The following is a 69649-nucleotide window of genomic DNA, read 5'->3' as shown; positions in this document are numbered from 1 at the left end:
GCCCCCGTCTGTGTGGTAACTACTGAGTGTTTTCAAAAAGACATCGCTACAGTACACAATGCCTGCAGGACAAGCGACTTCTTCCAGGAGAATGACATCACCTCTTTTGGAGCATCCTGTGTGTTCCCCTGATCTAAATCCAGTTGAGAACGTTTGGGGATGGATGGCAAGGAAAGTTTACAAGAATAGAAAACAGTTCCAGACAGTAGATGCCCTTCGTGTGGCCGTCTTCACCTCTTGGATAAATGTTCCCACTCACCTCATGGAAACGCTTGCATCAAGCATGCCCCAATAAATTTTTGAAGTGATCAACAATAACGGTGGAACTACTCATTACTGAGTTCATGTTTGGAACTTTGATTTCTTTTTTTTCTTTTTTTTTTTTTTGTGGAGGTGTGGTCGTAAACTTTTGATTACCTCTAAAACAGCCTGTTTCATTTTAAGCAGTGTTTTCAATAAATTGCAGGCCCAAAACAATGTTTTAGTTTTTAGTGCTCTTGAGCAGTAGTTCCCCAGGCTTTCTAGAGGTCTTACTTTGGACATTTGGATGTTTTTTCACTCATCTATAGTCATAACAGATGAATTAGCACAGAACCACTTTTTAATTGTAATTTGAAATGCTTTGTTACAAACAGCCTGTTGCAGTTTGATGGGCAACAAGGCATTTCCCAAAAAGCAATTAGCTGAAAACTTGGTGAATAGTAGCATGCTGTGTTGGAAACTTAAGTAAACTGCAGGAGCAGAGGATGCTAAAAAAGTGGTTCGCCTAAAAAAAAGTATTTACACACCAAATATTGGCTTTGAAAGTCATTAGAATTGTATAAGATTTTTTTGTCTTATGTACTCTGTTTTCCTCTATTTGTGCAACTTTCAGTAAATCACTTTCCTATTTCCTATTTTGGTACTAAAGGTGGTGGTTAAACATTTTGCACAGTACCTTATTTTATTGCCATGTGTAGCTCAGTGTTATACTCTCGTAAAGTATGGGATTTAGAATGAAACAGTGCAAATAATGGCATCTAAATACAATGATCAGTAAGACAGTTAATTTTGGACACTGTACACAGAGTCTTTATTAACACTGTATTTTGAGCCACTGTAGATAGATAGATAGATAGATAGATAGATAGATAGATAGATAGATAGATAGATAGATAGATAGATAGATAGATAGATAGATAGATAGATAGATAGATAGATAGATAGATAGATAGATAGATGGATGGATGTTTCTACTTCCCCCTCCCCTTCAGGAAGGAGTCAAACAGTCTGATAGTGTGTGGGACAAAGGAGTTTTTAAGTCTGTTGGTTCTAGAGGTAGGGAGAAGCAACCTGTCGCTGAGCAGACTCCGCTGGTTATTTATGAACATATGCAGAGGATGCCCAACATTGTCCATATTGTCTATCAGTTTTTTTATTGTCCTCTTCTCTGCCAGAGTGTCCAGCTTCAAGCCGATCACAGAGCCAGTCTTCCAGATTGGTTTTGTATTGACTTTGTTGATATACATTTCTGATACTTAATAATTCTTCGATAGGGAAAAGCTGTTTCTAAAGTGGTAAACTACGGTGAAACTGTTGGTTGTTTCAAAGCTACATTAAAACATTATGATCTTCCCTAATTTGCAAAAGGGAAAGCAACCCCCCCCCCCCCCCCCAAAAAAAAAAAAAAAAAGAAAAAAAGATGTATTTGTTGTCTGGGATGGGGTGGGGCTTTACATTATAACTCTTCTATCTGAAGTTGCTGGAAGTGTGTTTGGCTCACTAAATAGCTGTGCAGCAAACACAAAAATGGTCCACACACCACAAATGGACCCCATAGGTCCATTGTGCAAGCTGCAATTATGACTATTTAAGTTTTAGACTTAAGCAACCTCTATTGGACATACAGATAAATGCATGTAAAATGTGTGCTGGGGTCTTCACTCTTAGATATGACAGAGCACTGTAAATCAGATAACACTCGAGATCTAACCTAGATGTATTGCCTAAACCTAACCAGGCAGGATGTGAAAATGATAATAATCAATGACTGAAAGGAAAGTTTAAACATGGTCCCAGACAGGACTTAAACCCCTAACACACCTATATCATTACATTAACATTTTATTTTATTTTTTTACATTTTAAAGATGAACATTTTAAACTGGTAAGGATCCATCATGTCTATTGAGAAACACTGAACACTTAAAAGGGTTGTTTGAAATGATATGAACAACTGACCAATACAATCACTTCGTAGAAGAACCTGCTGAGACACAATGAGGACAGAGAGTAAATATTGGAAAGCAAAGACGAAACAACTACAAGATGAACCCCTAACATTAATTAGAAAAGGAATTTACCTTATAATTAAAATGGCTAAATATATAAGGAAGAGATGACCTGCCCTGGACAACAGAAATGTGTGACAGGAAGTGCACTTGAACCTTTATTCTGTGGTAACCAATCAGATTCATTTGACAGTGTGACATGCTGTAATACCTCCTACAGTCAATGAAATATCTTCAAGCTCAAGGAAAGAGACACTGTCAAGATGATTGTGTTATTGGTTACACTGCTTTATCTCCATCAAGGATGTAAGTTTTTTCTTTATTTTATTTCGTATTCCGTGTATTCTGTATTCATGTTCATATTCATATTGTTTTCATGGTTTTCAATAATCATTGTGACTTAATATTGTAGATTCTGTATGTTTTCTTTCAATTTAGATACACTTATCCCGATAACTTCAGTTCAGCTTGGTGAAACTGTAACCTTCACATGTGATCTGCGTAAGAATTCACAGTTCAGCCGTAGAGAAATCGACTGGTACAAGCAGAGTACCGGGGACTCTCTAAAATTAATATGGACACTGAAGGAATCTGCACAACCTGAGTTTTCTGCTGAGTTTACTCAATCAAGATGGAAGGTTAATTACAATGAAAATTCCACCAACCTCACCATTTTGAGGGCAAACCAAGAGGACGAGGGAATCTACCACTGTGGAATCACCGAGTGGTTCAAGAATACTGAATGGAGCGGCTCATATTTGTTAGTCAAAGGTAATAACGTGATCTAATTACAAGTTTTCCCTAACTTTAACCAGTAAAGCAGCAGTGTTAAGAAAAAATATCATCATTAATAAACATGCTTTGAAAACTGACATAATAATTTACATTTCATAAAATCTAAGATACATTTTATCTAATTTTTTTAAACTAATTTTAGTGATTTCATAATATATTCCAAGTGAAATATTTCAATGCAAGGCACACAACTGTGTAACACCTAAAGTCACATTTGCTAACACTGTTTTATTTAATCCAGGACGCACTCAAAGGACATCAGACTATACTGTTGTTCAGTCACCGCTGACAACAGTCCAGGAACCAGGAAACTCAGTGACTTTTCAGTGCTCAGTCTTCTCTGACTCTGACAAAAAGACATGTCCCGGAGATCTCACCGTGCTCTGGTTCAGAGCTGGATCACATAAAAGTTATCCAAAATTAATCTACACTGACAGAAACAAAAGTAAAGAATGTGATAAGAGATCTGACCCCCAGAAGAGCTGCAATTATACTTTTTCTAAAATTGTCAGCTCGTCTGATGAAGGGACTTACTACTGTGCTGTGGCCACGTGTTGGGAATTATTCTTTGGAAATGGAACTAAACTTCAAATAGGTAGGACTTTGAATAATATGACAGCTAGTTTTCTCTGTCTTTCAGAATCATTAATCATTTCTTTCCTTTTTTTCTAGAGCAAAAGGCAGGTTCTGAATTTACTGTGCTGGTTATAGCAGTAATCTGCTTGTTTATTTCTGTGATTCTCACTATTGTTTGCATCTGTTGCCGAACTCCAAGAGTAGCATGTAAACAATTTAAAGGTAAGTGTTATTCACTGACTCTTAAAAAATCATACTAAATCATTTTCAATAAATTGTATTTGGTACATATGTTATATACACTTTTACACTTGATATTAGCTGCTGAGTGCACACCCTATTACATTTGAACACATCAAGTTCAAGAACATAATTTTAATTTTTAAAAAAGTAAAATTGTCAAGTCCACAATTGAAAGCATGAGGTAATGTGGATTTTTATTTTTTTAAATCAACATTATGCCCAGAAAACAGCTCTTCACAAGCAAGACAAGATGCCTTGAGCCAAACAATGAATGAACATGTAAGTAATAAGACTAAGTCATAATTGTTATTTCAGGGAAACGATTTACTGTAGCTTTATATAACAATATGAATTTTATTTTGCATAGACTGAAAGTGGACATGATCTAAATTATGCTGCACTGCATTTCTCTGGAAATAAAAGTGCAAGAGGAAGGAAGAAGAAGAATGAACGGGAAACCGAGGAAACGGTGTATTCTCATATCAAAAGCAGAGTGTGAAAGTGTGTCTATACAAAACTTGTCTTTTAACACTGATTTGTTTAATTGGAAATAGAAAATACAAAGAACTTATTCCTGATTTTGCTGAAAACATGATGTTTTGCATATACTGTTATTTACATATTATTGTGTTTGCCTGTTCTTGTTTTCCTGTTTCTGTGTGATGTTACAAATGATTAAATTAACATGACTCACGATATCAATATTGGCTCACAGTGTTAATCGTGACTAGCTTAAGTCAGTTCAGTCTGTCTGCATCCACTTTCAAATTGATTGAGATTAGAAATTTTTTTCACTATAAATTTAATTATTCTGACTTTAGTCTTGCACCAACATGATTTGTCATTGAATTTGCGACATAAAATAGATGTTATTCCTGGCTTTGGAAAGGGCTAAAGAATCAAACAAGGTTGCAAGGGGCACTTGTCCAAATTGCTCTTTGACTTTTTTGGGGGGAAAAATATCACGCATTCCTACATAGGAGACACTATGGTGGGGATTCTACAATTGGATGAGAGATGACCTGACCTGCACTTCCCAAAAGGTTGATTCTGTTTATCTGGACGTAGCGTTTTCAGTGGGAGAAACATTTCGTCACTCATCCATCATTAGCTTATAGACAAACACCTAACACTAACTGTCAAGCACAGTGGTGAAAATATAATGGTTTGGGTTTGTCCAACAGCTTGAGCTTGGCCAAAACATGGGAGTTGGCAACAACGATCACGACTCAAACAAATCTACAGTATAACAGCTGGATTTACCTGCTGCAAATAAATTTACCTGCAAAATACCTACCTGGCCTCTCTCTCATCAATTATGTTGTAACTAGGAATCCAGCCTGCCTGCTAACAGCCACTCCAAAGCTCTGGTTCAAGGACACAACAAGTGCGATTTCACACTGCCATCATAAATCTAGTAAATATTTAGCAGCCCTTCCTTGCCCATTGCTGACATCCCTTCTGTGCTTTAACATAAACTCTAGTCACAGTCCAGTAGAGATAATGCTCATGTACCAGTTGTCCACTGAAAGACTTTGCCAAAATATAACCAGATTCTTTAAAGAATATTTTGACGTATTCTTAAGATTGTCCAATAAAATGTAACCAAATACATGTTTTAACACACCAGAATTAAATCTCCTTCCACTTGGCTATTAGTGCTATTTGACTGAAGTATCTGATTTGAATTACTCTAAAATTTCAACAGCACAAAATGCTGTGAATTTCAAAGAATAATAAATAAATATTTCACCACAGTAAATTCTTACATATCAGACTTAGAAAACAGCAAGCTTTTAATGACTGACTTAATCTGAAGGGCATAAACTTCAGAAAAGGAAAAGGAAGAAACTTTTAAAATTACTGCGATTAGCAGCAGGGTATCGACAATGAGAGTTAATAAATACGTGAAAAATGACTGAGCTTTGTGCAGATTGTGAACTGTAAATAAAAATAGCATACAATGATTTGCAAATCTCAGAAACGCACATTGTGCGGAAAATGAATAGAGTAGGACACTATCATAGGGATTAGTCAACATCTGTAGTGATGCAGACACTGTCCTTGTCTGTTGTGTTGAGTTGATGGGACAGCTGGGATTCACTTGTCTTGTGCCTTTACTATAATGACCATGAGGTGTAAGTAACGACTAAAAGAAAAAGACTTAGATTAAAGGTGGAAGAAATGTGTTTCCACTCAAGACTGTTAGTAACTAGGTTAAGAGCACAGTCATTCAGTAGGGGATCAGAGTAGAGCTACTACTTCTGCTTTTGCAACATCAAAAGGTGGTGTGAGTATCTTAGTTGGATGACTGTTTGTTTCTAACATGTCCTACCCCAGTGCAGACTCCAGCCTGTGCAACACAGACAAAGGGTAAAAAAATGGATGAAAGTTTGGATAGAAGAATAGGTAGCAGCTCACAGGTTAGGAATAAGCAATGTGCACTGAGCATGCATTAAGTAAATTACACACCCACACACACACATATGGGACTTAATGCATTAATTGTGATTAATTAATTTGAAAAAATGATGCGTTAAAAAAAATTTACGCATTCAATTGCACTTTGCATTCCATTCAAAAGACTACCCAATTAAAAAAATTGTGGTTTTGTGCAAACTGTGGAAAAAAGGAGTTTGCATACCACTGAAGCACGTCAACCTTACGGTACCATCTAAATGCAAAACATGTTGCAGCGAGCAAAGAAACTGTGGGAGCTGTTAGCGCTAGCAGTTTGAGTACCAACAAAAGATGTTGGCTGCCCAAACTTGATAAAATGACTGGCTTCAGGACCAAAATTATTAGGTCAACATCGGACAAACTTACAAATTCTCCCGCAAATCGATTGCTCTGGACTGTAGACCACTATCAGTGGTAGAAAATGTGCTACAGATTCAGATAGAGCAACCTAATGTAAATCAAAGCTTAAATCATATAGTCAAAATCTGGCATTATTGTAGCTTTTCCTATAGTTTCACCAAGGGGTTAATATGTGTGTGTGCCTTTTTTTTCTTTCAAAGTGTTTAAACAACTACTGGCTTGTTTCTGGTGTAATTTGCTCAAAGAAACTGCTCATAAGCCTTGTTTTTTGCAGAGGCTGTGGACATTTTCATCTAATAAAGCCTGCAGACAACGATGAGCAGTAGCTAACATCTTTTAACAAAACCCAAGCTTAAGTGAGAGAGAGCAGCCATCGCGGGGCACTGACTAGGGCCGTGTCCACACTAATACGTTTTTGTATGAAAACGCATCTTTTTCTCTCCATTTTGGCCTTCTGTCCACACTGAGACGGTGTTTTCAGTCAAGGAAAACGCAGCGTTTTGAAAACGCTCTCCAAAGCTGATACATTTGAAAACGTATGTGATGCAGTCATGTGACCACTTAAACTAAGATAGCGGAAGGCATTATACAGTAGTTGTTTTGTTTGCTCTTAATTTTGGCAGACAGAAATGACACAGGTCGAATCATCTTGCATTTCACATATGCGCAGTACTGGAAGTGTTTTCGGCCGTTTCTGTTAGGATGTCTGGGTTGTTGACCCAGGGTTTTGAGTTTATTGTATTATTTATCATTTCTATTCTTTGGTTTCTTCGTTAGACTTATGTCTTATGGTTTATGTCTCTGTGTAATCCTTAGTTGCTATATCCCCGTGTCCAGTCAGTGTCTGTCTGCCCTGGTCCCATGTCTCTGTTCCCTCTGTTGCAGTGCCTGCATGTGAGTCTGTATCTTTAGTTCAGTCTGTGTTATGTTTTCTGTTTTATTTTTTATTTTATTTTGATGTTAATGTATCTGGTTTTGCTTCCCCTTGTCTCGTTAGGCCTGATTTGCCCCAGCTGTGTTTCCCTCCTGTTACCCATTCCCTGATTGCTCCCTCTGTGTATTTAAGCCCTGTGTTTCTCTGTGTCTGTGTCGTGATCTACGCTCATCTTGCTGTGTGGTCTGTCTGTTTGCCGTTTCAGGTTATTTGTTGTCTTCAGTTTATTATTTGTTGTCTTCAGTTTATTATTTGTTGTCTTCAGTTTATTATTTGTTGTCTTCAGTTTATTATTTGTATTCCCAGTGTTGCTAGTTCTGTTTGCCATCTAGCAATAAGTCTGAGTTTAAGTTCACCTTTTGTCTAAGGCTGTGTCCCAATTCAGGGTCTGCACGCTTGAAGTACGCGTACTACGTACGGTGCGTACTATAAGTACGAGAAGTGCGGAAGTGAGAGGCTTGTGAAATGGGACGGTATACGCTTCGTCGCGCTGTTCAGGTTGCCTAGCAACCATAATACTAACCGCGAGACACGTTACATACAGCTTTGTTTGACAGAAATGAAGGAGAAAAATGTTTTGTTAGTCATACATTTTTGTCATGACATCACTTTGATTAGTTGAGTATCTGAGGCTGAGACCACGGGACTGTAAAACATGATTGTTGGGCTTCATTTCTGTGCTGAACAGTCTTTTAAGATTAGTTAGTAAATAACAATTAGTTAATGTTGTTCATGAGACTAAAATCATCTCACTGTGGTAATGTAAATATAATATGGCCAATATTATGGTATTGTCAGATTATTATGATATAGATAGATATAGAGATATATATCAATCACTGACTTTCAGCTTGTTGTGTTTGTGGATATATGACTGACTTTAATAATTAAACATTCGCACATAAATAAGTGACGTCATATTCAGTACTTTTGACAGTTCACTCTTCGGCCGCTCCATCCTATTAGGGAAATTCCATATACATACATGTCAATTTCAAGACTTAACCCCATCATTTAATTTGTTTTTGATTGAAATTGAATATTACTTAAACTCTCTTAAATTAACTTCCAATAAAAAAGGTTTATCATTGATTGAAATTCATTCAGAAATTTTAAGGAATGAGCTGTCACAACTTTCAAGTACAAAGTTGTTTTGAAGTCTGTCACATTCCCCCCCCCCCCCCTTTTTTTTTTCTTTTTTTTATCCTTTATTTATTTATCCTTATTTCATTGTACTGTATATTGTTACTCTTATTTGCCTTGTATGCCTACTGTGCAAACTGAACTAGAATGACTGACTGTTCGCTTTATAATTTCAATAAAGTTTGGAAAAAAAAAAACTCTTCGGCCGCTCCCTTCTGCCGTATTTTGCGGCAAAATTATCCACACCCACCGCCGCGCTATGAATTGTGGGATATATGGGACCACGAAGCGTGCACCGGACCACGCTTGATATTTGGGGAAATCGACGGTGCATTTGGAGTATGCATTTGAAGTACACTTCGAATTGGGACAGCCGTCGTCGCGTGGCGGTGACGTAACCGCACTTAAAATGCGTACTTCAAGCGTGCAGACCCTGAATTGGGACACAACCTATGACTGTCTGCACTTTGGGTCCTATTCCTGCCTGCACACAGCAACACCTGACAGTTTCAGTGTGGATGCAAAACTCTGTGAAAGTGATTGTGTATACACAAATGCCGTTTTCAGATTTATCCGGGCTCACCTCTTACAGTGGTTGATCCCCTTGTCTCTTTCCCCACATCCTAAAAGAGAAACAAAAGTCAAAAAGTTCATTTTAAACTAAAGAAAGTAAAATTGTCAGGCAAAGAATTGTCAATGAACATGTAAGTGATAAGGCTAAATCATATTTGTTAATTCAGGGAAAAGATTTCCAGTAGCTTTATATAACAGTATGATTTTTACTATTTTGCATAGACTGAAGGTGGAAGGTGGACATTAGCTGAACTATGCTGCACTGCATTTGTCAGGAAGTAAAACTACAGGAGGAAGGAAGAAATTAGAACGCACTGGAAACTAAAAGTGTGTCTTTTAACACTTATTTCTTTCATTGAAAATGGAAAAATATAAAGATCGTATTCCTAATTTTACTGAAAACTGTCAACTTAACTCAAAAGTTCTTAAAAGACACAGAATTAGCTTACCAAAATGTACATTTTTTCTGGCTCATGAAGGGGCTAATGTAGCTCACTTTGTGAAGGGCAGTCATTCAGACTGCTCTTTGACACCTTTGAAGGACAAAATATCACACACCCAGACAAATAACAGGTTCAACCTGTAAGTTTACTCTGTAATGTGAATGTTAATTATTTCTTGCAGTACATAACAACTAGTAGTTACTAGACTAGTAACTAGCCGCTTAGACATATGAAATAACTGTACTTTTGCACTATTTGATGTTCCAATCATAAGTGTCTTTCACAGATTTCAAATAACCACATCAATCAATAAGCAGCTAAGGATTACATTGCCTTGTCTTCTCCTAGGATATAAATGGTCTTTAGTGTAGTGTCTAAAAATGTTCTCGACAGGAAATGTACTTAGGATATAATTTCAAATAGATGTGAAATAATAGCTAATAATTTTGCAGGAAACTGTTTAAAACAGTTACAATTACAAATTACAATATAACACATGTCGATATTTGCATAAAAGGCTCAGTGTCATGGAGGGTAACCTGGACAGTTGTGTCGTGTTGAAGAGACAGCTGAGAATTACCTTTCTAAATTTGTTCCTTTATTTATGACCATGACATCCTAGTAGTAAATAAAAAAAACATCTCAAGACTTTTAAACTAAGTTTTAGTGACTGTGTGAAGTGAATTATTCGATAGGGGATCAGAGTAGAGGTACAATTTCTGCTTTTGCGACATTAGAAGGAGTCAACAAGGTTGTGTGTGGGTATCTGACGTGGACGCCTGTTTGACACCTTCTATTTGGGGTGTTTCACACATGTTTTACCCCGGGGTGGACTCCAGTCAAGGCAACACAGTCCCAGAAAAAGGCTAATAAAATATAATTAAGTACATTTATTTATTTATTTATTTATATATATATATATATATATATATATATATATATTAGGGGTGCAACGATATTCGTATCGATATTGAACCGTTCGATACAGTGCTTTCGGTTCGGTATGCATATGTATCGGACAATACAACATTTGAAAGTTATTTTATCAACTTTCCTTCTGACGATGCTGTCTGTGTTGAGCGCTCAGTGAATCTGCGTTCGACTACTCCGCCTAGGCTGCACTGTCCAGCGCAGATCCAGTGAGCGCTCAACACAGACAGCATCGTCAGAAGGAAGAGCGCAGGGCAAGCTATCGAGACAGAAGTTAAGCTCTCCTTGCAACATGGCAAATTGAACCTCCCCCACCCTCATTCAGATCTGGCGTTTGGAACTATTTTGGTTTTCATGTGACGTCCTGGGGCTAGCGATTTTTCCAGTCGGGCTACCAAAATCTATCTCTGCCCTGCCCGTCGGCCTATCGTAGGAAGGAAAAATATATGTCAATGCTTTTGCATTCTTTCGGAAATGTAGCTGGGTAATTATGTCATTGGCATCGGTGAGCCACTGTCAATATGTGACATATTGAAATCGCGTTTGAATTTGTGCTTGTTTTTTGCTTTCACTTTGCAATCACGCAAACTGTGTATAGAGAGCGACAGTACTGATTGGTGAGTGACGATAATTTGTGCACCAATTGCTCTGACATCGTCTTATCAATCGTTAGCTTACTATGCAAACATGACAAGTGAAATCTCCCGCAGCAAGCTTAAACATGTGAGAGGTTGATCGCGCAGAGAATCGCTGAGCGTTATGTGAGTGCGTGTGTAAAAGCAGCAGGATATATATTTCAGTTCTGCTGAGCCAAATAAGACAGGTCGGGGTGAAGAAGTGACAGCCAAAGAAAAGCTTACCACAAAACGGAAAAGTTATGACAAATCAGACTATAAGGCAAAAAGAAAGTGCAGCTTTATGGTTTCATGGACAAAAGAATTTCTGTGGATGCAATATGACGAGCTAAATAACCAGGGCTGCACATAAGTGGTCCGCAGGTGTGCATTCGCTGTCAAAATAACAAACACGCACAAGAGTTAGGGTTAAATTTAAAAACTGTACTTTTGAGTTAAAACATATATTTATAATTTTAATAAATGACAAATTAAAAAGGCATGAACATTTTTTTGTATCGAAAAAATATCGAACCGTGACACCAAAGTATCGAACCGAACTGTGGATTTTGTGTATCGTTGCACCCCTAATATATATATATATATATATATATATATATATCCTAGAAGAAGACGGCCGTAGTGATCGATGTAGCGGTTCCGAATGACAGCAATATCAGGAAGAAGGAACACGAGAAGCTGGAGAAATACCAAGGGCTCAGAGAAGAGCTCGAGAGGATGTGGAGGGTGAAGGTAACAGTGGTCTCCGTGGTAATCGGAGCACTAGGTGCGGTGACTCCCAAGCTAGGCGAGTGGCTCCAGCAGATCCCGGGAATAACATCGGAGAGCTCTGTCCAGAAGAGCGCAGTCCTGGGAACAGCTAAGATACTGCGCAGGACCCTCAAGCTCCCAGGCCTCTGGTAGAGGACCCGAGCTTGAAGGATAAACCGCCCGCAGGGGCGTGCTGGGTGTTCATATATACAGGGAGTGCAGAATTATTAGGCAAATGAGTATTTTGTCCACATCATCCTCTTCATGCATGTTGTCTTACTCCAAGCTGTATAGGCTCGAAAGCCTACTACCAATTAAGCATATTAGGTGATGTGCATCTCTGTAATGAGAAGGGGTGTGGTCTAATGACATCAACACCCTATATCAGGTGTGCATAATTATTAGGCAACGTCCTTTCCTTTGGCAAAACGGGTCAAAAGAAGGACTTGACAGGCTCAGAAAAGTCAAAAATAGTGAGATATCTTGCAGAGGGATGCAGCAGTCTCAAAATTGCAAAGCTTCTGAAGCGTGATCATCGAACAATCAAGCGTTTCATTCAAAATAGTCAACAGGGTCGCAAGACGCGTGTGGAAAAACCAAGGCACAAAATAACTGCCCATGAACTGAGAAAAGTCAAGCGTGCAGCTGCCAAGATGCCACTTGCCACCAGTTTGGCCATATTTCAGAGCTGCAACATCACTGGAGTGCCCAAAAGCACAAGGTGTGCAATACTCAGAGACATGGCCAAGGTAAGAAAGGCTGAAAGACGACCACCACTGAACAAGACACACAAGCTGAAACGTCAAGACTGGGCCAAGAAATATCTCAAGACTGGTTTTTCTAAGGTTTTATGGACTGATGAAATGAGAGTGAGTCTTGATGGGCCAGATGGATGGGCCCGTGGCTGGATTGGTAAAGGGCAGAGAGCTCCAGTCCCACTCAGACGCCAGCAAGGTGGAGGTGGAGTACTGGTTTGGGCTGGTATCATCAAAGATGAGCTTGTGGGGCCTTTTCGGGTTGAGGATGGAGTCAAGCTCAACTCCCAGTCCTACTGCCAGTTTCTGGAAGACACCACCTTCAAGCAGTGGTACAGGAAGAAGTCTGCATCCTTCAAGAAAAACATGATTTTCATGCAGGACAATGCTCCATCACACGCGTCCAAGTACTCCACAGCATGGCTGGCAAGAAAGGGAATAAAAGAAGAAAAACTAATGACATGGCCTCCTTGTTCACCTGATCTGAACCCCATTGAGAACCTGTGGTCCATCATCAAATGTGAGATTTACAAGGAGGGAAAACAGTACACCTCTCTGAACAGTGTCTGGGAGGCTGTGGTTGCTGCTGCACGCAATGTTGATGGTGAACAGATCAAAACACTGACAGAATCCATGGATGGCAGGCTTTTGAGTGTCCTTGCAAAGAAAGGTGGCTATATTGGTCGCTGATTTGTTTTTGTTTTGTTTTTGAATGTCAGAAATGTATATTTGTGAATGTGGAGATGTTATATTGGTTTCACTGGTAAAAATAAATGATTGAAATGGGTATATATTTGTTTTTTGTTAAGTTGCCTAATAATTATGCACAGTAATAGTCACCTGCACACACAGATATCCCCCTAAAATAGCTAAAACTAAAAACAAACTAAAAACTACTTCCAAAAACATTCAGCTTTGATATTAATGAGTTTTTTGGGTTCATTGAGAACATGGTTGTTGTTCAATAATAACATTATTCCTCAAAAATACAACTTGCCTAATAATTCTGCACTCCCTGTATATATATATATATATATATGTGTGTGTGTGTGTATGTATCTGTGTGTGTATATATATTTATATATGTGTGTGTGTGTGTGTGTGTGTGTGTGTGTGTGTGTGTGTGTGTGTGCGAAATCTTCATGAATGACACATTGTACAATTTTAACTTTTTTTTTTCATTTCTTACTTCAAATGGGGGCATGGATAAAGCATGTATCATGCAGAACAAAATTCATTTGATGCTCAAACACCCACTTGATGAGAGTTTATACAGAGGGAAAATTTTCTTGCCATACATGTATAGATGTGATATCATAACTATTGACATGATACCTGTTGTGAAACTGCAGAAATCATGAAATCATTGTAAGTTTTCAAGCCTCTAACTTCACCATGGGGTTCGTGTGTGTGTGTGTGTTTGTGTGTTTTAAGTATTTAAATAACTACTAAGCTGTTTGCTATGTAATTTGCTCCCAAAAATGCCCATGAGCTTTGGTTTTTGAAAAGGCTAAATCATTTGCTTCAGTGAAGCAACATGAGTTCAGGCCTTCTCGTCAGCTCTTTAAAGGTACAAAATGCAATGATAAGTCAAAATGAACATTAAACTTACCAACTTTCCTTTGAAATGAAAAAAGTGATGTTTTTCTGAGGTATTTCTTGCAGTAAATACTACAAACAGCAGTTAGAACTGTGCTGATTACACTTTTAGGGCTTAAGTTTTATCAAGAATAGTTTTTAACAAGAATAACTATAACATGTAGGGAACAGTGTTCGAGTTAACAAAATGAGCAGTTACAATACAAGATGAAAGAAAATGAGAGCTTTTGCAAAGCCCAGGAGGAGGCAAATGTGACAGGAAGTCTACATTTGAATCTATTCTGTACTGACCAATCAGAAGCATCTTACTGTCTTACCGAATACAGTGATTTCACCTCCTTCATTCTGTGAAATACCAGCAAAGTCCTCAACAAGGAGCAGTGTCACGATGGTCATGTTATGGATTGTATTGCTTTTTCTTCATCAAGGATGTAAGTGAGCATTTAACTTTACTAAAAATGTTCTAAATTGAGAATTTATTGTCAAATAGATGTGTAGAGAAAACTATAACTTTTCTATATTCTAATTCAGATACTCTAGTTCCAGTGAAAACGGTTCAGCTTGGTGAACCAGCGAACATAACATGTGCTTTGCCCGATGGGGTCAGCAGTAAAGGAGTCCACTGGTACAAGCAGAGTGTCGGAGATACTCTCAAATTAATAGTGTCACTGTTAAAAACTGCAACACCCGAGTATGGTCAAGAAACATTTAAATCAAGATTTCAAGCACATTTTGATAAGAAATTTAGCAACCTGACCATTTTGAAAGCAGTCCAAGACGATGAGGGAATCTATCACTGTGGAATGATAGAGTGGATTAATCTTGAATGGACTGGAACATATTTGTTAGTAAAAGGTAAGTTAGTCATACACTGTCCTACTTTTATAAACTTTAAAGTGTTTCAGGTCATGTTATAAAGAAAGTATTTGTGTTTTGTATTCTGCAGGAAATAATGAGACAGCATCAGATTATACTGTTGTTCAATGGCCAACAGTGTTAAATCCACTGCGCTCAGGAAATTCAATGACTCTCCAGTGTTCAGTCTATTCTGACTCTGACCAGATGTGTCCCAGAGATTATAATGTGTTCTGGTTCAGAGCTGGATCAGATCCATTACACCCAAGCATCATCTACACTGATGGAAACAGACACAGTGAAAGTGAGAGAATATCAGACTCAGAGGAGAGGTGTCTTTATCGCTTCTCTAAGAACGTCAGCTCCTCTGATGCTGGGACTTACTACTGTGCTGTGGCCACATGTGGGGAGATATTATTTGGAAATGGAACTAAACTGGACATCGAAGGTATTTGGTCTTAAGTACTTTAATCTATACTGTATATAATATATATTCCAAGCTGATAACAGTTTTTGAGAATTGATTCTTGGTTTGTTTTCTGTAGTGCAGCCAACACAATCAGGATTCATTTTAACGGCAATATTAATAGTTTGCTTGGCCATTTCTCTCTTTGGAAATGTTGTCCTGATCTTCAACCGAAGAGTATGTAAACCATTTCAAGGTAAGTGTTATAAAAAGCTGAAATTATTTAAAAGGCTAAAATTATTTCAGTCATATTTTTAAGACCCAAAATCTATGGATTATACAAACATAACAGACGTTATACTGTAAAACTATAAAGAGTCAATTACTGTACATGTTTTCAATGACGATTGAGGTGTAGCATTGTGATTTGTGTTCCTGTGTGTACTTCATTTATACAAACAAATTTATGTAAATAAATAATTGTTGTCAGTGATCATTGACAATAATTTGTGAGTTAAATGCCACATTAGGCTCTCTTCACTACTCTATTTTGTTGTTGTTTATGTAATACATGTAATTTGCTTTGCTATATCAGATACTGCAAAAAAGACCTCAAACCGAGCAGTACATCATCGTGTAAGTAATTTAAATTATTATTATTCAGTTAATATTTGTCAAAAACACCTTGATATCACTATATACATAACTGTTTTACTTTTTAAAATAATACACAGAGTGAAGCTGATGAAGAACTAAACTATGCTGCACTGCATTTCTCTGAAAGAAAAACAAGGGGAAAGAGGAAGACTGAGTTTGCTGAGGATAGTGTTTACTCTCAAGTTAAACGCTGATGCCAATGACAGTGTTTAGGATTTCCCGAAATTTAAATTGAACCTGACATCAAACCCAATATTTGTGATTCTTTTGTGTTGTTATTTTTTTTGTTACGAAATATTCCTTGTGAACAGTTAAATTGTTTCATCAGTGACAGTATATGGCCTCTAAAGACCAGAAATTTAGATTTTTTTTTTTCATTTCTGCTTTGCATATGGGATTTTTGACTGTAATAGCTAGTCATGTCTAGTCATGCTTTCTGTGATTAAAATAATAATATGTTGATTTATGCAGGTGTTTTGTGTGTGTGTGTGTGTGTGTGTGTGTGTGTGTGTGTGTGTGTGTGTGTGTGTGTGTGTGTGTGTGTGTTGGGCCACTACGGCGTGACTTTCCGGACTGATATATTGTAGGAAATTACTTACAGTGCGGAGAGGTAACTGCAAGTATGCTTACACACATAGATTATGATTAGAATAAGAGTCTGGGTCAGAGAGTCCCGAACATGATATTCTAAACCAACTTTGAATCGCTAGAAGAACAATGGATATTAACATTAGATTAACAAGGCTAGGCAGAGAGGTGTTTTGCTTTTCTGTCTCTTACAGACGAGGGAGCAGATACCAGATGAGGTCACGGAAATACGAGGATGATTTGGAGCAGACACCAAGACTGCCATCTCCGTGCGGAAAGAAGATAGCTGCTATAATCTGTTTTTGTCTCACTATACAATGTTGTACAGCTCACTTGAGGGTCATCCTTTTTGTAAAACATGCTGCTGGTTCACATAGAGGTCCACAGTGCCGTGTAAACTTGTAATTTCAACTGCCAAAAGCAAGTAAATTCTTTTTTTAAAAGACAAACCTTTCTCCTGAGATTCCTTCCAAAAATTCTGAACACAACAATTTGGTTACCCCTGACATGATTTTTGTTTCATTCCTATGAAATAGGAGGAGGAGGCCCAGGGTACAGCTTTCACTATCTTATAATGCTGTGACTGTAGCCATTCCCCAACACTCTGTGAATGGTACTCACGACAGCTGATCTTAAAACTGATCTCATAGCTCATTGTCAATCAGTTAATCAATGGTGCTAGTTTCGGTCAGTATGCCAACATACTGTTTATAAGGTTGGGGAATCCTGCAGGCCAGTCAACAAAAGGAGAGGGAGAGAAAAATAGAGGAGAAGGAGAGGGATAGAGAAAGGGAGAGAGAGAAGAAACACTAAGAATCTGCTTTATAGTGCGTGTCTGTGAGTATCTGTTTGTACATCTGTCCATGTGAAAACACTCTCCAAACCATCGTGTCTTTTAGACCCCACTCCTACAAAACTGCTCAAAGAAGTCCTGCCATTAATTAATGCTTCAATCTTAAATATGATCAATCTATCTCTAATAATCAGCTATGTACCACAGGCCTTCAAGCTGGCTGTAGTTAAACCTTTACTCAAAAAGCATCTCTAGACCCCGCAGTCTTAGCTAATTAAAGGCCAATCTCCAACCTTCCTTTCATATCAAACATCCTTGAAAGAGTAGTTGTCAAACAGCTAACAGATCATCTGCAGAGGTTTATTTGAAGAGTTTCAGTCAGGTTTCAGAGCTCATCACAGCACAGAAACAGCTTTAGTGAAGGTTACAAATGATCTTCTTATGGCCTCTGACAGTGGACTCATCTCTGTGCTTGTCCTGCTAGACCTCAGTGCAGCGTTCGATACTGTCGACCATAATATCCTATTAGAGCGATTAGAACATGCTGTAGGTATTACAGGTACTGCACTGCAGTGGTTTGTATCATATCTATCTAATATACTAAACCTAATGCCTAAAACCTAATACACTAAGCCAAGGCACAATGTACGTTTCAATTCCTTTAATTTTAAATATGTTTATATTGTCCATCCTGTAAAATAGTCAGATGTCTATTCATATTAATGTACAGAATTCACCTGCTTGCTGCTACTACTGCACATTCACCCAATGTATATACTATATATATATATATATAATGTTCTTCCTCTACACCCCCCCCCCCCCCCCCCCCCACACACACACACACACACACAATTTTTTTGCACATGTCGAGGAGCGTGTCAGGCTGTGTGTTATACTTGTATAACTATGCATGTGACAAATAAAGAACCTTGAACCTTGAACCTTGAATATACTCCAATTTGTACATGTAAATGGAGAGTCCTCTTCACACACTGAGGTTAATTATGGAGTTCCACAGGGTTCAGTGCTAGGACCAATTCTGTTTACACTATACATGCTTCCCCTAGGCAGCATCATTAGAAAACATATACAATTTCACTGATAGTATAAGTATAATTTCACTGCTATGCAGATGACACCCAGCTCTATCTGTCCATGAAGCCAGATAACACACACCAATGAGTTAAACTGCAGGAATGTCTTAAAGACATGAAGACCTGGATGGCCGCTAACTTTCTGCTTCTTAATTCAGATAAAACTGAGGTTATTGTACTCGGCCCTGAAAATCTTAGAAATGTGGTTTCTAACCAGATTCTTACTCTGGATGGCATTACCTTGGCCTCCAGTAACGCTGTGAGGAACCTTGGAGTCATTTTTGACCAAGACATGCCCCTCAATGGACATATTAAACAAATATGTAAGACTGCGTTCTTCCATTTGCACAACATCTATAAAATTAGAAATATCCTGTCTCAGAGTGACGCTGAAAAACTAGTTCATGCATTTATTACCTCCAGGCTGGACGACTGTAATTCATTATTATTAGGATGTCCTGAAAACTCCCTGAAAAGCCTTCAGCTAATCCAAAATGCTGCAGCAAGAGTCCTGACAGGGACTAGCAAGAGAGAGCAGATTTCTCCTGTTTTGGCTTCCCTTCATTGGCTTCCTGTTAAATCCAGAATTGAATTCAAAATCCTGCTCCTCACAAGCAAGGTCTTAAATAAACATCTTATCTTAATGACCTTGTAGTACCATATCATATGGTCAGAGGACCCGGTGGCGCCAGTGTTCGGCAGCCTCGCCTCTGTCAGTGCGCCCCAGGGTGGCTGTGGCCACAATGTAGCTGCCATCACCAGTGTGTGAATGTGTGTGTGAATGGGTGGATGACTGGATATGTAAAGCGCTTTGGGGTCCTTAGGGACTAGTAAAGCGCTATATAAATACAGGCCATTTACCATATCACCCTATTAGAGCACTTCGCTCTCGCTCTGCAGGCCTACTTGTTGTTCCTAGAGTATTTAAAAGTAGAATGGGAGGCAGAGCCTTCAGTTTTCAGGCTCCTCTTCTGTGGAACCAGCTTCCAGTTTGTCAAACGGAGGGCGCCCTTACTCCCAGCATGGGCGATAGAAAACCGATCGGTGCCTATGCCATTCCCAAAATGCACTGGCTGATGTCGGGGCAGCGTGAGTACGAGCAAAATGTTTTTTTTTCTGCCGGTGCCAGTGATGCCGCCCCGAACCACGATGCCACTCCGGGAAACCGCCCGTGTCACCCGTATCAAAAGCCGCTACTGGCCATGATGCATTGAGTTTTTCCTTTCCAGTCACCTTTCTCACTCACTATGTGTTAATAGACCTCTCTGCATTGAATCACACCTGTTATAATTCTCCGTCTCTCTTCCACAGCATGTCTTATCCTGTTTTCCTTTTGTCACCCCAACCGGTCGCAGCAGATGGCCACCCCCCGATCAGAAAAAACATGATTTCAGAATCATAGAAATCTACTCAACACTTTAATGCGCCAATGGAATTTATTTAGTTTGATATTTTTACACAATTATTTGGGTATACCAAATTTGAATTATACAACATGTTTTGTTGGGCCCAAAAGTACTACCATAGCTTATGTTGCAGTCAATAAAAGTAACCAGAGGTTGTGTTTCCATAGAATCAGCTGAACAACATGTTTGTTTGTTTTTTAGAAAAAAAAAAACGCTTTTATTGGAACTGTTTATTAACACATATTAGAAAGGCCACAGCGTCTATTAACTCATTCACTGCCAGGGTTTTTGAGCATTTTTACTCATTTTTGAAGAGCCACAGAAAACTGTGTGTTATGATCATATAAACGCTGAACCTACCAAAATGAAGAACAGACTCTCTTCTGTCATCCAAAAAAAAAGCTTGTTTCTACCATTTTCCATTCTTTAGTAATCAGCTGTAGAAGAGAGGTGGGTTCCACCAAAAATGCCTGTTTTGACCACAAAAAGGGAGAAAACGAGCTTTTTGTGAAAAATACATTTCAAGCAGTCTGATGTTCACTGACAAGCTGCCCGAGGTTGTATTCTAGCCCCTCCCATTGAAAAACGTAATTGACGTCTATAGACGTCAATGGCAGTGAATGAGTTAAAGGACTACAACTCCTGCCCTTCTTGGCTTATGCTGATGTTTGCTGCTGAGAGTGGGAATCTTGTCTAACAGCAGCATACACACAGTCTTGTGTTGACTCTCTCCTCTTCCTGTTCCCTCTGTTTACTCTCACTGAGGAGTAATGGACTGTAGCATCAGTCATCATCTGAAATTACAGGTATTTTAGAATTTATGTCATCAACTTCAACTCAAGTAAGATTATTGGAATAGTCAGAAATTACATATGTGCAATATATCTACTATTATTTAAAAAAAACGTGTAAGATTATTCTAATATTTTGCAATATATCTTCGAATTTTTAATCAGCATTTATATTTGGTTGGGTCAATAAGTTTTTGGGCAATGAAATTTTTCAGTAATTTTACTTCCATCAAAGTGGATTTTAAATCAAGTAAGTGCATATTTTCAGCTTTAATTAAAGTCTCTCAGAAGTAAAGATGGGCAGTTTCACCAATCTGCAAAAGAAATAGGTCTACAAATTGTGGAATAACTTCCAAATAATGTTTCTCAATGTAAAGGGACAAGTCAGAAAATCAATATTGGAGGCTGGTGATTTTCAGGTCTTCAGGTGACACTAGATTAAAAATACAGTCAACACAGTTAAGATGTTCAGTTCTAAAGCCTCCATCTCTAATGGTACGGGTTTGGTTTGTTCTATTAATCCCGTAAATAATTCTACAATTTCATTTGTAAAACTAACTGTATGTGCACCAATTAACTTTATTCCAGCACTTTGTATTGTAATAAATTTAACAAGACATTGTGATATCTTTATTATATGTTGTGGAATTGCTAATCTCTTTTCCAAAACCATGCTGCAGAATATATAGTAAAAGCATATTTACCAAATCATTTGATTGGCCCACATTTGACACGTCACATCCAGCATGATTGGTCCCACGTATTTCCCCTAAAGCAATACGATTTGGGGATATGATTGGAATAATAGTGTGGTAACATTAAAACAGAAGTTTTAAGCAGTGGATCTTTAGTATTTATTTTTGCAATACAATGTTGTGATATGACAACTTTTGCTTTTCAAACACACATCTACTTCTACAAAATGAAACATAGGAAAACACAAAGGGAAGAAGATGACTACAAGTGTTCCACTGAGTGTTTACTCACACAAGAATTGTGTAACAAGGTTATATAAATGCAGTGATTTATTTTTTATTGTAATCCTGTGTTCTTGTTGTCTTCCTGGTATGATAAAGTGAAGCAAATATTTGGATCTTAAACATAATTTTAGTTTAAAAATATATCTTTACACACACACACACACGCACACACACGCAGTTATGATAAACCCACCTTTGCAATGCTGACAAACATTTATCCCTCTGGGGTACAAAAGAAGAAGCACAATCACAGAAATGCAACAACCTAGCAGAACTCCAAGAATAAGGACAACAGGGCCTAATCCTGGTCCTACATTAGTTAAAAGAGAGAGAAAGAGACTGTTTAATTTAATATGTGATCATCGAATTTATCAGTTGTTGCAGAAATGTTCTTATAATGATCAATATTCTATTTTTGTAGAGGTAGAGACAGCTTATGATGAGTATTTGTATTCATAGCACAGTATTTGTGCTGCTGTTAATGCTTGCGGAAGTTTGGAACATCTATTGAGTCTGCAAAGCATTGGTGACTTTTATGCACTATGCACTATGCTTCTCAACACTCAACAACCCCACACTGTAACTTTATGTGGTTTGCCACTTTGAGGCTTTGTTACTTCCACTGCAATAAAAACATTTATACTGGAGCATGTAGGAGGAAAGAAATTTCACAAACTGTTGTCACTGTGGCATCCTATTACAGTACCATGCTTGAATTCAACAAGTTTGTAAGAACAATTGGTGTTTCACAAATGTTTATGAAGGCAGACTGCATGGAGTGTGCTTTGTTTTTGTGTTTTATGTACCTGTGGCAATTAAAGTGAAATGATAACTATTAAGATTAAACCATTAATCTTAGATAACTCAAAGATTAGAGGTCTGGAAGGCTAGATGAAACGAGCAGTGGTGCATTACATTTGTCTGTACTATGTAACTTGAATAAAGTGTGATATTTAGAGACTATCCCAAGCATTGTGCTGCATGGAATTAATAACATTGCATTACAGTACTTAGTACAAAAAACATCAGACTATCTCTAGTAAGTGTTTTATACTTTAATGCGAGATAATTTAAGATTTAAAGACAAGTACAGATACATACGTGTCTCCACCTTAGTTCCTTCACCCAGCAGGATCTCCCCACATGTCACAACAGCACAGTAGTAAGTCCCGATATCAGAGGAGTTCTGTATCGTTTTGGTCAGGCTGTAGACACATCGTCTCTTAAGAGCTTCATCACTGTTGTTCACGAGAGGGTAAATGATGTTTGGAGCAAAACTTTCAGATCCAGCTCTGAACCAGTACGCTCTGTGGTCATCTGGACATTGGAGTGCTTTTTCTTTGTTCTTGGAGAGAACTGAACATTCGAGTGTCACAGAGCCTCCCAGACGAACAGACTCTTTCTCTGGATTTTGTTTCACGTAGACAGATTTCTGATGATTGTGATCTGTGAATTAAGGCAGATGTAATATAAACTTTTTGTAATTGATTAAACTGATTTGCATCAGTATCACTGAACTGTTCAGACATTGGTACAAAAAGGGAAACATATTACCTTTCACAGCCAAGAATGTGCCATTGCTGAACATCTGTGAATATGTGGCCCGCGTTTGACAGAAATATGTTGCTTCATCCTCTTTGCTGACATTTCTGATAGTAAATATATCTTTGTTCAATGTGAAACGTGAATCTTTAAATGCATCAGATAAAGTTATTTTGTCAAGAATAACAGAAGCAACACTTTGGGGCAAGTGTCCCAGAGACTGTTTATACCAATGAAAGGATTTGAACTCCTTCTCAGAGACCTCACAGCCAAAAGTAACATTGTCACCAAGGTCAACAACAGTCAAAGAGATCAACTGAGGAACCTCTGAAGTTTGAATCTCGGCTGAAGAAGAAAGACAAATAACAACAGAGTTACAACACAAATGGACATAATCAATGCTATTACATTAGAAAGGTTGTTACACAGCCATCACTGAGATGCACGATGGGTTTCACGAACAGTGCAGTGCAAGCAGATGTCTCCCATCATATTTTGCACTTACCTGGTGCGCAAAGAAGAATCAAAGCTGTTATTCTCACAATCATCGTGGTGCAGCACTCTAGTCTCACGCTACTGATCTCATCTTGCCCATATGGAAGGTTTAGTCACAAGGTTATAAAGGTTTCCAAAGCAGAAATCAGTGATTGGCTGAAATGTAGGAAATTACCCCTCCCCCATTCAGCAAACCTTTGTTCAATTTTCATTTGATAAAAGACGTCTTATATCAAATGAAATAAAAGTATGTCTTTCTTAGTACCTTCTGGTAGCAGTGTGTTATCAGTTCTCAGTGTCTTTATTAAGGCACTTATAAAGGAAGTTATTGTTTTTGTAATTATTAGTTGATTATTGTTAGTCACAAGCTCTGTAAATCTTTAACATCAGAAGATACTACTTTGCCACTTTGTATTAGTATTTAAATGATGATTTTTGTTGTGTCTACCAGCACAAATATAAGGATACAAAGATGCAAAAGTTTCACAAAATCATTTTCACTTCTTTAATTTCACGATTTTTCTATAAAAATCATGAATATACCTGCAGTTGATGTAGGGTCATGTCTGACCGTGCAAACTGTTTATGATCACTTAAAAACAGATTAGAATTAGTTCACGGTGAGTTTTCTTAATTTAGTTTCACTTCTTAAGGTAGACACAACCCTGCTGTACCTGTGTTAAGCCCTAAACAGGAAGCTTTCTGACTATATTTGCTCAGTTAGGCCAGATATCCACCTGTGATCAAACAATTTTATTAGACACCACAAACTGAGATACAGTAGGGTGGAAAAAGTTCTTGTCACCCTTCCGGATTTCCAATTTTTTGTACGTTTGTCAAACTTATGTGTTTCAGATCAGTAAAACAAATTGAAATATTCAACGATATTAAACACAAAATGCAGTTTCTAAATGAAGGCGTTTATTATTAAAGTGGAGAAAAAATCGAAATCTACTTGGCCCTATGTGAATAAGTGAGGAGGAACCACTTTTTCACAGTCTGCTTGCTTCTCTAAACAAAACTTCACTGATTTCTCAGTCATTCGCTCTAGCAGGTAAAGGAAACAGTGGTGAGCAGTAAAGCTTCTAGAATTGTAGCCTCCATTTCTCCTGTATGTTTCTATTATAGAGTAACTATGGTGATCACGTCTTTTCCTTCTTTTTGGACTGGTTTTCAACTTTGCTTTGTGTTCTTAGTCTCTTGTTCCTACATAAACACTAAAATAAACATTCTATCTATGTCCCTATGAGGTATCCCTCACCCTATTGGTGCTGTTAATGGGTGGGTCTGTGGTATTTCATGTCATATACATCAGCGGTCCTTTTTGCGGCACCGATCCGGTTTAATGACAAACAGTATTTTCATGGACCGGCCTTTAAGGTGTCACGGAAAATACAACAAAATAAAATGATACGACCAAGAAAAGAACTGTGGTATTTTGTAAATATTATAATAAACACGAATTCACTCTGCAAAACCTTTTTAAAATGTTGCGCCAACAACATTGAGAGTTGGCACATTTCACGAGAAGCGTTTCCTTTCTGTTTCTTAATGCTCTCTGGTCGCCATGGTAACACGTAAACATTTCTTTCAAAATAAGACACACAACTACAGCACGTGAAAAGACCCAGGTAAACCCAGTTAACGATAAAAACCCTGAAAACCATAAATTTCACACCCGAGCCTCAACTGTACCAAACGACACATCTGTAGCCGGGGGTTGGGGACCCCTGATATACATGTTATGGTGTAACACAAAAGTAATGTGTAATGAATAGCATTCTTAGATATTATATTAGATATTAAATAAAGTACTGCATTACTTTTAATAAAAGTAACAATTAATATATAATACATTACTTTATTTTGAGTATGACCCCAACAGATGGATCAAACTACTGTAACATTAGCGTTTTGATTGTTTAAGTGTCATTAAAATTCTATGAGTGGAGTGGGTTGCTGTCAGCAGTTTGATGTTTTTAAACCACACCTGACAAACGAGAAACGTTGTCAGGTCTGCACACCTAAACGGTAGCGTAAATAATGCTTTATGGTTTTCTTGGAATATAATAAGTATTTACTTAAATCATAGATCAACCATAGAGTAATTTTGCCTGACTTTTAAACAAAGTAATTTCTTTAATTTCTTGATTTTGTAATTATTTCTGCTAACTATTAGAAAAAAAAATGCTCTTTGTCATATTAAAAAAGCACATATAAAAGTGTTATTAGTCACTGAGCTAGAGCTTCATATGTACATATCAGAACTTTTTTCTCACATCCTCATTATTTTCTGAAATGCCCATGTCAAATCTTAAGGTAACAGCAAAAAAGAAATTCATGCAGAGGCACAACGTCCCCTTGCTAATTTGTGAGTAAATTCAAGAGCATGGCACATTTTCAGCTTTTAACTATAATTAATGTTAAAGACTAATTTGTTTTAAGTCTGAATTTCTTTGTGACAATATTTTCCAGCTATGGCTTCAGTTGTCTCCACAAGTCAAGACAATAAAAAGCAAAGTAACATTCAACAGCTTCACTGACAAAAACGACACTTGTGATAGGCCATTTCTTCAGTGGCCAATCACTGAAGCTGTTTACCCAGCACAGATCTCTCTATGAGCCACTATGAGACATAAAGTGAGAGAAGAGCTACAAAGCACTTAAGCAGGGCTGATTTTATGTTATGTTAGTTTAAACTTGTTATCCTGCCTATGTACACTGAAAAACTGTGTCTGTCTTTCTAATGATTAAACAAAATCAAAACCAGCACCTGCTGCATCTGTAATAAAGTAATATATAGTATGATTTTAATACAAATTTTATTCATGTAATATAACTGTTTCAGTAGCTGTTGATTTAGACAGGCTGAACGTCCATCACTGTGTTACGTGATGGGCATTGGTAAATTGGTAAGGATGTCAAACGTACTTTTTTGTTTTTAATTTATCAAATCATTTGAAAAGCCTGCTCTGGGACCAGTGAATGATGAGCGCCTCTCCTCACTTCTTTATAACTGCCAATGAAAAACACCCTACCACAGTTAAGATCACAGAATGACCAAGCAGATCTGAATGTGTGCACATGTCCCTTTATCTCATAACATCTGACAGCTCCTGTTTTGATATGAATATGAGTCATACATAGTGTAGTGTTATGGCAGCTTCCTAAAATAGATAAAAGTAGCTGGAAGGAAAGCCCCTTTGCATTCATGACCTTGTTTGAAAGCCCAACCACAGCAGTGCTTAAGTTTCCATGTATAAAATCTACTTGTCTTAGCTAACAAAACAAAATAATAATTGATTATTGGTGCTATGCTTTAAAATATGCAAAAGTTTTTTTTTCTGTATGCAGCTGTACACGATGTGACCACATGCTGACAGGAAAATTACAGTAAACTAATTGATTGAATTGCATGGAATAATTATGTGTCAAAGGTCTAATCATCAGCAGACTTAAGACCAGCTGTCTTATTTATTTTTAGGTTTGTTTTGTTTTTTTCACCCAAGTTCATATAACATTTGTGTGTTACACTGGTACATGTGCCTCACTTGAGTCAAAAGTTCTCATCACTTTCAGTAAACGTAGTTTTGTAACACTAAGAATAGTGTTGTGAAGTGAGTATAGTGGATGGAGACCACAACCACCTCCCCAACTCTGTACGTTGCTGCATGTGTTTCTTCCTGCTTAAGCAGACTGGGCGGGTTATCATTGATAATATGAAGTTTGTAACTGTTCTTTGACAATAACGTTGAATCGAATCTTCTTGATTGGCTCTTTTATCCTTATGCATCTCTGAAATGTTGCAAACACAACACTTTCTGTATTTCTTATCCTACACACGTTTCCTAGGACAGTATATTTACTTATATTAACATAAATTAAATCCTGAAGAGGTTAAAGAGGTTTCCGACGATGAAGCAAGGTGGACAGCTGGCAGCAGAAACCCTTTTGTGGACGAGAAGGTGGCCAGCAATGAATGATGCAGGGCCTCTCTGGAGGTTAGACAGGAGACCAGCAGATTCAGAGCTCCACTAGCAGACTGGAAGATAGCCAGTTTCAGGGGTGACTAGCTCATGCAAAAGAGGCAGTAACCAAGAAGGTAGGCTCAGGCAGAGGAAAAGACGTCTCTGGGGAGTGCTTGACATTGGTTGACTCAGGAGCTGATTGGTGCCTTGACAACAGGACTTCTGATAGGCCTGGCGGCTGCTACTCTGAATCTATTTCACCCTTTTCTTTTACTAGAGAAATCAACTATGAATTCATAAAAGACATTTGACATACAAAGCAAAACCTTTTAAAAATTGCATAAGAACTGAGATTTTCCTCTGCTCACTCCTCCACTTGCAACCCTATCCTGCTATCACTTCTTTCTGTTACAGTATACCTGTCATGGTCCGGGTAAGGAAAGTGAAAACACTGGGTCAAAATGACGCAGAACCTTGACAATACCATAAAAATTCCAACAATTTAACTTTACCTCGTCAGTGAATGTGTATACTTGCTTCTCTCTTTTTACAAAGTGGTGCTGATCTTTTTGTGTCGTCCATTGTTAGACTGTAAGGAAAATAAAGACTTGGTCTTTGTAACACCTGCCTCACCAGTATTATGAAAATAACCTTTTTTATTTTTGGTTTCTTGCCATATGCAAATGAAAAGAGACATAGATTTTGTCATAATGTTATGTATGTGTCCACCAAAACCTTCTAAAAATTGGAAATAAAAGCACAGTATTATACATTGTTGAAGCAATCCAGTTGTTCTCACTGGTCTAACAGCATAAAGATAGAAAGCCTTCGTTTTTCTCATGAGAAGAGCAAGCAAAGCAAAGCTCCACGCAACAGCTACACCGATAAAGGTTGTGGTGGGCCATTTCTCCACCCTTTGACCAACCTGAAGCTGTTTACTCAGAACAATCCCCTCACTGTGAGTTTCAACAGGATGTGAAGTGAGAGGAGAGCTGCAAGGCTTCAGCAGGGTACTCTTAGCTTAAACATCTGACTTGATTTTATTTTCTTTCTTGCCTTTTAAATTGCAAACATTGTTTGTGCTTTAAAACCACACACAATTGCAACCTTACTGATCTATCATAAAATACAATCTATATGCACTGTTCATACAACTGCATTTAAATGTTTAACTAACTTCATTCATCATTAATTTGAACAAGCTGTCATCTATGCATGTAGTACACACTTTATACACACTTTACACACGTTTACATAATTTCCTCTGGGATTAATAAATTATTCTGATTCTGATGATGTATCAAGGGTTTCAACCTATAGGTAATGATTTGCGAACCATTTAAAAAGTCCTGCCCTTGCTATAAAGGGCAGGGACAATTCATTATCACCTCCCATCTTTCATTGATAGCCTTAAGAAACACACAACACAAAAGTGTGATTAGAACAGTCATAGTTTGACCAGGTAAGTGTGTGTCCTTTCCTCTTTAACTCTTCCAACAAGAGCTGCTTTTGTTATACATCAAATTGATAAAACAGTGCTGCAAAACCAAGAGAGTGACACAGGAAGAAAAGCCCCTTCGCATTCACACCTGTCTTTGAAAGCCCGACCACAGAAATGCTCAAGTTTCCATGCTTTGTTTGTTTGTCAGTAACTACTGTGACTTTGTGTTTGCCTTTGTGTTTGCACACAAAGGCAAACACCAGGCAGGTTATGTTATGCAGGTTATGCAAAGAGCGACAAAACATTTCTAGAGAAAAAAACACAGCTATTTAACTTTAAAAGGTAATATTTACTTCTCAAATCCTTACCCTTTAGTATATACACGTGAATATATCACATGTACAGAAGCTGGGCACAGCATTGTTTCAGGGAATTACTCATTTATTGCTTGACAAAACTCCAGCGCTGCTTGCACTGTGCAGTTTTTTTTTCTCTCGTTGCAGGCATGAACAGTGAAGCAACAGACAGGAAATGTGGCCTCAGAGAGGGGGCTGTGACATGCAACACATTGATCTCTAGCCCAGGCTGAACTTGAACCAGTGACATTGTGGTTTTGTGCTACCATATTAAGAACATCTTTGTCAGACCAACATGTATTGGCTTGTGGTCCACAATACGTTGACCCTGATTAGACCACTAACAGACCAGAACACTGAGCACAATATCCTACTCTGACACAGACTGCAGCAATTTTGACATTTTTTTTGTCACTAGGTGTACAATAGTTCTGCTTGAAACTGACACACACAATTTGGGTCATTTTAATGCTATTTTTAGTGGACTGCTTTTCAGTGGTAGTTTTAACCCTGTTGCTTTCATTTCTCTGACACATTAAAGAGAAGGTAAGACAGACTACAGTGGGTTCAGGTGTCTTACAATTTTTATTTTTGGTTTAACACACAAGCGACTTGTGTTAAAGTCTCACTAATCAGAGTTGTTAGCTAGTGCAACATCAGTCTATTTTCAGTTAAAAACAAAAGGTTCAATTCAATATTTTTCAGTATTACTCATATTAGCTGACCCCTAGCAGCCAAGTCAACCCTTACTCTTCCCTACCTGTTCTTGATGTTTATAGCTTGTTTTAGGCACAAAATGAAATTAATGTAATGTCTTGAAATATTGCTTTGCCACAGCTGTCATATTTGTCATTTTGTGCAACAGGTGTTTCCCTTCTTTTACGCAAAGACCTGTGTAGTAAGAGAAGTAAAACGTGCAGCTGCCCAGCTGTGATTGGTGTTGTCAATCTTTTTTTTTTTGCCTTCCCATTTGGTTCTTTAGCAGTCAGAATTATTATCTGTAGGCCAACAAAGATACCCAACAGATTTACTTTACCAAGTGGATCATCACAGTCTTGCCGTATTGGTCCTTTTGTTTGACCTTTGTTATTATTATTTGTTTATTTTATTTTATTTTCAGTTGTTACAGACGGGCCAGACATGACTGGGGTATAGGAAAGGGAGAAAGAAAGACAGAGGGAAAGAGGGACAGTGAGAAGCACTTACCAAAAAAAATCACCTGGATCAACTGTTGAGAGAAGAAGAAGAAAAAAAGAGAAAACAAGCAAAGAAGAGAGCAACATAATAAACACAAAACCATTGCAAAAATCTAGCTAAGTGTAAATAACAGTAAATACTAAATATTGAACATTTTTGTGCAGCACGCAAGACCGACAGCGCACAATGTGCTTTGAGATAGCAGCCAAGAAAGGTGTAGTTTGTGTTTGTGAACACCCATGCATGTGTACACCTGTGTGCACACCTGTGTGGATGAGCGTGCTTGCATTCAAAAGGTTTCTTCAGGTAATGGTCTGAGGGTGTGGGGAGCAATGGCCTTGTCCCCCAGGGCATGAAGCAGGTATGGAGGAGCCCCAGACATTTAGAACCCCAGAGTACGAGAACCCAAGGACAACCATCGGAGGGGCATCCGTGACACCCTCTTGGAAAGAGCTGAGGAGAGCCCCAGACGATGGGTCAGCCAGCAGCCATGGAGCAGAAGCCTGAGCGGACTGCAGCGATGTGCCCACAGGCTCTGCTGGCAGCCAGCTGTGCCAGAGTGGACTGACCAAGCAACAGGTGCCTGGCCCTGCCAAGCAGCCACCGGGAGTGAGCCAGTACATACCTGAGCGCCCAGCCCCGGACACCAAGAACCACCAACACAGGGAGTGTGGTGAGGGGAGATCTAGGAGTCTAAGACCTGACCTGACATACAGACACAGACAAGCAGGCACACACAGAAAACAAACACTCGGCACTCACCCTACGTAGAGACAGACACAAATGGACACTGTACACAAAATCACAGTCCCCAAACTTACTCTAGACCCCAGGTCCAGGCACGGCCACCCCCAGACCTAGACCAAGGAGTTGTTACCCTTTTCCCTGGGGTGGAGACCAGATAGTAGCACGAAGGCCCTGCATCCCAGACCCCAATCGGATGGCCAACTCCTCCTCCCAGCCCCTCCACCACAATAGCTAACAGAGAACGGGGGTGTGTGAAGAGGTGTGGTCAATCTACAACTTGCAGATTATTAAAAGGCTCCTTATGTAGGGTGTAGCCTGAAGACCATACCCTACATAAGGAGCCAAGATCGAAAACCCCAGTTGGAGATAACATATTCCCCAAACAGAGAATCTATATCTTGTTTAAAACATGCTGTAAATAAACAGGAAAATTAATGAAAATGTGGTACGTCCAGCCAATGTGAATCAAAACTTGTAACATAACCATAAAATATAGATATTTTTGTTGCAAAGAAAACTTTGACTTCAAGCTTGGCACGGCTCACTAGGCCATTTCTCATAAGTATCTTATTTTTTATATCAGTATTTGTTTGTAAGTTTGGCCTTAGTTCACTCTAACATTATGCTAAATGCCTGTGGTTTTAAATCTGTTGATAATAAATATAACATATATTTATTGTTGATAAGTTGGTTCTATTGCTGCCTGAAACTTGGGAAAAATTTATGCTTTTTCATGGGTCACAACCCCCTAGATGAGACGTAACACCACACGTTGCATTGCACTTATATCCTGTCATCATTGTGGAGGGTGTGGTCTTATTGGTTGGCTCACACATTAGGAAGGCGGGGCGTTCTTTCTGTAGTTCACACATTACAATAAACTATGAACTTTGACGATCAGGATGCAGATGAGATTCTGTGTCACTGATTCTGGTTATGCTGTTCAATGATAGTTGAAAACATAAAGTTATATTTCTTAATGTTTTTTCCATTACAACAATGGAAAGAACTTTTTTTGTTCTGAAAATTAAAACAAGCTTATCACGAACTCTTTTCAGTAGTTTTTTAAGCTTTAAATAGGTGCTTAAAATGTTCATTAGATCTGTCTTTTCTTTGGGAGTTCTCAGGAATTTGTAGGAATTTGTAGTTTCCCTTTTTAAGTGTCATTTTTCATATGATCAAAAATTACACTTATGCAGTATTTTCAAAATATTTTAAATTTAAATGAGAAATGTTTCACCGTTTCTCCCACTGAAAACATTATGTCCTTCACTACCACTTCCTTAACTGGATGACCGAGCCTGCATCATGAAATTATTTTCCATGTTATTTGTGTGATATTTCAATTTCTTTATGCAGCAGGGATACACCTCTCAAACAATCTAGCAAGTAGACTAAACCGTTTTCTGTAATTAGTTTTCTTCTGTTGGTTTTGTAAATAACATGTGAATGTTAATTACCACAACAATCAGGTGCAATATTGATCAAATTCCAATGGATCACAACTTTATTTGGCTGTTTAGCTAGGCATAATCAACATGTATTGTTAACCTTAATTAGACTAGAAAACATGTTTTTTGCAGACAATTTCAATCTGCAAAACCTGTAATCAATAATCAAACAATAACTTTTATTAATGATTTAAAATGTTGTTAATTTTTAGTCTTTGGGTCTTAAAATGTTCATGTGTTTCACTTGGAAATATAATTGTGGCTCTTTAGTTTCAATATCAATGTGAATTTCAATATGAAAGTTATAAAAAATGTTTTTGCACATTTCTTTCCAGCTGAGAGTCAAAATTATGCTTTCATGTATTCTTTCTGTAAGTTTCATTTTGAGAAACCCACAACAAGTCTTAAATATGAAATGACACAACCTACATTTGGTGTTGTTTCATGTGCTTAGGTTGGAAAGATGGTTCATATTGTTTCCACTACGGTAATGCAGTGAAAAACCAACGAAACGAGAAGCCAATCAGACTGCACTGAAAGTGTTTCCTCCCACTTCATATGATTATATTTAGATGGATCATTTAAATTACGTTTTTATTACAGCAGTATCAAGTCAAAACACCAGAAATGAGGGTTATGTTTTATTTATTCCTGATGCTCAATGTTGGTCGTAAGTATATGGAGAGATAATATTTACTGCAAATATATATTTAAAGTAATGAAATTTAAGAAATTTAAAAGGACAAACAAAATTAATGATGACTGAGTGGACTGATTTTTTTCCCTTTTTGTTTTTTGTTTTTGGTCAGGTTGCTCAGATGAACAGACTTTCGAGACAAAGACTGTTTACGTTGGGGAGAATATTAACCTGACGTGCCCCCGTAGAGATGTAGGAACCTTGTTTTGGATCAAGCTTGTTTCTGGAGACTTTCCTAAAATCTTAGGAAGATCATTTAGCTCTCAGAGTGCTGATCAGCGCATTAGAACTGTAACAGATCCTGGAATATTTGATCTGTATATTACAAAAGCACAGCAGAGTGATACAGGAGTTTACATCTGTATGAAAACAGCAAATAGAGAACTAACATTTTTGAATGGAACCTACTTAAAAGTTGAAGGTAAGTAGACAAAAACCTGAAGAATGTTTGTAGATTCCTGTAAAATTTGTAAATTTACATTGATTGTTTGCTCATTTGTGCATGGAGGTATGAATAGGCGTACCACCATGCGAACACCAAATAGTTAATATAAAAAAAAGGCAAAGCTTTTTATTGAATTTTGCTAAAATAACAAGTGATTTTGCACATTCTTTATAATTACTTAGGACCTGAGCCTCCTTTCACTACAGCTCCTCCACCTGATTCTGTCCATCAGGAACACACAGTCAATCTTCAGTGTTTGGTCCTCCATGACTTCCAGAATAAAACATGTCCAGTAGATGACAACGTGTTCTGTTTGAGCGCAGAACCACATCAATCTAACCCGGGCTCTAATTATACTCATGTGAATGGTGGAGATGAATATGAAAGGAACTCAGAGGCACTCTCCACAAAAACATGTTTCTACAGCTACTTCAGAAACTTCAGCTCTTCTGATTCTCAGACGTATTACTGTGCTGTGGCCACATGTGTGGAATCTTTTTCTCGAAATAAAACAACAGGCGATGCTGAAGGTAATTGAGTAGTATTTTTATATAATGGAGCAATTAGAGGATTTGTGCATTTTGTTACATTTTAGTTTTTTTATCTATTCTATAATGCCTAAAAAAATACTTTTGGTAACAATTTTAATTACTGTTAACTTTCATTATTTCTTTTTTTTATGTCAGCAGTCAAGAAAAGCTGCTCAAAGAAGGACAATACAATTCTCTATCTGTTGTGTGTCGCTTTGGCAATAAGCCTGATTGTTATAGCCTGTCTAGTTTATTCAATCAAGAAGCTAAAGAAGAGTTCATATGTATATTCTAATGGTAAGCAAAGTCACTCCCATCACATCAAGCAATCAATACTAGGAAAATATAACCTAATTTTACTGCTTTTTTTTTTTAATGACAATACAGATGCAGTTGCCCTGCAAACAAATGTAATTTCAAGTGGTGACCAGGAAAATCAGCAGGTAATTATAAGGACAAACAGAGCCATAAGCTTCCAGCATGTTTACCTGTGTAAATATTAACATGTGCTGCTTCCTCAGACAGATGAGGACTTGTTGGTTTATTCGGCACCAACTTTTAAAAAAGCGAGCAAATCGGGGACAAAGGATACAAAACCTGCAGAGGAAGAGAGCATCTACACTGATGTCAAGGCTCTTGAGCTGGATTAAGCTCTATAGCATCATGGATGTGGACACATATTTCACTTTTGTTAGAAATGTAATTATTTGTATATTTTTGACACTGTATTTCCAGTTTATGTGCAAAGACTAAAAAGTATATTATTAAGCTATTTTAGAGATGAAAACAGTATGAATCCCATCTATGAATGGTTTTAGTCTGTGTTGTTGTGTTCTTTAATATTATTTAGTATATTGATGTGTTTCTCTGTAATCCACATGAATACATTATTTTCACGAATATAATGAAAGTAAAAAGTGGTTACAGTGGATATACAGTTTCCTGTTTGATAGTAAATAAAGTTTAATACAAAAATATAACACAAAATATCAACAGTACAAGAAAGTCACTAATTATTTAATTAAATTTCTTAAAACAGAGCCAGTGTGGCATTTTTTCTTGTATGTGTATATTTTTAGCTATGAACTTAAATTTAATTTAATAAACTTAAATTTTGACAATAACTCAGTTAGTCTAGGCTACTCTGAAATAAGTAAAAACTTGCCGACTTTCCTTACTCCAGAGGTAAGGCCTAGTGGCTTCATAGTATAATAATTCAAGAAACAAAAACGCTTCATGGGTCATAAGCTAGTGTACCCTTTCTGCTTGTTCTAAACCCTGATAAATGGGAGCATTTTGTCAGGAAGGGTATCCAATATAAAAACTACGCAAAATCAAGTGTGTGACCCATCTGTGCTGGATGCTGTGGCTGTACCTTGGGGGAAAAAGGCAGCAGCTACAAGTACAGTATCTAAGTCAGAGGTGGGGCCTGATGGTTTTATTTAAGTTTCTGTCAGTCATTATGGTTATACCCAATTTTAAAATCACAGTAATCAGACTTCGACAACAGTCAAAATAACTGGAATTCCATAAAGTGATATAAACCAAGTTTTGTTACATAGTGACAAAAAGGCAAGAATGAGTCCCAGTCTGGGGCTTGTTGAACCTTGATCCTTGTGGGAGATGGTCACCACCAGTGTTGGTCAAGTTACTTGAAAAAAGTAATCAGTAACTAATTACTGATTACTTCCCCAAAAAAGTAATCCCGTTACTTTACTGATTACTTATTTTCAAAAGTAATTAATTACTTAGATACTTAGTTACTTTTTAAAAACACGATTTACAACCTGAGTAGGTGATAAAGCGATAGATCTTTCAGCCCAATTCTACTTTTTCTGCATAATCCATCATACAAAATGTAATCAAATGGAAAAGTCTCTTTTTTTAACTTGTTTTATCAGTTTTAATCTTTTAACTTTATGCATCAAGCAAAAATTTAATTATATGCACCATTCTCTGACTTGAATAAATTAGTTTAACATTTAAACCTATTTTCTGCACATTCCAGCACATAAAATAAAATATTTTTTGTGTTTACACTCAGTCTTTCAAATACATGCAAGTAAAACACAGCAGAAAATAAATAAAGTCAAAGACTCAGCGGTCCTGTTGCTCTATTTTCACCTGTAAAGCAGGACTGCGGTAGGCGGAGGTTTACCCTGGTGCAGGTGTGCCGCGGTCAGTGGAAGAATCCGCGAGTTTCTCTGTGAGTTTCCCATTACGTCGTAGCTACTCGGTGCTTGTTTGGAAGTTTAGGGTTTTTTTCGCTGTAAAAAGAAGTTTTCTTCCCACGCACAGCGGACACTAATGTTTTTGTCACTTTTTATGGAATCAAACTCAAAGTAAGGTCAGTACTTCCACGCTTTAAACGCTGCACGCTCATACTCTCCTGCACTCGATATGTGATCCATTGTTGATCTGCACACAGCTGTTGTCACGAATGGCGCACTCGCTTACGTCACTGTCGTGAGACATTCTCGCAAAAAATCATGGTTTTAGTAAAACAGTAACGCAGCGTTCCTACGGGAAAGTAATCTAATTACCGTTTTTGCAATAGTAATCCCTTACTTTACTCGTTACTTGGAAAAAGTAATCAGATTACAGTAACTCGTTACAAGTAACGCGTTACTGCCCATCTCTGGTCACCACTCTCCACTGGACAGTTCTACCCCTTCCTGGGATGCAGGTACTTGTTGGTTCTGGGGCATGTGGTTATTTTGACTTCTGCTCAGCAATCTATACTCTATAGAGCAAAAAGCTAATTAACTATGTAATGCCTCCAGTAATGCCACCCATTACCCCACCTTTGCAAATACAATACTTACTGATAAACAATAAAATACTATTTTGATGAATGAATTTTAAATTGTGTCTTTAGACATTTTGTTACTAGCAGTCTGTCTCAAAAACACATAATTTGTTTCCATTTCTTTAGATTAATCAGCATCTATCCATCCATCCATCTGTCTTCTTTCGCTTATCCAGGGCCGGGTCGCAGGGGCAGCAGCATCTCCCCAGCCACCTTCCCCAGCTTGTCCGGGGGGACACCAAGGCATTTTCAGGCCAGCCGAGAGATATAATCTCTCCAGCGTGTCCTGGGTCTGCCCTGGGGCCTCTCCCGATGGGACATGCCTGGAACAACTCACCCAGGAGGTGCCCAGCAGGCATCCTTGTCAAATGCCAGAACCACCTCAACCTTGTGAATCTGGATGACTTCATAAAATTGTATTATTAATAGTAATATTAAGATTGATATGAATAATATTTATTTTAATAATATTTAATTAATCTGATCACCTCCTTATCCCGACAAACTGCTCTGAGTTTTCATTGTACGGAGGAGAAGATCACCCAGTAGAGTTCACCTATTTGACAGCCTGACTACTTAGTTTATTTCAGAAGCACTTTAGAACTGAACCTTACTGGTTACTGACATGGTGGTTTTATAGTCCTGTCTGACCAGAATCCTGTGATTCCGGTCGGACAGGGGGTTCACCCACCGTGCGTGTGCAGTGATTCCTCCAGGATCCTGACTGAATGTTACTGGAAGCGGATTACGTAAGTGACTGCCGAATATTCCAGACAAGTGGTCTGGAATAGAGCAGAGAGGGGACACTTTTCATAGGTTTTAACACTCAGTTTCACCTCTGTATTTGTTATAATTTTGCGCTTCTCTGTGGCTTGCTGACTTACCAGCAAAACCACAGACAAGAGTAGCCCACAGACCAGTTGTACCATATGCTCTGTAGACTGGCTCCATCTGACAACAGAACTCACTGCAGGACAACAAATATCGTGCCTCTGCTTGGTCATAAAGCCACGTTCATCTTACTAAAGCTACCTAACAGATTACAAATGAGAGGAAAGTTGAACCTCATGAATGAACTAACTCCTAATAATTTCCTCAATTATCATTTAAATATGGTGGCAACTTTGTTTATGGCATTTGCAGTTATTTATGAAGATCTTTGAAATGTCCACTGTTGTTTTGTGATAACATTCATATTTTATTATAAATGAAGAAGCTGCCGTACATTTAAGTGAAGCTACTCTGTGGCTCCACTTGCTCGGTGTACTGTTCTCTCTTAAACTCTTCTTAAAGACTTCGACTCTGGTCCTACATACATTTAATAATTTGCAAACCTGAGATTGGTCATGTTTGCATCTGGAAATAAATATTTGTCTGTTCTGTATTGTCATTTTAGTGTCATTTTTCTGATGTGAAGATGGCTGAGGCTTTTTTTGAGTCTTGAGTCATTTTAATTTTATTTATAAATGCTTCATAAGGCAAAAAATCTTATCACTTTGGTGAGGTCACATAAAATACTAACAACTGTATTAAAAATGAATTACAATATGAAACATGTATTTATAAACCCTCTATTAACACACTTACAAACATATATATATAAAACAATTACCCTCTCGCTCCTGTGGGCGGTCTTGCCCTTTGACTCCTCTAACAGAGGCCTGGGTGCTTGAGGGTCCTGCGCAGTATCTTTGCTGTTCCTACGACTGCGCTCTTCTAGACAGAGATTTCGGACGGTGTTCGTAGGATCTACTGGAGCCACTTGCCTAGCTTGGGGGATCACTGCACCAAGTGCTCAGATTACCACTGGGACCACTGTTACCTTTACCCTCCACATCTTCTGGAGTTCTCCTCCCAACTCTCGGTACTACTCATGTTCCTTTTACCTGATGTTGCTGTCATTCGGTGCAGCTACAGCTATCGCTACGGCCGTCTTCCTCTGCTTGTCCACCACTCCTGTTCCAGTTGGTTAGCCATCAACAGCTTGTCTGTCTTTAATTGGAAGTCCCACAGAATCCTAGCTTGGTCATTATCAGGGGCATGTCCCATTTTGACCTCTGGACTTCCAGACTGTATTGTTCTTGCATATTATGCCAGCCATTTTATTATGGCTTGGTTTTTGTTAAACAACCAACGCCTGGTCTGTGTAAAAGACCAGGGCTTTCATTACAAGAAATAAATAAATTCCAGCCTAGTTTCAGTTAGGATTTGGACTCGGCTGCTATTTGTCAATTATTCTGTTTATAAACTGTAAGGACAAAATTTCACGTTACAGCTAAATGATAGAAGGTTTCAAGGTTAGTGGCCTTTAAATCTTTACACACCTAGGATTGAAGCCAAGGGTAATTGGGTATGAATGAAAATTACGAGTGGTGGTGGTTCTACACTGAAAACGATAAGATGCCCATTCTCTGTTTTAGGATAAGTTGCTTCTTGTGTCTTCCTTTTAAATTGGGGAGGAGTGGAGCAGCACACATACAAATGGATTACTACAGTGTCAGGAGTGATGCTGAGAGCAGAACTGTATATTCTGTGCTTTATGAATGTGTGGTTAAAAGTGTGTTGGTCAGTAAGCTGAGAAAAGTGGTATATCATTTCAAATACATTAATAACAAACAACAACAACAAAAAATTGACGTTGTGAATACAGAGTAAAAATATGTGAATAATCCTGGATTGTTTCTCATGAAATTTGCTACAAAAATGGCCAAATATTCTGTTTTTTGAAGACTATAAATCTCCATTGTTCAGCCTGCTCTTTAGCTCTACAGGTGGTAAAATGTCGTGTCCCCCTGGCCAATATTCAATCTACAAATTTTCCCTGAAATGTACAGTGTGACACATTATAGCTATTTCAAGATCGAAGAACACAAATAGTTACCATGTTGGCAGTGTTAAAAACCAGAGTCCAACACAATAGAAGATGAAAGAGAGGTGATATGTTTTACAAAGCACAGAGGTAGATGTAACAGGAAATGTACTTTTGAATCTATTCTGTGTTAGCCAATCAGGTGCATTTTACTGACCTAAAACGATCATTCCACCTCCTTCACTCATTGAAATACCAGTACGGTCCCCAACAAAAAGCAGAGCCAAGATGATCGTCTTTTGGGTTACATTGTTTTTTTTTCACCAAGGATGTAAGTGCATTTTTATTTTGTCTAAAAATGTTCTTAGTTAAGGATTTTCATGTCAAATAGACTTATACAGAATAAAAGAGTTTTACATTGGAAAGTTACAATGTCAAACAAAATGTTATTTCTCTTATTTCAGATTCTCTGGTTCCAGTTAAAACTGTTCAGCTTGGTGAACCAGCAACCTTGACATGCACTATTCCCAAAGAGCTCAGCGTTAGGGGACTCAGATGGTACAAGCAGAGCGTCGGGGATACTCTTAAATTAATAGTTACTCTGATTCAGTCTGAAGCTGATTTTAGTCCTGGATTTTTGAGCTCAAGATTTCGGATAAATAATGATGCAAATTTTAGCAGCCTGACCATTTTGGAGACAGTTCAAGAGGATGAGGGTCACTATCATTGTACAAACACAGAATGGATTGGAACTACATGGGGTGGAATATATTTGTTAGTTACAGGTAATAAGCCAATCTACTTTTAAAAATGTTCACATTTTTCTGTGCATGTTTTGGAGAATGTGATTTGTATTACACAGGAAAAGCTCAGAGGGCATCAAACTATGCAGTCAGTCAGTTACTGATAGAATCAAATCCAGGAGACACAATGACGCTCCAGTGTTCAGTCTTCTCTGACTCTGACAACAAGACGTGTCCAGGAGATCTCAATATTCTCTGGGTCAGAGAGGGATCAGATAAATCTCTTCCAAACATCATCTACACTGACAAAAACAGAAGTAATGAATGTGAGAAAAGATCTGACCATCAGAAGACATGTGTTTATCGCTTCTCTAAGAACGTCAGCTCCTCTGATGCTGGGACTTACTACTGTGCTGTGGCCACATGTGGGGAGATATTATTTGGAAGTGGAACTACACTGGTTATTCAAGGTAATGTTATCATTACTCTATTAATTAGAAAAAATGTCACAAATGGCACTTTGGCATTCATCTCATCTTTTCCTTTTCTTTTTAATATGATTGCAGAAAGCAGTGTGTGGTCACAGACAGCTAGTAGAGTTGTTTTCTTGCTCTGCGCTGTCGTGGTTATAAGTCTGATTGTTATTGCTGTCCTCATTTACACAATCAAGATAAACAACAGTGATCATCCCAAAGGTAATTGAAGTTAATCATAATTCTCTTTTTAATTAAAAGCATATAAATCTTGAGTTTTATCCATTGTTATCCGTATTTTCCACAATCAAGCTGCTGACCTGCAGAAACTCTTTAGTGATGAGAAAAAACAGCAGGTAAAGCAATTAAAGCTGAGAATATTCTTAAAAAATATAACATGTTTCTTATTTAAGTTTCTTTTTAATGTTTCTAATATTTTTTATGCACTGCATTTTCCCAGAATGAGGACACATGGATGTTTTCTGCTGTTGTCTTTACCACGATAGAAGTTGACAGAAGTATAACAAAGAGTGCAAACGCAGTGACGAGGCAGCAGATCTATATGGCTGCCAAGAATCTTGGGCTGGATTAGGTCTCTATATGATGCCTTGGTATGAAATAATCTTATTTATGTTTGCTTAGAGCTAATTGTTTCTTTTTATAATGTGGCTTTGTGTACATATTATTATCAGCATGTTTAAATGCACTTTGATTGATCGCAACTTAATAACTAAAATGTACATGTATGTATGCATGTAAAGATCCGCCCTGAACAGCAGCGTTCCTGGTTTAGTCTGGAGTGTATGAGGTTCAGATAGTTAGGGTGCATACCAAATAAGCACATACCCATTAAAATAAAAACAAACAGACATCTGTGAAAGGGATTATCATTCTTGGTAATTATGTAGTAAATATGCAAATTAAATCTGTACCAACTGCATTTTTTAAATTTCATTTTTATGATGTATGATGATAAAATCTTGGAGAAATAAGTAAAGGGTGAATACGTATAAGAAAAGTACTGTAGCTGAAACTAAAGACTAACAGGAAGGTGCTGATGTATTCAAACAGGGAAACCACACATGAGAGAAGTTTACAGATTTCAAGCTAAGAAAAAAGGTGATTGTGATCAGTGCATAGTGTTGATTTGTGTCTCAGAAGAAAGAAATGTAGAACAATGAGGGTTAAAAGGAAAGCATCATAGTACATCATTGTCTTTATCATTTTGCAGTCTAGTTGTAATGAATTGTCCTAAAATCCTATTCTCAATGTTACTGTGTTTGTCAACATTATTAAATAAAACACCTTCTATCAAATCTTGTTATTGTTCAACTTCGCTTTGCAGCTTTGTAAACATTTTTCATCACTAAAATTCCTTTAGCATTTGAAAGTAAAAGATAGGAGTTAGTGAGGTTTTATAATATTTTTCTTACAGTGATTTCTATCTGTCCATTCTCTTTCTCTTATCCATATTAAGGGTACTGGGGGGCTGAAGCCTATCGCAGCTATCACAGAGCAAGAGGTGTGGTACACTCTGGAGAGGTCGCCACACTGACTCAGGGCTAACTAACTGCTGTATTCATTATTTGTGTACATTTCATGAGTAATGCTCTCCTTAATATTAAAATGGACAGGTTAAGGACAGATCATTACATTTTCCTGCTCACTATAAGAGTCTCATCCAACAGCAGCGTACATACAATCTTGTGGTCATTTTCTCGTTTTCCTTTTTTTTTAAACTCTCATTGCATAGCAATCCCCGGTGATTACATCATGACCTGTAATGACTTACATTTCACAATCTTTACATTTGCATTTCTTACATTCAGGGACAGTCCTAGCATGTTTGGTACCCTGGGCGAACACTCCTTCTCCCTCTGTCAATTTTCCATCAGTAATTTTGCACTCTAGTATCACCCAACCCCACAACATGGACTAATAGACTAATAGACATATACCTTGTATAAGGTTTTTTTCTGGGATTTCACACAACCCAGGAAAAATAATTAATACAAAATGGGCTTGGAGTGACAATATTATGAATGAAATGTGCACTACTTGGAAGCAGCCCGCCCCCTCCCCTTTCGACAGGTTGTGTGTGAGACTTCAGCACAGCAGCAGGCGCACCGAGGGCCCCTCACGCTCACTTTTTGCATAGATGTGTGTGATAGAATTTAGAAAACACATGTGTGCAAATTATAAGTCTATATCATCATTTCTTAAGTTTTTGTGTTTGTTTTAGGGCAGTCAGTGTTAACGCGTTAACGGCGTCATCACGATTAATGCGATTAAAATTTTTAACGGAATCAACCTATCCGGAGCGCAGAACGGACAAACTTCAGACAAACTGCCCGAAATGCGTTGAGAGAGAGATTTCAGCGATTTTACGACATTCTGCTCTCCAGATGGAGTAATTGCTGCTTCAGCCAGAGAATCTCCCGCCGTCCCGCCCCTCTCCTCCCTGTGTGGCAAGCAGCAGGCGCACCTTGCAAATAAAGGGCACCTTTACTCCCTGCAAATAGGCAATAGAAAACCAATCAGTGCCCATGCAATCCCCAAAATGCGCTGGCATGATGTCGGGGCTGTATGGATAACCACGCAAGCCTCTAACCCAGTATTCCCGCTCGCAGTGCATGACACAAACCTGAGTAGATGCGCGCTCTGACTTAAGGAGACTCTTAAAGCAGCAGTATGCCCCTCAAAATGCCTGCTCTAGTCATGACAATGACAACTCTAGAAACAGACCTTTTGTAGACAGGTCTGCAGTTTGTCTGGTCTGCTGAGGAAAAGCCAGTCAACCTCTCCCCCTGAAAAGAGAAATTGGAACTAGAATTCGCCATTTCAGTGTTTTAAAACTGTATGTCAAGAGCAAGGAAGCTGAGACACAGAGGGACCCTGCACTTCACAACACAGTGGCTTCAATTACAAGGTCACCACATACTACATTGCAACCTGCTTCTTAGTCAAAATGAACATCATGAAGAATTTTAGAAGGTTTGAAACCAGTGAATAACAATATGAACTCACCATTGAGGATTTAACAGAGGTCATAGGTCAGGTGACTAGAGTTATTTCCCCATTGGTCTTTATACAGCTAGATTTTTTTTTAATTAAAAGAGTAATTCTTCATTCTTAAGTAACCAGATAACCAGATCCCTCCTGGTTAGTAAAGAATGCAGGTTTTTGTCCACTGGTTTCAGTTTTAAGACCAATGAGCTACGTCCATATTGCCGTCCATGACATAAATTTTCAGAACATGATTTCAAGGAATAGCCTAGTAAGAACATTAAGAGTAAGAATATTATCATTAAAAGATTTTGGAGGAAATAAAGAAGACTTTGCAAACAATATGAGCTACATTGCAAAAGTGGAAAAAAAGTGGGAAAATCAGAGGAAAAAACAAATAACATGTTAACTTTAGATTTACTCAGAACAGACTTCACTCAGCCGCAGCTGTATTTTTTATATCACCTTCATATTTTTAGAAAAAATTGTTCTTTTGTCTACACTACACTACTTTTTACTCCAATTTACATTTTCTCTGTCATATTTGCATATTTGTCTCAGTTGAATCAGAAACCTTTAATTGCTTCTAGGTTCTTGTGATACTGTGCTATAAGCCAAGCGTAAAGCACCACAAACACCTCCCTGACTTTGAATACCATGCTAACCATTTGCAATTCTGAAAGCAATACCAACTAGATTTTTAAGTCTTGCTATAAAATGAGTAACAATTGGGTGGAGATTGGGATTGGCTTTCCCAGCTAGTAGCTTGTAATGCAGCCTTCAGTAATAGTAATAAACCACACAGCAGTAGTGCATCGAAGACACTGAAGTGGCACATAACCAGGTAGCTACCACAACTAATACAAGGTAGTTGCAGTAGGTTAACGTTAGTTTTTAAAAAATAACTTACTTCCAGATGTTTCTTTAGGTTGGAGGTGGAGTCTTTTGATGCTGAGAGCAGCTTGGTTGTTGGCAAACAGAGTTTGCATTGTACAGTCAGACTTCACCCATCCCTTTCTTATTTAAATGTGAAGTGGTGTCGGAATGTCCAAGTAAGAAATACATTCCTGCCCGTGCACTGCTGGCTCTGTTGTGCTGGCTCCAGGTCCACTGTGTAACTGACACCACCAACATTAGAGCCTCTTAGGCTACGTTCACACTGCAGGCGAAAGCGCATCAAATCCGATTTTTTGACCCTATGCGACCCATATCCGATCATGCTATGACAGTGTGAACGGCGCAAATCCGATATTTTCAAATCCGATCTGGGTCACTTTCGTATGTGGTACTGAATCCGATACATATCCGATGTTTTAGAAAGCGACTGCTGTTTGATGGTCAAGTCGCATTAAATCCGTCTTTTACGTCACTAACACAAGACTGAAGCCAATTATCAGCGCCAGAGAAGCGCCCGAGAAGACATCGCGAACGCTTCCTGGCCATCCAGTGTAGATGTCAGTGAAACTGTTGGGAAGACAACGTAAACATTTTATTTGTACTGTATAATCTGCAGATTCTGACAGAAACCTGCAGCTATCCTTTGAAGCACCGCTCCTCTCTTACACAGCAATAAGGATCATTATTAGGTTATTTACATTATTATTTGTTAGGTATTTTGATACCACGGTAAGCATTTACAGGATATTGTTTTATACAGGAAAACTGTTACTCAATAAGGCTCATCTACTAGTTGTTTTTCTCTTTCTCTGTGACCCAAGAATTAATGTGTAGGACTCACAAGCTGGTACCTCAAGGTCGAAAACACCACAGAGATGAGACCACTTCCCTACTCCCATCCTCCCTTCCTTATCTCTTAGAAAAAGGCTCGTTAAAGGCTAGGTGGTTTGTTTCAGAATTCACTAATGAAAGAACTCTGTATTTTATGTCTAGGAGTGTATTTTGCTGGGATGATCATAAATTGTACCTGAACTGATAAACTACACAAGGGATACTTTGCTCAGAAGGCAGGAAGACGTTTCCTTATTTAGTCTGTACCGGTTTGAACTGGGAAAGCTGACACACGAACCTTTTTTTTCTCTATATAAACTGCTGTGTATCAAATAAACCTTTGAGTTGATTTGGGAAGGCAACCTGAAGCAGTCTGTGTTTCCTTGTTCTCCCAAGCTGCTCCCGGCGCTGTAACTAACCCAGCTGAATGGCATACCTGAGTGTTACTTTAAATAATTAGGAATCTTAGAAGGAAAGGACAAAACTCTGCTTATCGCTCACGCCACGGAGGAAACCCGGGAAGGCAATTTCCTTCATTATTTAAATAACAAAATAACTTAAAGCAAAAATTGGGAAACGTGAAGACCGAAGTCTTTAAGGGCCATCAGTCAAACAATACTGTTGCTCTGGGTCTAAACAGAGCGCGTTGTGTGTGACATCTTCTTTTGCGCATGCGGGCCGCTTTGAGCGTTCACACTAGAGCGCGTTTGCTGTCGCATTTTATTTGTAGTGTGAACGAGCAGACAAAAAAATCGGATTTGATCAAAAAATCGGAATTGAGCATTAAGACCTGCAGTGTGAACGTAGCCTTAGGCTACGTTCACTCACGAATTTGTCTGCTCGTTCACACTACAAATAAAATGCGACAGCAACGCGCTCTAGTGTGAACGCTCAAAGCGGCCGCATGCGCAAAAGAAGACTTCACACACAACGCGCTCTGTTTAGACCCAGAGCAACAGTATTGTTTGACTGATGGACCTTAATATAAAGACTTTGGACTTTACGTTTCCCAATTTTTGCTTTAAATTATTTTGTTATTTAAATAATAATGTAAATAACCTAATAATGATCCTTATTGCTGTGTAAGAGGAGCGCTGCTTCAAAGGATAGCTGCAGGTTTCTGTCAGAATCTGCAGATTATACAGTACAAATAAAATGTTCACGTTTCTCCAACGTTGTCTTCCCAACAGTTTCACTGGATGGCCAGGAAGCGTTCACGATGTCTTCTCGGACGCTTCTCCGGCGCTGATAATTGGCGTCTGTCTTGTGTCAGTGACGTAAAAGACGGATTTAATGTGACATGACCATCAAACAGCAGTCGCTTTCTGAAACATCGGATATGTATCGGATTCAGCACCACATACAAAGTGACCCAGATCGGATTTGAAAATATCGGATTTGTGCCGTTCACACTGTCACACCATGATCGGATATGTGTCGCACAGGGTCAAAACATAGGATTTGATGTTTGGGTTTCCAGCAAAGCGTGGAATTACCAAAATCAGAGAGGGGATAGAGATGGGATAGCCTAACATATGAAACAGGAAAAGACCGCAGTGTAATGCATTTATTTTAACAAAGTGACTGTGTTCTAGTTATTAACTATTTAAGCAGTAACTGTAACAGAATACAGTTACTCATATTTTGTATTTTATACAGGTAATGCCAGTACATGTATTCCGCTACTCCCCAACACATTCACCAGTGTGTGAATGTGTGCGTGAATGGGTGGATGACTGGATATGTAAAGCGCTTTGGGGTCCTTAGGGACTAGTAAGGCGCTATATAAATACAGGCCATTTACCACTGTATTAGCAAAACTACTGTTTTTGATCAATGCACAGTACCTCTTTTAAGTTTAACAGATGATTCACATTCTGTCATTTCAAGTTGTTCTTCAGCTGTTAAAAATATTAAAATTTTAGATACTACAACCTATGATTAAATTCACTCAGTCAGAGCTGCATATACAGAAACTTTAGAGACACTTAAAGTATAACGGAAAAGTGTGACCAACGCGTTTCCACTGGAGTCTTCTCATCAGGTCCTTTTCTTCTCCATGCACCTTAAAAGTAGGTGAAGTTGTGCCAGAAAATATTGTTGCTATACAGAAACTTTAGACATCCTCATTACTTCGAACTAACCAAGTATGATTCAAGCTTAAGGGGAAATAATATAAGACGAATATTATAAGATGGTGATTATCAGTTTAATCAGGTCAGACTAGTTGATACAGAAGAACCAAGACATTGGCATAAAAACAAGACAGGAAGAGAAATTAATCCACTGTTGAAAATTATAATAAATCAAATAAAAAAAGAAACATAAAAGATTCCCCAAATATATCCCCCAAATTTAAAATCCATAGAATAACAATGAAAATCGGAACCAAAAAACATAATTGCAAAACAAAAACATAATATTTGAAGTTAGAAAAAAACAATTCAACAATATTACAAGAAATCAAAGCCACTGTTGGAATTATAAAGAATTCAAAAAAGGAATCTAAAAGTTAAATCAAAACATAAACTCCTATGATATATTTAAAACTATACTCGAAAACTCTCGGACCACGATAAGCAAAAACTGATTTCACAGACAGACTGAAGTAGCCTGCAGAAGCTGTTCTATGTAACTAATACAAAAAATATATTTTTTATGGCAGCAAAATAAAATCAATAACTATGATAACGGAGATATGGTGATAGCAAAAATAGTGACAAGCAATCTGCGGTGATTTCTTAACAAACTGAGTTTCCCACAAGAAAGTATGTTGCTAAGAAAAAACGAAGCAGCAAGGAAATAAATGCTGATAACTTTGAAATGAGTGTGTCGCTGCATCGGCCCTGCGCTGCCCTGGAGAGGGTGTTAGGTGTGATTATCTGCTTTGAGAACAGAGTACACACACTCTGTGTTTGCTCTTCTCATCTTTATTTTTCTGGAGAAACCCAGTTCTGCACAGCTGGTTGCAGTGTCTTTGTCATTCTGCAAAATATTCATATGTTAGTGTTGCTGAAATTTTGGAGGTCAGAGTTGATGTTCTTTTCATTTTTTATTATTTATTATTTATCGCTGCATGATATGACATTATTAAAATAAAAGGTTAATTGCTTTATTGTGCCACATATTTACCAGAAACGTATTTATGGAATTTGATTGATCCACTGTTGACTTGCCAATATGATGGGAGCCAGTCATTTTTCCTTTCAAAAAAAGAAATCCATTCTCAGTATGTGTACATATAATAACTGCAATTCATGTACTGAAATTGTGACAGTATGACAGAAAATATAAAGAAAATTTAAAGAGCTAACCAAAAAAGAGGTTAACTTATGTAAAGCATGTTCAAATGAAGGTGTTTGGTCCAGATGTCAGCTGTAGAGTATGGAAATACGTAGGAGAAAGGGGAGTGAACTGTAGATTGTTTTAACTTAATCTAGTTTAACTAACTTCAAAAGATGAAGTGAGAGGCCTAAAACATGTGTACAGCAGATTGACAGCATCTGCAAGTCACATCCTTAATAAATAAAAGGCCTGACACACTTAAAGCAGTGTTATTGAGGCTCTCGTCAAAATTAAAAGGAATTAAGAATAAACCATAAAATATCATCTGGAAAAAATCTGATTTGCAATGAATATATAATTTTTCTCCAGCATGACAATGATGCCAAACACTCTAATGCACATGGAAATTAAGTTGCAAAGTCTGTGTTGTGCTTGTATTTGTATATGCACATGTCTGAGTATCTATGTTTGCTGCACACAGTCAGTGAAGTAGCTGCTCTGTCACACATACTACATATGGTAATCATTCAAAAAAATTCAAAAAAGCACTAATTTATCAGTATTTGTTAACATTTCCAACCTGTGCAGCGTTGACAAGCATTCCTTTGATTGCTGTAGAAAACAAGAATGGGGATCAAAATCATGCTGCTGGTCAAGAATACTGCAAGCACAAGAACAAACAACCCAAATCCTGATACTGACTCTGGAAAAACAATAAAATAAAGCATTATGTACATTTAGGATCAATAGGATTAATTAAAACACATAAATTATAAGTAGTCAATAGCTACAAAAGTCAAAGTTCATTGATTTTAGCCAATGAAAAGTTGTCAGATTTTAATTATCGCAGTTATAAATGAATCATTATATAAAGAAAACAAGTCTATTTATTTTGCATAGTTTCATTTATTTTCAGTGGTTTGCATAAAACATGATTAAGACAGAAAATATCTCAATAAAACATTGTTGTTTTGACTTCAGCTCTTCCCATTAGCCAGGCTAAACGGTTCAATGCGAGATGGATTTAAATACAAATGTTAATACATACTTATCTCTACTTTAGTTCCTTCACCAAACAGGATCTTTCCACATGTGACCACAGCACAGTAATAAGTCCCAGCATCAGAGTAGTCCTGTATCGTTTTTGATAGACTGTAGACACAGTTTCTCTTCAGAGCCTCATCCCTGCTGTCCATGTGAGTGTGAATGATGCTTGGAGTAAAACTTTCAGATCCAGCTCTCAACCAGTACACTCTGTGTTCATCTGGACATTGGAATGCTTTTTCTTTGCTCGTGGAGAGAAGTGAACACTGGAGAGCCAACGAGTCTCCGATCAGAACAGACTCTTTCTTTGGAACTTGTTTCATGTAGATTGATTCCTGCTGGTTGTAATCTGTAAATTAAGTCAGATTTGTAACCTAAACAATTAATAATAGATTTTATTCTTTGTGCGAGTGATTTAACTGTTCACTGAACATAACAGTTTTAGTGCCATTGGTAGCATCTTACCTTTCACAGCCAAGAATGTGCCACTGCTGAACATCTGTGAATATGTGGTTCGCGTTTGACAGAAATATGTTGCTTCATCCTCTTTGCTGACATTTCTGATAGTAAATATTTCTTTGTTCAATGTGAAACGTGAATCTTTAAATGCATCAGTTGAAGTTATTTTGTCCAGAATAACAGAAGCAACACTTTGGGGCAAGTGTCCCAGAGACTGTTTATACCAGTGTAAGGATTTTAACTCCTTCTCAGAGACTTCACAGCCAAAAGTAACATTGTCACCAAGGTCAACAACAGTCAAAGAGATCAACTGAGGAACCTCTGAAGTTTGAGTCACAGCTGAAGAAGAAAAAAAATGCAGTTAACAAAATGACAAAATCGATGTAAATACTGTTAGATAAATATCCAGCAACAGTAAATGTGTACGACGGTGTAGTACAAACATGCTCTTCATGTTTTTCTCACGAGCAATGAATTGCACTTACATGGTGTACAAAGAAGAATCAAAGCAGCCAGTGCTATGATCATTGTGGTGCAGCACTCTTGTTGCTCTCTACTGATCTTCTCTTGCTCAAATAGGAGGCATACAGCCATCACAAGGTGACGAAGGTTTGACAAGCAGAAATCAATGATTGGCTGAAATGTAGGAAATGGCCTTTCTCCCATTTCGGGAACATTGTGTATATTATCACTGGATCTAAGAGGTTTTTCTTTCGGAGTAACTACTTTGATAACCACTTAAAATGTGTCAGAAAGTCTTATGTGCCATTCTCAGCCCAAGCTCTGGGAATCTTTTTATAGCAGTATTTTACTTAGAGTAGTAGCTTCATGATGTTTCTTTGTAAATCAGATACACATCAGATTTATGATGCAAACTTTTTATTTGATCATAGCTTAATATCTTTCTGGTTAACCAGGATTTAGAAAATGAAGTGTATCAATATAGGTAGAGCTGACTTTTCCTGAGTATTTAGGGGAAATTGAGAGCTACATCGTACATTCTGTAGGTTTTAGGGAAAAACCACAAAGAAAGCATGTATTTGAGAGACAGAGGACACTAACTGTGTATTTGTCACCAAGGTGCAAGATACAAGATTTTTTACCATTGAAACTTAGAATTTAGTTTTTTCTTAAAAATAACATCAAAACATGGAATACTGTCTTTTCATTGGCTTTTTATGATAATAATATAAAATAATGGCTACATAAAAAAGAGAGAACAACAAGGAAGTCACATTCAGCTGCAACACTCATAGATGAAGGCTGTGGTGGGCCTTTGACCAACCCTACTGAAGCTGTTTCCTCAGAACAGGACACATCATGAAGTTTTATGTACCGTTAATTTGAATGAGCTAAAATTCTATTATTGTACTAAGTTAACACATTCTGACAATCTTAGGGGAGGTGGTCAAAACAAATATACTCTTGTAATCTTGTGAAAAAAAGAAAAAAAAGAGAGACCAGAGTAGTACAAGTGAATCATGAGCACCTCCCCTGGTTTCCTTGCAATTGCCAATGAAAACAAACAAAAACAAACCACAGTGTTACTGAAATCAGTCACAGCATGACTGAACAGGTCTGAGTGTTGGTGTCTGTTTCTCACATAGGCTTTAACAACTCCAGATGTTTGTTCTGATATAAAAACTAGTCACATTAAAACTATAGTATTATCATTTCCCTTTAAAAACAACAGCAAACAAAACAAACAAACAAATGACACAGTGTTTCAAGATCAGATACCTGAGATTGAAAGAGACAAGAAGAAACCCTGTTTGTATTCACACCCCTGTTTGAAAGCCCAACCACAGCAATGCTTAAGTTTCCATCATGCATCAACCATGGCTATTTTTGTCTTTGTGTGTTTCAGGTGCAAGCAATGTTGTGCACAAAAAGGATGTACGGAGTACCAAAAGAAGATGAAGAACATGTGAAAAGAATAATCAAGTTATCGGTGTCCTGTTTGAAAAGATATTTTACAATCGTTAGCTTTCTTGCTTGTAGCTGTTTGTGTAAGATCTGACCACAGGCCAGACACAGAACTGTACTAGGAAATTACAGCGAACTATTTGATTAAACTATAAGACCTATTTATTTGCCACAGGTCATGCAGGTTGTTGTAGATGTTTTCACCACCTGCTGCAGTGCCTTGCAGTCAGCAACACAGCTGGTCAGGATGCTGTCTATCGCACAGTGGTAGACGTTACCCAGTATGTCAGTAGACAGGTGGTTCTTCTTCAGTGCTCTCAAGAAAAAACAGGCACTGATGTGCCTTCTCGACCAGGCTGGAGGTGTTAGTTGACCAGGACAGATTCTCAGAGATGTGCGTCCCCAAGAACTTGAAGCTGGAGACCCGTTTCAACAGCTGTGCCATTTACGTAGATGGGGGCATGGGATGGGTGTCTCTCTTCTCTCTCCTCAAGTCCACAATGATCTCTTTGATTTTGCTGGTATTCAGAAGCAGGTCATTGTCAGCACACCACATAGCTAGTTGCATTACTTCTTCCCTGTAGCCAGACTCAGCATTGTCACTGATGAGACCAATCACCGTGGTGTCATCTGCAAACTTGATGATGGAGTTGGATCCAGGGTTAGGGCAGGGGTCAGCAACCTTTAACATCGAAAGAACCATTTGGACCCGGTTTCCACGCAAAAGAAAACACTGGGAGCCGCAAATACTTTTTGACATCTAATATGAAGATAACACTGTATATATTGTTTTTTACCTTTATGCCTTGTTTGAACAACTAAGGTGTGTTGCTTATGAAATCCTTGAAGTGCTACAGAGAAAATTACATTTTATTTATGCAATTAACACTTTTTGAACTCTTAAAGAAATATAACAAAAGGAAAGACACCCAGCTGAACTAAAATGATCCACGTAGCAAACAAAAAAGGGCAACAGGTACAGTACTTAAAGCTAAAATTATTTTCATAATTTTTTTCTGTTTATTTTTTAAGTTATGATATATCTAATATTTTAATGGCTGTATTTTCCCTAAATAAGGACACATGGGATTTCTCTGCTGTTGTCTTTACCATGATGGAAGCTGAAAGAAGTAAAAGAACAGATCCAAAGGCAGCAAAACAGCGGCAGATCTACATGGCTGTCAAGGCTTTTGGGCTCGATTAGGTCTATTTACCATCCTTTGGAATGAAATAAACTTTTTTTGCTGTTAATTTGGAGCTAATAGGTTTTTATGTATTGTCTTTCCATAGGCATTATTATTAATGTCTAGATGTATTTAAATTGAAAATGTACATACTTGCATACATGTCAAGATCAGTCCTGAATACCAACATTCCTAGTTTTGCCTGGAATGTATGATACTCAGGTAATTAGGGTGCATACTACACTGGCACATACCCATTGAAGTTAAAATGTCAAAAACAGAAAGCTATGAAATCAGGGGATTATTATTGTTTGTTATTATATAGTGAATATGCAATCTACCCCAACTGTATTTTTCTGTTTCTATTTTATGATTTACATGATGATATCACCATGAATAAGTAAAAAAGAAAGAAAAGTATTGTAACCACAATCAAAGAGTAACTGGAAATTACTGATGTATTCAAACAGGGGAAACATCAGAGAAGATTAAAGATTCCAACATCCGTAAAATAAGTGATTTTGATCATTGCACTGTCTGGTATAGACAGGATAAAGCAATAATCAACAGTGGATGTAATTTATCATTTGGCATCATTGTCTTTACTATATTTTTGGGACTTTGTTGTAACATAATGTCCTTATTCTTATGGTTATTGTATTTCTCAACATTAACACAATTAATAAATGTAATTTAAATGTAATTAATAAATAGAACACCTTCTAGTGCAAATACAGTATTGTCCAACTTCATTTGGCAGTTTTCTAAACATTTGTCATCACCAGGGCTGGATATTTTAGAATCTATGTCATTAACATTGAAATAGTCATAGTGAACAATGTAGTGGAGTTAGGACCCAAATACAGACTCAGAATGAATGAACAAAAGATGAAGGTCTGTTGCAGGAGTGCAGCAAAAACCAGACTGAGGCAACATGAATCAAACTTGGGCACAGAAATTGTTTGATCTGTGAATTAAGATAATTGTATTAACATCTCTTTTTTAATTAATTAAAAAAAGATGTTCAAAAAAGATAAATATTAACTTTCACAGTCAAGAATGTGTCATTGCTAAATACATGTGAATACCCAACCCCCATTTGACAGAAATATTCTGCTTTATTCTCTTTACTGATTTTTATGATAGTAAAAAATATTGAGATGCTTCTTTTCTCATTCTGAAATGTGAATGAATTCATCAGATACAATAATTTTGCCAAGTCAAAAAGATCGTCTAAGGAACCTCTGCAGTGTGAATCAGTGCTTCAGAGGAAAGACAAATAAGAGGACCAATAAGAGACAAATAATACAAGGATTAATACATAGCAGTACATCTTAGCACAGTACAAAGAACATCATGATTTTTCTACTAGAAAACAAATCCACTTACATGGTATACAAAGGACCCGATTTCAGCTTGACATTTAGTTTCTATGGACAAAAGTCCACTGAAATGTTTTGAATCAGAAAGACCAGCAACGGTATTCAAGATGTATTTCAAAATATTTTAAAATAAATGGATACAAGAAGAAAACATCAGAGGACCCACCGATCACTAGAGAATGCAACAATCTGCCATAAAGTGGAAGCATGAGCCAGTCTTTAAATATTGCAAGCTGATGAGTGAATGCTGAATATGTGTGATGTCTAAAAGTCAAGAAGCTTAAGAAAGCATGAACTCCACCCAAAGGTGGGATAGTAAGGAAAAGCTAGGCCAGCTCTCCACCTGAGAAGAGAGGTGGAATGATGGTCTTCACTTCTGGTTTCCACAGGTAGACTAAAGGGCAGACCGAGAGGAGACGGTGAACCAGAAGCTAGACTTATCTGTGCACCTGGAGCTTGCACCTGGCCAGGGTTGAGCATGCCCGTAATTCCCTGACCTCCTTTGCCACTGGTTTGTACCCAGTTTGAGGCTTCCCTGGGGTATCAACCACTGCTCTTGAGTCAAGAGACCAAACTGTCTGCCCCACCAGTCCAGCACTATATTTGTCACTATTGTCGTTTATAGGGCGGCACCAATGCAGCCTTACTTTGAACTGAGGAACAGAATAAGCGGCTCTCATATTGTCATTTGACCTGGCTCCTGACTGCTCTCAGGAGCAGAAGATTGCTTACATTTATTAAATAAATCTAAGAAACTGTAAACCAACGTCATTGGAACAGTTTAAAATAGACTTCTTGCTTACGCCTCAAACTCCTCAGGAACATGAGATTTCACTATATTTTTCACATCTTACCTAAAGACTTTTCAGTTCAGCATATCAAAACATTATACGATGCTAATTATAAGCAGCTGAAAAAGCTTGAAATGTGAAAAAATAAAGCTATAATGTTGTTGTATTACTCTTCTTTTAACTAAATTGTTACTATATTAAAATATTACTATATTTCTAAATGCATTTGCTATTTAGTGATTATTGCTCTTGTTTTTGGCCCTGTACAACACTTGGATTCATTAATGTTGTAAAGACAATAATTATTAACCCTTTGTTACTGAGCTCTGCTATCACCATGTTATTATCAAAAAGGGCCAGGATACAGGTAAGAAGAATTGCAGGTGAAAATAATGGGACAATCACACAGCAAAAAGCAAAACCCACCTTTAGAGAAAACAGACATTAACAGACTTGGGGATACAGTAGTACCAAGACATTAACACAGAGTCAAAACAGGAGGAGAAGTCAGTGAAACACTGTGGAAAGCTAGAAATCAAATCAATCCAGAAACATAAAACTCAATAGAAGTTCAACAAAAATGTAACTCACATACAGACACACTGAAGTAGCCTACAATCAGTTTTCCTATATGAGAAAGTAATACAAAAATACACATTTACAAATACAATACAAACACAAAATATAAATATTAATGACATGCATAAATGTACCAAGTAAGTTGGGGTGATTAATTACCAAACTGAAAGGCTAGCGCTCTCTCACAAGAAAACAAAAACAAAATTATTTTCTATTTCTGTGAGGCTGCAGCTATTATTAAATGCTAATAACTTATAAATATACTATGTCTGGTACTCAAGGACTGCTCATACATTAGAAAGGGCATTAGGTGTAATTATCTGCTTTGAGAACAGAGTACACACTGTGTACACTCTTCTGTTCTTTCTTTTTGTGGAGAAACGCAGTGCTGCAAAGTTGGTTGTCCTGTCTTTGTCATTCTGCAAAATGTTCACATACCTAAGTGTTATTTATATTTTATAGATTAGAGCTTTTGTTTTTGTCTAAATGTATCATTTGAGACCATCTCTAATATGGCATTTAAAAAAAACTATAGTACACAGCTCGATTAATTTTAAAGTGGCACACATTTACCAAATTATTTGATTGATCCAACGTTGCCTTGTCAACAGGTTGAAACTCTGAACTCTGAACCAGTACACTCTGTGCTCATCTAAACATTGGACTGATTTTTCATTGTTGTTAGAGAAAAGAGAACAATTTAATGTTACTGAGTCTCCCAGATGAACTGATGCCTTCTGTTGACTTTGTTTCACATAGACAGATGAATGGTGAATGTGATCTGTGAATTAATAATAATAATAATAATGGATTGGATTTATATAGCGCTTTTCAAGGCACCCAAAGCACTTTACAATGCCACTATTCATTCACTCTCGCATTCACACACACTGGTGGAGGTAGCTACGGTTGTAGCCACAGCTGCAGACTGACAGAAGCGAGGCTGCCATATCGCGCCATCGGCCCCTCTGGCCAACACCAGTAGGTGGCAGGGTAAAGTGTCTTGCCCAAGGACACAACGACCAGGACAGAGAGCCCGGGGATCGAACCGGCGATCTTCCGATTACAGATACGCTTCCCAACCCCCTGAGCCACGGTCGCCCTCAATTAAGACACATTCACAATGTAAACTATTTTAAATTCATTAAAACTTTGAGTGTGATCTGTGAGATCGGCAGAAAAAGAAAAACATTTTACCATTCACAGCCAAGAATGTGCCACCACTGAATTTAGGAGCATAATCTGTTCCAGTGTGACAGAAATATGTTGCTTCATCCTCTTTACTGACATTTCTGATAGTTAAAAAATACTGAGATGCCCTTTTTATAACTGTGAAACGTGAATCCTTGAATTCCTCAGAAATAGTGCTTTGGCCACGGATGACTTTGGCAACATTTTGGACCATATGTCCAAGAGGCTGTTTATGCCAGTAGAAAAATTTAAATTCCATCCCAGAGACATTACACACTAAAGTGACATTGTCACCAGGTTCAACAGCAGTCAAAGAAATCGGTGGAAGAAGGTCAGCAGTCAGAATCAGGACTGAAGAAAGAAAAATTACAGTTAACAAAATGACAAATCAAAGCAATTATTGTTACAAACATTAATAAACAGCCTTAGTAAAGATGCGCAGTGCAGTACAAACAACAGTTTACTATCATGCTTTTCTCACTAGCAAAGAAATGTACTTACATGGTGTACAAAGAAGAATCAAAGCAGTCAGTTGTGCGGTCATTGTGGTGCAGCGCTCTTATCGCACACTATGAGCTCCTCTTGCCCAAATGGAAGTTTTAGTCGCAAGGTGATGAATATTTTCAGAGCAGAAGTCAGTGAAAATATAGGAAATGACCTTCCTCCTGTTTAGGAAACATGTTTTATCTTTTCATTTGGTAACAGATGTATTTGTTTCTTAGTAGCGTTTGGTAGACGTGTGAAAGCAATTATCAGTTTATTTATTCTGAATATTTAAAGTATGACTGAAATTCTTGTTGATAAGATACGATAAGATGACAGCAGTTGGAAGAAAGAACCTGCAGAATCCCTCCATCCCACATCGTGGGTGCTGCAGCCACTGAAGGAGCTGCTCAGTGCTGTCAGAATCTCCTGCATGGGGTGGGAGATGTGGTCCAACAGCGATGACAGCTTAGCCAGCGATCTCCTGACACTCACCACCTCCACTGGATCCAGAGGGCATCCTAGAACAATCATAATCCCAGCACAAGCTCTGGGAATTTGTTTTAGCTTCATCGTGTTTGTAAATCAGACAGACCTCACTCTTATGATGCAAGCTATTTTATGTCATAAACTAAAATGTTCCAGTTTACCAGAGTTTAGAAAATTAGGTTGATCAATTAAAATAGTAATGACCTAACTTTAAATATTATAAATATTTAGGAACATTTTTAATTTCAAATGATACAGAAAAGAGATATTTTGAGAGCTACACCACCTGTGGGTTTTAGGGAAGGCTTGTAGGCACAGTAGAAACAGAGCTTTATATGTGTCAACTGCCAATAATATACATCACTGTATTCTAACTGTACAAGTATTAGGTTGCCAAAGTGTATGACAGCTTTCTCATGTTTAACCGAATCATGTTAGAAATACAATCCGTGCTTATAGTCTGAATGTCTGATGTGAAAGTGTTTTCATCTAACATTTCAGTGATTCAAAGATACATTCAACTGCCACACTCACAAATGAAGGGTGTGGAAGGCCTCTGACCAACCTCTGAAGCGGTTTCCTCAGAACAGACCTAAGAAGTAAGAAACTTCTCAGCTTTTTCAAGTCATTATTTGTTTGTGACACCATGAAACAGTCCTCTGAGGTGACTATAGAGAATGAAGGGTGTTATTTCAACCACCTCCCCAACTCTGTATGCTGGTTTTGTGTGTCTCTTCCTGCTTAGGTTACTTATATGCAGACTGGTGTGGGGTACTTTTCACAGTGACAGTTAAGCTCAATCCAGTCTTCTGATTTCACATCTTAATACATCTTCAAAACTAGCCTCTTTATCTTTGGCTGCATACCATGTCCTAATTCTGCTATCATTTGGATATGGTATCAAGCAAAGGTAAAGTGCTAGAAGATAAAGACAGGAACTTAATGACAGACTGCAGTTCTGTTAAAGAACTGTATATATTACAATTGTACATGTGTCCGCCACGACCTTAGATGGACAAATGGGTTTTTATTACACTAAAACAGCCGATCTCTTGATTTTAAAAAGGATGAATAAAGGTTCTTGCTGGTCTCACAGCACTTTCTAAAGGCCCTCCGCATTTCTCTCAAGAGAACAATAAGCAAAGCCACATGCAACAGCAACACTGACAGACAAAGGTTGTGGTGGGCCATGTCTCCATCCTTTGACCAACCACTGAAGCTGTTTACTCACAACAGAACTCACTGTTAACTTGAACTGGATAGGAAGTGAGAGAAGAGTCAGACTTAAGCAAGCTACTTTTAGATGAATTATATAATAATCTGGACAAGCTGCCTGTCCATCGCTGTTCTAAGCCAGGCATGTTGGAAACAAACCACATCAGGGCTTCAAACCTGTAAACAATAATTTGGCAAACATTTTAAAAGTTGCCGTTGCCACAGAGGCCTGGAGGAACAATTGATTTGCACCTCCCCTCTTATACCGGCTACTATGAAAAAAAGAAAACACAAAAAAGTGTGATAACAATGGTCACATATGACTGAGAAGGTGGATCTCTACCCTTCCCTGTTTAACTCTTTAATTGCCTTTGTAAGCTTTTTGTTATACTCATGACGATTACATATTGTCATCTCACTTTTCAAAATGTTTTAGAATAGTGGTGCAAGTCCATCTTCTTTAGATTGCATTAGAGAATGAGACAGAAAGAAAAGCCCCTCACATCTTTCTTTGAAGGCCCAACCACAGAAATGCTTAAGTTTCCATCCACAGTTGTTTGTCAGTGATGACTGTGACTTTGTGTTTGCCTCAGTGTGCAAACAATGCTCTGCAAAGAAATATAAGGAAGACATTGCAAAGGTAGATAAAAAGCTTCTCAAGAGACCTTTCGTCTTCCTTTGTTTCGTGCAAAACAAAGATCACTAGCGTTAGCTGAAACTGAAGAGCTGAAGCAGTTTAGTACCACTGTTTTGAGACAACAATTGCATCGTCAGACTAACATTTATCCTAATTAGACAATTACAGAAAGTGTTCTGGTCTGCGTTTGTTTATATACTTTTTCATCTGCTTTTTGTGTCAGAATGTAGTAAAATCACTCTAAGCACACAGAACTGACATCTCAGTTTAAGAAAAATGAACAAATAAATCAGCTTCTCAATGCTAATTGAGTTAATTGAGAATGAATTTTAACTGAGAATAAATTCTATGCCCAACTTTAAAAAAAGAATTTCATGACATACCAGTTGATATGATTGATACGATTTTTTGAAATATAAATATTTATAAATAAATAAAACATGCTAATTAGATGCAACCACATCCTACATAAGGAGCTTAAGAAGATGTCCACCACTTGCAAGGTAAGTAGCAAGGTGCTAGGTAGTGGACATCTTGCTTTGATTAAGTTTTATTGATTCCATGACTTTTTCAACCTGTTGCTGAAAACCTAAATACTGTAAATACTGTAAAAACAACAACAACAAACTATTACAGTATAAGAAATAACTACTATTGATACTACACCGAGGTAAAAATCTTCTTGCATGCCGTATCCAACCCTGACATTCCTCTGCACCTCTGCAGTGGCAGTCATTGCATCCAGCAAGGGCATCTGCTCATAGGGATGGTGATCATAACCCTTCCACCTCCAACTACTGAAGATTCAAAAATGGGGAATATGCTGGGAGGAGCTGCATCATCAAACAAGGGTGCACTGCAAACCACTCTATGACAAGGTGAGAGTGGTGGAAAGCCCCATTATCCCAGATAATGACAAAGAGCCTCAACAGCTTTCTTTCCTCAGGTGTGATTGGCCTCTCATGAAGTGCATTCAGGAATGTCATGAGGCGTTATGTGTTGTATGGGCCAATAGTGGGGATATGGAATCGGACAACCTCATTGGAGATGGCAGCACACATGGTTAGGTTGGCACCCCTCTGTCCTGGAACTGTGAAAGTAGCCCTGTACCCAATGAGGTCCCTTCCACGTCTCCTCACTTTGCAGAGATTGAAGACATGTGCCCCCGCAGCTTCAAGCAAAATTACAATGAAAGGGGCTCCAGTTGACTTTAACTGCATGATGTGACAAGGCATTATTACAGTATAGTGGAGTTTCCTTACCTCCACCTATTGGCATCTGGCCTTCTTCAAAACACCACAGTTCCTTTGAAATCGAACTCTGTAGAGCTGCTTCGTGGCCATAAGGTTGTGTCTTAGGATGTGGTCAGTGGTGGTCAGGAATTGTGTCAATTGAGAAAAGGTTAACAAATCTGCAAGAGGTGTCTTCTGCTCTGCTGAGATAGTGATGATGATCCCAGTTTCTTTATCCAGGTCAAAGCAATCAAGAAAAACTGTAACGATCATGAACCTGACCTCACAGCCCATTGTTCATTTAGTGGTGCTAGCTCCAGTCATTATACAAAGGTAATGTTTTTAAGACTGGTTAAAATTCTGCATTCAGCTGAGTCTGAAAAAGTCACTTGGATGTGTGACAAAGTGTTTCTATCACTGCAAACGCTACATCCAGATGAACAGAATAAACTTTCTGGGATTTTCTTACCTGAATGATTGAACATGCATCAAGACAGTAATGTGAAATGCTGATACGTTAACATATTTTTATTCTTTCCATGGCTATTGTTTCTAATGATAATGTAGCTATAATAATCCTGCATAGACATGCCCGTATTTTGTGCAATTTGGGCAAGCAGTGACAAGGTAATGTATCACTTTTTTTCTTTCTGTACTTCACACATTATAACAAATTGGGAATTGTGATGGATTGTGAATCATTGCATCGCTGACATTCTGGTTATACAGTTCAATGAAAAGCTGTGGAAAACACATATGTGCCGCTCTTAATGGGTGATGTACAGATAGAAACATCTGTGATCTGTAGATTTTGTCTTTCTTTTTTTGTTTTTTTTTTTCAAATGTTTACACAAAGCTGATTTCAGCAAAATGTTCTGAGTCAATACAAGATACACCATTTGTTAATAGTTTTCTACAACACTGGAAAAAACCAGGACATTAAACTATGCTGCTGTTCAGGAGAAGATTGTCACTCTTTGAGACTCAGTGACTCTTCAGTGTTCACTGGTCTTAACATATTATTATCTTTGTATGTTCTTGTTTTGCTTTTTCTGTGTGAGATTAAAATAACCAAATTGATAGTATTTTATTCTTTCATAATGATTATGGTAGTAGAAAGTTAATCCCTCACCCTATGGATGATCTTTGTCCTTCAAGCTTGACCCTAGGAGCTTGAGGCCCCTATGCAGAATCTTAGCTGTTTGCAGGATTGTGCTCATCTGGAAAAAGAACTCAGATGTTGTTTCTGGAATCTACTGGAGCCACTCTCTCAGTTTGAGCATCACTGCATCGAGGGGTCCAGTTAACACGGAGACCACTGTTGCCTTCACTTCCACATTTCTCTAACTATTCTTGAAGCTCTTTCCTGAGGTTCATGTGGTCCTTTCTAATGTTGCCATCATTTGATATTGCTACATAGATCACTATAGCCCTTTCCTCTGCTTGCTTCCACTATTATGTCCCACTGGTTAGCTTTCACAAGTTTGTCTGTTTCTGGAAGTCCCACAGCTTGGTCATTCTGAACGCCTTTGGGGTGTATCTCATTTTCTAGGCCATGCTCTGCACAAATGGTCCTCTATACTATGTTGGCCCCTTGGTTATGGTGTTCCATGCCTGCAAGCATCTTGCACCCTGTTGTTATGTGCTGGATTATCTCATGGGAACAGCCTGCATCCGGTAAACCCGGGTCTCTAATGATCTTGATCTTGTGCTTAAAGTACTTAGATCTTTTGCCTAGAACTTGTTCCTGTGCTGCCGTGATTTGTATGAAGAGATTAGTTTCTTTGTCCAGCCATTGGTACGATCTTCTTTGTCATCCATTTTTTTCCACTTGCTGGTTGTCTTGCAGGATTCTGTCTTTCCACAACGGTTCCTTTTTCATGTGCCTCTTCTTTTGTTGGTTTCTGAAGCCTGAGGTATCACTTAGCACACGATCAGTTGTGACCAACTTTCTTATGTAGTCATGGATCTTTCTTGTATCATCTCAGATAGTGTTTCTTTCTGACAGTCATTAATCCTCAGTGTTAGGGTGCTGGATTAGGGGTGAAACCCTCCATGCATGTTAAGGAGCTTCCTTGTCTTGAGATCAGTTGCTTATATATTTTTTTTGTCAGCTTATTGTCTCAACAAGGTTTTTGATGACTGGCAGGACTTAGGTATTGATTGGCTGGATTTTGTTCATCCCATTCAGCTGAATCTTCAGAACTCACCTTACTCTCTGCAGGAATTTGACAGTTGAGTCATTCATAGTGGTCTCTTAGTCATTTCTGTTTAACTGTGGAATTCCAAGGTAATAATAGCTATTTTATCTGCAATGCCACCTTCTGTCTTCTAACTGCACAACTGAATTGGATTTCACTCAATGACCACAAAATTTGCTTTATTTTTCCTCCTTCCTGCAAGGGATCTCAAACACTGGATTAGAGATGGGAGACAAGAGCCACCTCAACAGGACAATGCTCTGCATCTAAAGGACAAAGGTCACTCTTTCAAGGATGCCATTGTTCACATTTTGGGCAGAGAAGATATGTCACAGTCTGGCGAGGGCAGACTGTATGAATTGATAAGGACCCAAAACGCAGACCCCAAGGAACAGGGAACAAAACTTGAATGTTAACAAAGAGTGAGCCGTTTAATGAGGCTGGTAAAAGGTACAAACAAAAGGCAAGGCAAACTGAAGCAAAATTAACACAAACTTAAACTGGGAAATCTAAACAACAATATGAAAAAACCTGGACATGAAACCTGGTGTAAAGAACATGGCGTGAACAACAGACAACCTGACAAGGAATGAACAGAAACACACAGACTAAATACACACAAGGGTGATTAGGGGGAAGTGGAAACACATGGGGAAACAGCTGACACTAGTCTGACATAACGAGACAAAGGAAGCAAAGCTGACTACACTGACATAGGACACAGACCTTCAAAATATAACAGGAAACATGTGACGCAGACAAGACAATATAAACTTGACAACATAAGACACGCAGCATGAAACACATGAAGGGCCAAGGGAACGGGAAACTGAAATACAGCGGTAGAAAACACAAAGGGAAACTAGTAAACAACTTAGCTACCCTAAAGAACTCAAACATATCATCCAAATAAACTAAAACTCAAAACGCTGGGTCAGACCCAGGAACGTGACAGGATAGATAGTTGACTTCTAACAAATTCCTGCAGAATTGCTGCTTTGCGAAGTTTTTTTTTTTCATTTTTTATCATGTGTTTTCTGCAACACGGGTATCTCAACAACTGCTGTGTTGTTGCTATATAATTTGACCCACGACTTACTCATTATCTCTTTTTGTCAAGAGGCTAAATCATCTCATGCGTGCAAGAGGCATTGGTTCAGCTTTGCTCTTCAGCTCTTCTTGAATTTTGAGGTAGCATTCTTTCTCCCCAGCGAATGATGAGTCTTAAAACTTTGTTTTCAAATGCAAAACATGATATAAATCTGTACCTTGCACTACATGCCACAAATTGCAGTGCTGACTGAACTGAGTCCTATTTGAGTGTTCAAGGTTTAAGGACAAGAATAAAAATCAAATAGAGGCAACATTAAAAAAAAAAAATTTAAAAAAAAGGGGGGGGGGGGGGGGCAGGATAGCTCAGTAGGTAGAGTGGTTGCCCCATGATCGGAAGGTCGGGGGTTCGACTGAACAGCTACCCTGAGGTACCCCTGAGCAAGGCACCGTCCCCACACGCTGCTCCCCGGGCGCTGCATTGGTGGCTGCCCACTGCTTCACTGGGTGAATGGGTTAAATGCAGAGGAGTAATTTCCCTATGGGGACTAACACATACACAGTATACATTATACATTACTATACGGTGTTATTGTTTGGAAAATGGACAGTTGCAACAGAAGATGAAAGAGAGGTGATAGGTTTTGCAAAGCCCAGGATGAGGCAATTGCGACAGGAAATGTACTTTTGAATCTATTGTGTGTTAACCAATCAGATACCGTCTGACCTAAAACAACCATCTTGCCTCCTCCACTCACTGAAATACCAGTGTGGTCTCCAACAGAAGCACTGTCAAGATGATCATCTTATGGATTACATTGTTTTTAATTCACCAAGGATGTAAGTGCTTTTTTAAATTTGTCTAAAAATGTTCTTAAGAATTTACTTGTCAAACAGATGCATACAAATTGCTGTAAAAATAGTTTTGCACTTATAAGTTACCTTGCACTACATGTACCTTGCATGTAGTGCAAGTTAAATATATATCAAACAAGATTTTATTTTTCTGCTTTCTCTTAATTCAGATACTGTAGTTCCAGTGAAAACTGTTCAGCTTGGTGAACCAGCGACTATAACATGTGCTATACCCAAAGAGCTCAGCAGTAGAGGAGTCCACTGGTACAAGCAGAGCTTTGGGGGAACTCTGAAGTTAATAGTGACAGTATTCAAATCTACAGAACCTACTTTTGGTCCTGAATTTACTAGTTTGAAATTTGACATAGGTGATGATTTTGCCAGCCTGACCATTTTGAAAGCAGATCAAGACGATGAGGGAATCTATCACTGTGCAAACACAGAAAGGATTGGAGTTAAATGGAGTGGGACGTATTTGTTGGTAAAAGGTAATAAACTGACATGCTTTTACAAAGCTTGAAATTGTTTTAAAACGTGTTTTGAAAAAAAATCTTTTTTTATTACACAGGAAACACTCAGAGGACATCAAACTATACAGTTAGTCAGCTGCAGATAGAATCAAACCCAGTTCGTTCAGGAGACACGATGACTCTTCAGTGTTCAGTCTTCTCTGACTCTGACAACCAGACATGTCCAGGAGGTCTCAATATTCTCTGGTTCAGAACTGGATCAAATAATGCTCATCCAAACATCATCTACACTGACACAAATAGAAGTAATGACTGTGAGAAAAGTTCTGACCCTCAGGATAGATGTGTTTTTCAGTTCTCTAAGAACGTCAGCTCCTCTGATGCTGGGACCTATTACTGTGCTGTGGCCACATGTGGGGAGATATTATTTGGAAAGGGAATTACACTGGAACTTGGTATGATTTTCTATTTAAAAACTGGAAGTTCTGTTTACAAAATCAGCACGAGTGATAAAAATGTTTGAGAACTTTTTGTTTGTTTGTTTTTGTAGAATCAACTGAGACAGTATTCATTCAGAGCACGATATTAATAGTTTGTTTGGCTGTTTCTGTGATTGGAAACGCGTTCCTCATCTTCAACCAACAAGTATGTAAATCACATAGAGGTAAGCGTTATAAAAAGTAAAACATTTATACATTTTATATACAATATCATAAGTTCTACAGAAGAACGATGAATAGAATCTGCAATAATTGAGGTGTTTATAGTGGTTAGTAATTAATCAATCTAATATATTTTATTAGAACAATGTATTTCTATGCATGAGATTTTTAGGTTCTAAGTCAAATGACACAGTTAAGTTCATTTCACTATTTATTTATTTATTATTTTTATTCTTAGGAAATGAAGGTGCTTTATCAGATATACAAACTGAAACCTCGCACCAACTTGTAAGTAATAATAATTATTGGTGTTAAAAGATGTGACAATTGTTTTTCTATCTAACTGTCTGTGAAGGTTCTCAGTCATCCAGGTCATCGTAGTCTAAGGAGCTTGGAAAGAAAAGCGTCTGGACTTCTTTGAGTTGCTTGAAGACATTTCATCTCTCATCCCCAGTGGGGGAAACTCCCACTGGGTTTAAATCTGGGACTCTCCACCATTTGACCCTTAGAACTGAAGAAGCTTCTCGGATGAGAGGTGAAACGTCTTCAAGCAACTCAAAGAAGTCCAGACGCTTTTCTTTCCAAGCTCCTTAGACTATCTACCTAACTCTATCTCAATTATATAATTTTATTTTTATATAACTGTTTTTAACTACGGCACAGACTGAAGAAGCTGATGATGAACTAAACTACGCTGCACTGAATTTCTCTGAAAGAAAAACAAGAGGAAAAAGGAAGAGAGAGGGTGCTGAACACAGTGTCTACTCTCAAGTTAAACGCTGATGCCAGTAACAATGTCGTGGAAGATTGCTTTTTTTTGTATTGATCACATGTTTTAACCATATAACTTTAGTAATTGTAGAATTACATTTTCACCAGTTGTATGCATGTGCACCACAAGTGGGCCTTATGCTCTATCACACATATATACACACACACAGAAAGGAGCCATTGTTAGTTCATGGGAGACGTTAAACAGATGGTGAGACTCCTGCTAATCTCTAGGTGACGGCTCGGCAAAAACATGTGTAATTCTTTACCTCTCTCTCTCCCTCTCTCTTTGAAGGGAAGGTATAGGCCTGTGAGATTGGGCAACATGTAGGAGTTGTGGAATGTCTTTGTCTGTTTGTATATAAGATGTAAGGGCGGCAGCCATCGTCAGAGACTGCTTAGGTATTTGACCAGAGTCTCTCCATATTGTAATATGTTATTAAACTCACTTTAAATCATGCTCACCAAGGTGTTTGCGGGTTTATTTAAAATGTCCACGACAATCTCCTGAAATTCTATATTTGTGACCCTTTAGTCATGTTTTTTTTTCCTCTTCATTAAATATTAACTGTTAACAGTTTATTTGCTTCATTACTGACTGGCTCTCAAAGCTAGAAATTTAGTTTTGTCGCATTTCTCAAATCCCTGATTTTAAACTGTATTCAATGATTGTCCTACTTTTTGTAATTAAAAATATATTTTTGAGGTGTCAGTTGTTGTTTTTTTCTTTGTAATTAATGCAATACAGTACAAGAATTTTTTTTTTATATTTTTGCTTCCAAGATATTTTATTTCTAAAAGGAACAATCCAAAACACACATTTTAGTGCTTATTTTCCTATTTTTTCTGTATTTGGACAGATTCTATACAATATTTATTGTTAAATCTCATCTACATCTTTAAAATAACAATTTAGAAAGCCTTTAATGCAAAAAAAAAGTCATTATGTCAGCAATAACTTTGCTTATAGAACTATGGTTGGTATTGATTTGAGAAACAATGTTACAATGCAGTTTTGTCACATCAGATGCCAGATGAGTGGACTCAAAAGGCGGATTTCACTAAACAAGTTTGAAGAGTTTATTTACTAGAAGAATACACATTTTTCCCAACACTTACATTTATTTAAATTTTCTTGAGTAGGGTTATGCAGTCACGTTCTATAGGATCTTGCTAATTACTTACTGTGTTGCAGCAGAGTCACGTGTAAAAGAGTCAGGATACCTGGAGTTTGACACCCCTGCCATAGATCCAAAGAGGGGGGGAA

At 37.9% G+C, this 69649-nt stretch overlaps 8 protein-coding genes across 10 annotated transcripts; 5 read left to right on the top strand and 3 right to left on the bottom strand.

Moving 5' to 3' along the window:
• The first annotated feature begins 2522 nt into the window (after window positions 1-2522).
• LOC146716783 (signal-regulatory protein beta-2-like) lies at window positions 2523-4578 on the top strand. The gene is made up of 6 exons (XM_085435233.1): window positions 2523-2576; window positions 2709-3041; window positions 3307-3660; window positions 3738-3863; window positions 4108-4163; window positions 4252-4578. The coding sequence occupies exons 1-6, from the start codon at window positions 2534-2536 to the stop codon at window positions 4381-4383; spliced, it is 1044 nt and encodes a 347-aa protein (XP_085291359.1). The 5' UTR covers window positions 2523-2533; the 3' UTR covers window positions 4384-4578.
• A 10251-nt stretch (window positions 4579-14829) lies between these two features.
• LOC146716782 (signal-regulatory protein beta-2-like) lies at window positions 14830-16846 on the top strand. The gene is made up of 6 exons (XM_085468397.1): window positions 14830-14897; window positions 14998-15321; window positions 15413-15769; window positions 15867-15983; window positions 16323-16363; window positions 16462-16846. Exons 1-6 carry the CDS (start codon window positions 14855-14857, stop codon window positions 16576-16578), a joined length of 999 nt encoding a protein of 332 aa, XP_085324523.1. The 5' UTR covers window positions 14830-14854; the 3' UTR covers window positions 16579-16846.
• A 3445-nt stretch (window positions 16847-20291) lies between these two features.
• On the bottom strand, window positions 20292-24182 carry LOC146716781 (uncharacterized). The gene is made up of 6 exons (XM_085468350.1): window positions 24087-24182; window positions 23594-23926; window positions 23141-23485; window positions 22233-22349; window positions 21764-21828; window positions 20292-21062 (listed from the first exon to the last, which is right to left on the bottom strand). Exons 1-6 carry the CDS (start codon window positions 24127-24129, stop codon window positions 20925-20927), a joined length of 1041 nt encoding a protein of 346 aa, XP_085324476.1. The 5' UTR covers window positions 24130-24182; the 3' UTR covers window positions 20292-20924.
• Window positions 24183-33848: 9666 nt separating this feature from the next.
• LOC146716780 (uncharacterized) lies at window positions 33849-35912 on the top strand. Of its 2 annotated transcripts, none has more exons than XM_085468384.1 (6): window positions 33849-33906; window positions 34046-34354; window positions 34561-34908; window positions 35068-35205; window positions 35296-35351; window positions 35430-35912. In XM_085468384.1, exons 1-6 carry the CDS (start codon window positions 33864-33866, stop codon window positions 35556-35558), a joined length of 1023 nt encoding a protein of 340 aa, XP_085324510.1. In that variant the 5' UTR covers window positions 33849-33863; the 3' UTR covers window positions 35559-35912. The 2 variants fall into 2 exon arrangements, with proteins under 2 accessions (XP_085324510.1, XP_085324501.1); XM_085468375.1 differs by having other exon boundaries at window positions 35065-35205.
• Window positions 35913-38029: 2117 nt separating this feature from the next.
• LOC146716779 (signal-regulatory protein beta-2-like) lies at window positions 38030-42211 on the top strand. Its single transcript, XM_085434705.1, has 5 exons — window positions 38030-38107; window positions 39438-39685; window positions 40953-41311; window positions 41389-41739; window positions 41836-42211. The coding sequence occupies exons 1-5, from the start codon at window positions 38030-38032 to the stop codon at window positions 41970-41972; spliced, it is 1173 nt and encodes a 390-aa protein (XP_085290831.1). The 3' UTR covers window positions 41973-42211.
• A 6467-nt stretch (window positions 42212-48678) lies between these two features.
• Window positions 48679-51792, bottom strand: LOC146716778 (immunoglobulin kappa light chain-like). The gene is made up of 6 exons (XM_085468362.1): window positions 51750-51792; window positions 51271-51603; window positions 50810-51154; window positions 50342-50464; window positions 49609-49679; window positions 48679-49461 (listed from the first exon to the last, which is right to left on the bottom strand). The coding sequence occupies exons 1-6, from the start codon at window positions 51790-51792 to the stop codon at window positions 49345-49347; spliced, it is 1032 nt and encodes a 343-aa protein (XP_085324488.1). The 3' UTR covers window positions 48679-49344.
• A 4290-nt stretch (window positions 51793-56082) lies between these two features.
• On the bottom strand, window positions 56083-58690 carry LOC146716777 (immunoglobulin kappa light chain-like; the record flags this gene model as incomplete). Its single annotated transcript, XM_085434690.1, has 3 exons — window positions 56083-56150; window positions 57722-57907; window positions 58324-58690. Coding segments are annotated over 3 exons (621 nt in total), but the record flags the coding sequence as incomplete, so codon positions are not given.
• Window positions 58691-66407: 7717 nt separating this feature from the next.
• Window positions 66408-69054, top strand: LOC146716776 (uncharacterized). 2 transcript variants are annotated; one of them, XM_085435214.1, is made up of 6 exons: window positions 66408-66464; window positions 66650-66967; window positions 67048-67404; window positions 67500-67613; window positions 67850-67899; window positions 68275-69054. In XM_085435214.1, exons 1-6 carry the CDS (start codon window positions 66422-66424, stop codon window positions 68392-68394), a joined length of 1002 nt encoding a protein of 333 aa, XP_085291340.1. In that variant the 5' UTR covers window positions 66408-66421; the 3' UTR covers window positions 68395-69054. The 2 variants fall into 2 exon arrangements, with proteins under 2 accessions (XP_085291340.1, XP_085291346.1); XM_085435220.1 differs by having other exon boundaries at window positions 67500-67594; window positions 68275-68373.
• The last annotated feature ends 595 nt before the right edge of the window (window positions 69055-69649 follow it).

Source organism: Copadichromis virginalis, linkage group LG2 (assembly GCF_057382275.1).
Source record: "Copadichromis virginalis isolate Kocher_CV1m ecotype Utaka linkage group LG2, C_Virginalis_male_GT1.1, whole genome shotgun sequence".
NCBI classification, from domain to species: Eukaryota; Metazoa; Chordata; class Actinopteri; order Cichliformes; family Cichlidae; genus Copadichromis; species Copadichromis virginalis.
This window is presented reverse-complemented; position numbering and strand designations above follow the sequence as displayed.

What these genes read in the sequence shown, in the direction of transcription:
- LOC146716783 (XM_085435233.1), top strand. Translation starts at nt 2,534, where the DNA reads ATGATTGTGTTATTGGTTACACTGCTTTATCTCCATCAAGGAT. An exon ending in TGGAACTAAACTTCAAATAG is followed by an intron (nt 3,661 to 3,737) that starts GTAGGACTTTGA and finishes CTTTTTTTCTAG; the next exon opens with AGCAAAAGGCAGGTTCTGAA. An exon ending in GCCAAACAATGAATGAACAT is followed by an intron (nt 4,164 to 4,251) that starts GTAAGTAATAAG and finishes TATTTTGCATAG; the next exon opens with ACTGAAAGTGGACATGATCT.
- LOC146716782 (XM_085468397.1), top strand. Translation starts at nt 14,855, where the DNA reads ATGGTCATGTTATGGATTGTATTGCTTTTTCTTCATCAAGGAT. An exon ending in AACATATTTGTTAGTAAAAG is followed by an intron (nt 15,322 to 15,412) that starts GTAAGTTAGTCA and finishes TGTATTCTGCAG; the next exon opens with GAAATAATGAGACAGCATCA. An exon ending in ACCGAGCAGTACATCATCGT is followed by an intron (nt 16,364 to 16,461) that starts GTAAGTAATTTA and finishes AATAATACACAG; the next exon opens with AGTGAAGCTGATGAAGAACT.
- LOC146716781 (XM_085468350.1), bottom strand. Translation starts at nt 24,129, where the DNA reads ATGATTGTGAGAATAACAGCTTTGATTCTTCTTTGCGCACCAG. An exon ending in GATTCTTCTTTGCGCACCAG is followed by an intron (nt 23,927 to 24,086) that starts GTAAGTGCAAAA and finishes TTTCTTCTTCAG; the next exon opens with CCGAGATTCAAACTTCAGAG. An exon ending in TGGGCCAATCAAATGATTTG is followed by an intron (nt 21,063 to 21,763) that starts GTAAATATGCTT and finishes CTGTAATTTCAG; the next exon opens with ATGATGACTGATGCTACAGT.
- LOC146716780 (XM_085468375.1), top strand. Translation starts at nt 33,864, where the DNA reads ATGAGGGTTATGTTTTATTTATTCCTGATGCTCAATGTTGGTC. An exon ending in AACCTACTTAAAAGTTGAAG is followed by an intron (nt 34,355 to 34,560) that starts GTAAGTAGACAA and finishes ATAATTACTTAG; the next exon opens with GACCTGAGCCTCCTTTCACT. An exon ending in TTCATATGTATATTCTAATG is followed by an intron (nt 35,206 to 35,295) that starts GTAAGCAAAGTC and finishes ATGACAATACAG; the next exon opens with ATGCAGTTGCCCTGCAAACA.
- LOC146716779 (XM_085434705.1), top strand. Translation starts at nt 38,030, where the DNA reads ATGGGACATGCCTGGAACAACTCACCCAGGAGGTGCCCAGCAGGCATC. An exon ending in CACCACTCCTGTTCCAGTTG is followed by an intron (nt 39,686 to 40,952) that starts GTTAGCCATCAA and finishes TACATTGGAAAG; the next exon opens with TTACAATGTCAAACAAAATG. An exon ending in AACTACACTGGTTATTCAAG is followed by an intron (nt 41,740 to 41,835) that starts GTAATGTTATCA and finishes ATATGATTGCAG; the next exon opens with AAAGCAGTGTGTGGTCACAG.
- LOC146716778 (XM_085468362.1), bottom strand. Translation starts at nt 51,792, where the DNA reads ATGATCATAGCACTGGCTGCTTTGATTCTTCTTTGTACACCAT. An exon ending in GATTCTTCTTTGTACACCAT is followed by an intron (nt 51,604 to 51,749) that starts GTAAGTGCAATT and finishes TTTCTTCTTCAG; the next exon opens with CTGTGACTCAAACTTCAGAG. An exon ending in TGCTTGTCAACGCTGCACAG is followed by an intron (nt 49,680 to 50,341) that starts GTTGGAAATGTT and finishes TTTTTTTGAAAG; the next exon opens with GAAAAATGACTGGCTCCCAT.
- LOC146716776 (XM_085435214.1), top strand. Translation starts at nt 66,422, where the DNA reads ATGATCATCTTATGGATTACATTGTTTTTAATTCACCAAGGAT. An exon ending in AGTATGTAAATCACATAGAG is followed by an intron (nt 67,614 to 67,849) that starts GTAAGCGTTATA and finishes TTTTATTCTTAG; the next exon opens with GAAATGAAGGTGCTTTATCA. An exon ending in CTGAAACCTCGCACCAACTT is followed by an intron (nt 67,900 to 68,274) that starts GTAAGTAATAAT and finishes ACTACGGCACAG; the next exon opens with ACTGAAGAAGCTGATGATGA.